General features: G+C 40.1%; 1 protein-coding gene across 1 annotated transcript; it reads left to right on the top strand.

The window, feature by feature from the left end:
* Positions 1-12,285: 12,285 nt before the first annotated feature.
* mvb12bb (multivesicular body subunit 12Bb) lies at positions 12,286-65,763 on the top strand. The gene is made up of 7 exons (XM_034169538.1): positions 12,286-12,364; positions 22,075-22,182; positions 46,639-46,734; positions 58,934-59,024; positions 59,999-60,128; positions 63,731-63,841; positions 65,676-65,763. The coding sequence occupies exons 2-7, from the start codon at positions 22,084-22,086 to the stop codon at positions 65,761-65,763; spliced, it is 615 nt and encodes a 204-aa protein (XP_034025429.1). The 5' UTR covers positions 12,286-12,364; positions 22,075-22,083.
* Positions 65,764-72,089: the final 6,326 nt, after the last annotated feature.

Here is a 72,089-nt window from a genome sequence, read left to right as displayed (position 1 = left end):
GGTGGAACGAGAGTATGTGGACTGCATTGTGGAATGTGCTGGCCATTGTCCATAGTGCCGCAACACAGCCAAAAAAAAAAACAAAAAAACATTCTCCAGCTTCTCCTCATACAAATTGAGGTTTGCGTCAAAGCATGCACCGATTTACTACATATAATAGCATATGTCACTGTGTGTTTAAATAATAATGTACATGTTTGGCAAGAAAGTTGTTTTTCCTAACTGGAATTTATTGTTGAACCTACATGTGGACACAAGAAAACCTGCAGAAAGAATGACAAAGCTCAGAGCGTGTTGCAGTATTGATAAGGACAGGATGGACAGAGTGACAATGTGGTACGTGCATACGGCAATGTCATTGATTATCATAAAAATGTTCTAAGAACAAATTGGACATGGTACCTGCATCATTGGGCATATAGTAAGAAATTAGTGAGGACATATTAGATGCTGTGAGAATATGGCAAGGATGAAATCAGGACAAAGTGTCCTGAAATTGAAAATGTCACATTTTCCCATTTGACCACATCCCTGCTGCATTCACCAACCTTTTCGGGTTGTAGCGCAGTCTTTGTGGTCTTAATCTGAGTGTGATAAGGCCCTTTAGTTTGACTTCAAGGGAATGTTAACCTCTTATGACCCATGTCTATTTTTTCAGCAACATTGTTGTAAATGCCACACTCAAAGGCAAATGCTTATTACTCTTGAACATATGATAAACAAGCCATTTATTTTGCACCAACCAAAAGAAAATCTGTTAAAATTTCATCACAAGAGCTACAATCAAGTACAGACATTTTCTGGTTTGACAATGATGAAAAAAAAAAAACACTAAAGTTCAAGTTTTACATTACACAGTAGGGATGCAGCCAGGCGTTACTGATGCTTTTCTCAGCAGCTCCATCCTCCAAATCAGCCAATGTTACACCATTAAACAATCAAGTGCTGATAATGTATACTTGGCTTCAAAGTTCAGTTTGAAATGCTGTCATCCCTACACTTTCTGCAGTCAGCTTCAGCTTGAGTGTATTTCTCGAAAAGCCTCTTTGTTATTGTTTGAGTGACTCATGCAGATTACCTGAGCAAAATAATGATCAGGTAGGCACTGCTCATTGAAAAACTTGAATGTGATCACTTGTGGGGTCTGACAGTGGAGGTACAGTCTATCCAGATAGCTATAATTTGTAAATGATAAATGTGATATATTTGTTAAACCCCTTGAATTAAAACTGAAAGCCCAAACATGTTGATTGTTCAATTTTAACTCCATTATTGTGGTCTACAGAGGTAAAATTATATAAAAAAAGTTTTCACTGTCCAATATTTATGGGGACAACCGTGTACATTTAAGACAAATAGTCAGTAATAAGTCTTGCAAATCAAACAACCAGTAAGGGCACCTGTCATGGTTTTCACACGGCCAGCAGGAGGCGATGTATGTATGTCAACATTAAAATTTTCCATTTAAATTTAAAATATTTTTTATTTTATTTTATTTTTTTCTGTGATAAGTTGGGAGTATATCCATTTTTAAAATGGCTACATTATGATCAATACTATAACGATGACTGGCAGTAATGTCATACCAAATATTAAAGGTACTGATTCTGTTTCTCAGTATATTATGCACACATGAAATGTATGTTTTCTACCAGAAATCTAATATCTGCCATCTGCTTGCTCCTGTGCACAAGCAGAAAAAGTTGCACTGGCTGCGATTAGTGACAACAACGAAAACAAGAACATGGCGCATGCCACCAGGTTGAGGCAGTACTGACTTTGTACTGTTTATGGTCAGCATTTTGTAATTGTTTTATTGTTTTTAGATTAACTAAAATGCCAATATAACCACTTTGTGGTGGTAGGTAAACAAGAGTAGCCATTTCGTAGGCAATGTCCTTTTTGAGTTGTAAAATTAATTATATACCATCATATTTAATCTACTAAGGTCAAATTATGATACTGCTTGCTGTATTTATAAACCTTAATGAATAAATAATTCAAACAGCTACATGCCTAGATTCGGCCGTGCACTTACAATTCCAATAGCTTGGCAGCAATATCCAAATGTTTAGGCAAGTCCAGTTCAGTCTTCAGTGCCCGTCTTCATTTTTCTCTCCAACTTCTACTCTAACTTTATCCCTCCTGGATGCATTGTTTAGTTTGCGAATGCTTGATCCCTGACGTTTCTGCTATCTGACAGAACTCGTCCCTCTTCTTCTTGTTGGCAAGTTTTCTGCACATGTAACTGTACGTCTGCGTGTGCCACCTTGTTATCATAAAAAGACACATGGATTGTGTTCACTAACACATAGAACCAAAAAAATGTGGATAAGAAACTCAGCCTGTAGTTCAGTGTGATGTCACTTGGAAACCCTTCTATTAAACCAAAATGTACTGATACTGGGGAAGTGACTGAATACCTTTTAATAAAATTTACCAAAAAGCATGCTCATAAAATTGGCATAATGTCAGGTATCTCAATAAAAACAGGTGTCAGATCTGTGTTAACTGCTAACATCTTTTGAAATACAATCAACAAAAATATAAACGCAACACTTTTGGTTTTGCTCCCATTTTGTATGAGATGAACTCAAAGATCTAAAACTTTTTCCACATACACAATATCACCATTTCCCTCAAATATTGTTCACAAACCAGTCGAAATCTGTGATAGTGAGCACTTCTCCTTTGCTGAGATAATCCATCCCACCTCACAGGTGTGCCATATCAAGATGCTGATTAGACACCATGATTAGTGCACAGGTGTGCCTTAGACTGCCCACAATAAAAGGCCACTCTGAAAGGTGCAGTTTTATCACACAGCACAATGCCACAGATGTCGCAAGATTTGAGGGAGCATGCAATTGGCATGCTGACAGCAGGAATGTCAACCAGAGCTGTTGCTCGTGTATTGAATGTTCATTTCTCTACCATAAGCCGTCTCCAAAGGCATTTCAGAGAATTTGGCAGTACATCCAACCAGCCTCACAACCACAGACCACGTGTAACTACACCAGCCCAGGACCTCCACATCCAGCATGTTCACCTCCAAGATCGTCTGAGACCAGCCACTCGGACAGCTGCTGAAACAATCGGTTTGCATAACCAAAGAATTTCTGCACAAACTGTCAGAAACCGTCTCAGAGAAGCTCATCTGCATGCTCGTCGTCCTCATCAGGGTCTCGACCTGACTCCAGTTCGTCGTCGTAACCGACTTGAGTGGGCAAATGCTCACATTCGCTGGCGTTTGGCACGTTGGAGAGGTGGTCTCTTCACGGATGAATCCCGGTTCACACTGTTCAGGGCAGATGGCAGACAGCGTGTGTGGCGTCGTGTGGGTGAGCGGTTTTCTGATGTCAATGTTGTGGATCGAGTGGCCCATGGTGGCGGTGGGGTTATGGTATGGGCAGGCATCTGTTATGGACGAAGAACACAAGTGCATTTTATTGATGCCATTTTGAATGCACAGAGATACCGTGACGAGATCCTGAGGCCCATTGTTGTGCCATACATCCAAGAACATCACCTCATGTTGCAGCAGGATAATGCACGGCCCCATGTTGCAAGGATCTGTACACAATTCTTAGAAGCTGAAAATGTCCCAGTTCTTGCATGGCCGGCATACTCACTGGACATGTCACCCATTGAGCATGTTTGGGATGCTCTGGACCAGCGTATACGACAGCGTGTACCAGTTCCTGCCAATATCCAGCAACTTCGCACAGCCATTGAAGAGGAGTGGACCAACATTCCACAGGCCACAACTGACAACCTGATCAACTCTATGCGAAGGAGATGTGTTGCACTGCATGAGGCAGATGGTGGTCACACCAGATACTGACTGGTATCCCCCCCCCAATAAAACATTACTGCACCTTTCAGAGTGGCCTTTTATTGTGGACAGTCTAAGGCACACCTGTGCACTAATCATGGTGTCTAATCAGCATCTTGATATGGCACACCTGAGAGGTGGGATGGATTATCTCAGCAAAGGAGAAGTGCTCACTATCACAGATTTAGACTGGTTTGTGAACAATATTTGAGGGAAATGGTGATATTGTGTATGTGGAAAAAGTTTTAGATCTTTGAGTTCATCTCATACAAAATGGGAGCAAAACCAAAAGTGTTGCGTTTATATTTTTGTTGATTATATGAAGGGAATCCACAAAGGGTCTTGTGAGCACCAGCTCAAGACAGACAGAAACACACATGTGAGGTTCCATTGTAATATTACCCTGATATTAGAACATCTATCTATAAAGCAAGACACATTTGTGTGTGTGTGTGTGTGTGTGTGTGTGTGTGTGTGTGTGTGTGTGTGTGTGTGTGTGTGTGTGTGTGTGTGTGTGTGTGTGTGTGTGTGTGTGTGTGTGTGTGTGTGTGTGTGTGTGGCTCGCATATCTCTCTGACTGTTTATTAGTTCAACCTCAGCTTTTGGATATGGCTTGCACATGGCAGAATGATGTGTATCCTTTATTATGAAAATTTTGGGGACTAATTTTCAAAACATTTATTTTGATTAACCCTCTGGGGCTGATGCCGTTGTATACGACGGCTAAGACCAAGCTTTACTAAATTATAAATAACATTTTAATGATATGAGATAGAAACTTACTTTTTTTTTTGCTGAAAAGTTAACTCCGCGGACTTTCGAGCCAGCCATCGGCCATCTTTGTACTCCTCATAGAAGCTGTGTGATGACGTGCGCAATGTGAGTGTCCAATCGGAATTGGTTCACCGTCACATGGTTTTCCAAAATCCAATCGTAAGGCAGATTTACCTCATGTGAAAAGCCAAAGATCGTTTTCAGGAGTGATATGTTACTAGTTGGCCCATTTGAATAGCCCCCTGGGTGCTCCAATGAGTACATAATATTGGTCTTCAATGTGCCCTGCTCCATTACGCTCTGATGACAATCTCACGTGCTCAAACAAAGAGCGTGTAACTATCAAGATTGCTCCACTAGTTTGCATGTGAATGTTACTGGATAACTCTGTTGCTTTTGCTGCGTAAAGCACTGTTTACCATATCAATGGAGCGAGGGGGAGGGCCGCTCCTCAGACTGTAAGGAGCCAAAGTAGGCCAAAGTGTGAATGAAAGTTGCTTTAGGAGCAGGACAGAACATTCCAAAACACAGTAGAAGTAGAAGTTTTTGATGTAACTTTTGTGTAATAGCAGACAGAAATTGCTTTGAGATGAGACAAGCAAAACGCATAGTCCATTTTATATATATTGTTCAAAATGTGCATTTGTGTTTATCGTTTGAACCTTTTTGTTGTACAGTCTTTCACACAAGACCTCAAATTACCTTTATAAAGTGTCAAAACAGTTGTTTATTATAGTTTGCTGTGTGTTTTAAATAAATGTGTGTGGAAAAGTATTTTCCGCTTTACTTTTTCCTTTCTTATTTTTGATTGTAAACCTTTATTACACTTATAAAACACAACAAAAGCATATATATATATATAATGAAAGCACAGGTTGTCCTGAAAAAAAGAGACATAAAACTTGATTGTGGGATGCAGGGAGAGCTGTTAACAGCAATAATAAAACATTTATGCCAGGTGAGTGAACTGTCCAAGAAGTGCCCTCAGACCCAGAGGATTAACATTGTAGCATTCATACGTCCAAGATGGCATGGGTTACTGATGTTATTGGTAGCAAAGTTAAACAACATCAGATTGTTCATGTTGCTTGCACTGTTTCACAATAACATGTTTAATGTTATAATGTTCAATAACTTTTACTGTGAAAGGCATTCTGTCAGTGTTCAAGTTTAACTTGACGACACTGAGAAGATGTTAGCTCAAACCTTTTTTTTTTTTGCTAACTCCAACATATTTCCCACTATTTATGCAACGTTTCAGTAAGTACATAAGCTGAATAACATATATTTTCTCACAATTTGTATAAAGTTTCATTAAGTACATAAGCTGAATAAAATCTTATATTTTCTGTGTGTTCAAGTTTAAGTAAACTGTGTTGAGGAGGTGAGCTATTTGTTGTTTCAAATATTCTAAATGTTCTGCTTAATTTTGTCTGACTCTGTTCCAATAACATGCTTAATAGGAATCCATTTATTTTCATATAATTGATAATAAAAGTGATTTTTTTTAAACAATTTGAAATTATATATTCAAATAATAATATAACATAAGTACACCTCTTTCTAGATCCCGTCTTCAAACACAGCCTCATATTACCATCCATGAGAAATCTACTTAAGCTCCTAATTTTTATAGAATACAAACTTCCTACGGGCACTGTACTAGTTACATTAAAGTGGGATATCAAGGTGTGTTTATTATCCCAGATGGGGCAATTTGTTGTGCAGCCAGCAGATAGAACAACATAACATGATCTGAAATATGGCATGAAATCTCACCACACAGTGGACATAATAATACAACATAAAACAATAAGAAAGACTAGTTAAAAATGATTATTAAAAGCACTTTTGTTTTATGTATTTAATAATGTTTCTATGTACAAAAGATTAAAGGTCTTCACCCATCAGAAGTAATGTCTACACCCTTGTCACAAATCAAACAAATCACCCTGTCAAATATATCTTTGTACATTCAACTGTGACAAACCTCACATTAAACAGTTCCTCTGTTAACCTTCTGCAGTTTAGTGCTTAGCCAAGAAAACAGTTGGCACAAATGGAAAAATTAAGTCACGACCGGCAAAGCCATCATACTTCAGCAGCTTTTTCAGTCCAGGCATCAATGAGACTTTAGCAAAACTGACCTTAATTACAAAAAAGCATGGACATTATAAAATGTATCCTATGGGGCCACTAAGGGTAGGCTTCTTAAAGCATGTTATTATAAGCTATTCAGGAGGATGTTTTTTTGTTTTTTTTTTGTTATGTGCAGACAGCTCAGAGAGGGGGGGGGGGGGGGGGGGGGGGGGGGGTTCATATGTGAAATGAAACCTACAGATTTCTACACACTGCCATAATGGGTTCACACAGGTGACGGGGACATTGGGCCACTGTAGATTTCCCAAGTTGAGACAGGGATATTATTACTCTCATGGTGGCAACACAGAAATCTCCATCTTCAGTCCCAAGACTAGTGTCAGCAAATTACAAAACACAGTGAATGACCTTTACTTTGAAAAGAAAACCTTTGCATTTTTTTTTTTTTTTTTTTATCATTTGGGTGCAAAGTCATTCACAGAGGTATAATTTTGGTTCAGGGACTCTTTTGTCATCCAGTGATTACAGTTCACGATCACATTGTTATATAAGTGAATGAAATTCCGTACATAATATGACGATCAAATGTCAATTGGGTCGACTTTTAGCAAGATATGTCATAAGTATCCATGAAACAAAGCGTGAACAAAGAAATCACAGTTTTAATGATCCTTTTCAAAATGCCAGCTGAAATGCTACACATTCCACACCGGCTGCTCCCCCACAGAAATCTGCCACAGCCATCATTCATCTTATCCCACAATCCTCAGCATGTGGTGTGCCGCACATTAAAACACTGTAATAGCTGATGGCTTTTGCAGTTACTGTAGCATGTGTTGCTGATATCTCCAGACTCCCAATGACTGTTTCATCACCTATTCCATAATTAGACCATTATTTTAGCAGGTGTATGTCTTCTCAGCAAGGACACATGTTGGCTCTCTTCCCCCGCTCAACCCCTCGCCACCTTTTTTTTTTTTAACTGACATCAGGCATTTTTATCTTATCAACTTCAAGACTCCACACATTCCACAGAAAATAAGTGGTGGGTTATCAACACTTTGATGTGAAAACGTGTTTGGAGGTGTGTGTGAGAAGTGGGTGGTGATGGTGGTAGATATGGGGTGGCGTTTTAAAAAAAAAAAAAAAACGCTGAAAAACTTGTCATGATCATTTCTGTTGCAAATATTCACATAACACTTTTAGAAAAAGTGGACAGTTAGAATTATTTTTTTTCTTCATAAGGCCTTTGGAATGTCATGAACAAAGAATGTTCAAGATAGGTTTTGGCTTTTTTCACTGTCTTGCAGTACTAGACTTGATCACTATATCAAATAATAAGAATAAGAAAGAATTTAATTGATCCTGAAGGAAATTGTTTTGCCAGTGTGTTTCTTACAGTGAGAACAATGAGTAGAGTATGTTTATGCAAAATGACTGAAGACACTTGCACAAGATGTTTGACAGTATTACACATAGCTTTGAGTAACTGAGAAACGTTCATCGTTACATATTCTTCCTGCAGAAGAGGGAGGAGTTATACAGGCTGATTGCCATGTGTAGGAAGGTCCTCCTGTGGCATTCTGTGGAGCACCTCGGTGGTCTCAGTGTTTGGCTGAAGGTGCTCTGACAGGACATCAATGTGGCATGCAGGGGGTGGGGAGGTGTTGTCATGGATGGTGAGCAGTTTTCTCAACATCCTCCTCTCCAACACCTTCATCACAGACTCCAGTTCCACCCCAAGGACAGATCCAGCCCTCCTAATTAACTTGTTGAGTTTGATCATGTCAGCTGCTTTCAGCCTGCTGCCCCAGCACACTACAGTATGTGCCATAGATCACTGCTAAGGTTTCTTAGTGTCCAGTCTTACAACAGAGTAAGTCTGATACTTCCCACCTGACACACTTATTTTTATACCCAGTGCACATCCCCTCCACATCACAATACCACTTGTGGTCATGTGATCATGTTGGTCTAAAAAGAATGTATGCTTAGGTGCTAAGCTGGTACATTGATGTTGTCCCTCACCATAGATCCTTTGAGTCTTTGACCAGCAAAACCAGGTCTGAGTAACACTCAGACATGCCATAGATACTGTAAGGGGATTCAGGATCCATGTACACTCTGTTTGCCTGCACATATCATCAGTCACCTACAATGATGTGTCTGTCATGTTTAGCATTTTATTACAAAAACCTGGAATAATATGTTTTTTTGGTGAAGCATTCTAACAGATCATCGAAGATGTTGCATGAGTGAAATTCTCATCTGATATAAGGTTATATGCTATCAGTGTTAGCACTTTTATCAGATATTGGTAACTTCATCCATTAGGTCCCAGTAATTCACAATGACTGAGAAAATAAGTGGCTCATTATTTTTAGTGTCCATACCAAAGCAAACCATTATTAAAACCAATGTTCAGTCCCCAAAAACATAATTTAATAATCACACAATTTGAGGTTAGTCTGAGAGCTTAGCTGGTTTGGACTTGAAGACTTCACCATAACACAATGACACCCCCACACTCCATCTCTTTATTCATTTATGGGTTCATTGTGATGTAGACAGACATGGCAATGCCCAATATGGGCTTCATACCAGCTGTTCTGGATCACTCTAGAAAACCTATGGGTGATGTCTTGCAAGGATTTGTCCAGTATATATATACAGTTATCTAGACATAAGACACATTTATTCTCCCTTTCGTATGGCATAGCATACTGGCATAGCATAAAAGTATTCTTCCTGTCCTTTTAAATTCATTTTATTAGTAATGAAACAGTTCTCTGCCTCAACCTCATCTAATTTTGGGGTCTGTTAGTGAAGCTTTGGGCTAGCAGTCGGCGATCACCTTAGTATTTTCTCTGCTTTCTTGTTGGTTTAATGTTGATGAATTATACCTTAGGTGTGGTTTTTCTAGCCGACTGATTCTGCTTTTTCTCTCTGTCTGAGGTGCAGAGGGAAATACGCAAAAGTGGCGTCTGGGGACAGCGGGATTGCATGCCTGAAACTGTTGCAGCATATGTTTTGTTTTTCCAAACTTCAAAAACTTTGTTAAACTTTCTAAAAACCTTGCAACTTTTGGAATGGCCTAAGCAGTGGGTCACCCTTTTGAGTCTGGTCTGCTTGAGATTTCTTCCTCAATATTATCAGTTTGGTGGTTTTTCCTTACTACTGTCACCTTTGTGCTTGCTCAAGGGGTTGGTAAGGTTCAGCCTTACTTATGTGAAGTGCCTTGAGGCAACTTTGTTGTGATTTGGCGCTATATAAATGAAATTGATTTGATTTGATTTGGCGCTATATAAATGAAATAAATTGAGTTGAATTACAGTCTATGATTTACACATATTGGAAATCTTCTGTTTAGTATGGCAAGGGTAGTTCATGAGTATGTGTCCCAAAAAGTACACTTCAGAAATTGCGGTTTCCATTCCCTGAATTTAGTCTTATGAGTTTGTTGCTGATGTTTGCACTGTCCCTGTCATTGCCTAATCTGTACTGGATTCCCAGTTTTTAGAAGTTCTGGAATCCCATTGTCTCTCCATTTAACTGACACATTTTCACTCTTGGGTATTTGTATTCTTGCATGACAGAAATGTCATGGGGACACCCAGTTGCTCTCTTTGAATCCTGTAGACAATAAACAGTGCTATACACACATGGGAATAATTGAAAATTACTCTCTCTTAGTACTAGGGAATTGGCATATTAAAGTTTATTTAATGTAGTGTCCACCTCATTCTGATGTGGGTTCTCCCGTATAGCTCCTCTGGGTAATGGACAGATTCAAGAGTGCAGTTTATGTGCAAAAGAAGCTTGAGCATATATTATCATCACACAACAGACATATAACCTGTACCCCTCTTCTGTTAATGTACTATCAGGCTTACAAAGGCCGATGTGACTTTGCTCTTAAATTAATATCTAGCATACTTAGAATGTGAAAACATTTTGCATTCGTGAAGGTCCAGAGTTTGACGAAAGTTTGTGATGATAGCGGATGATAGTTTTGTCAGAGGTCAAAAACCTTTATGACACCATGTGAAGACATGTAAGCCAATAAATGCATTTTGCTTCATCTCATCCAAATGAAGACAGTTTACCAGCATATGGCACCATGTCAGCGTGCTTTTGATTTGAATAAATTAGAATAATCGTCTCAAAATGAAATAATTTATTGAATTGGAATGATGGGGTAAAAATAATAAACCTGGTGATGAGGACGCATCTGTTGTGTTCTGGTGTCTTGGATAGTTTTACAAGGAGGGTGGGCTGTCATATTTTACACTCAAAACTGGGGAGGCTAATACAAAGCTCTTTATTTTACTTTTATTTGGTTATCGTAATGACGTGTGATGATTATAGGGACAGCCAACTGTCACAAGGCGTGACCCACACATATATCCATGTAATGATAGTCATTTAGTGTAGCCCAACCTTAATTTGATAAGCACAGCCAAATTAGATCTCAAATGTTATTGCGAAGTAATACACCCATGAGTCATGGTAGTGTGGTTGACCAACCATCTATTCCATGTAAGGCATTTACAATAATGGCATTGCAGTAAATACATATGCAGATGTTTCCTCTTTCTTATGATATACAGTGAGGACCATAAGTATTTGGATGGTGATAACTATAAATGCCTCAGCGCTTGCACAGCTTCATGTTGGAGTGTAACAGAGATGATTCACTTTCAAAAAAGAAGAAATTAAATTTCAGTTAGAGTGTGCCAGAAGGCAGATGGCAGGATTGAAAATAAATGTATCTCTTTGTGTGTGAAAATTATACTTTGTTCTGTTCCACGTTGAAGCTATATAACAGCTGATGCAGCAGGCAACAGTTGTTCTATAAACAGTCTCTGCGATCACAGCCACACAAGCCTATAATGCTTTTCATGGATGTCTTGGTGGCTTCCCTCACTTGTTTCCTTCTTGCACAGTCACTTGGTTTTAGAAAACTGACTGCAAAAGCGATATGTATTAAAATACTAGAATTAATTTATCAAATTGACTATAGGCTCTGAAAATGGAGGAACTGCAAATCGCTATTTCTTAAATGGTTTATGCAATTTTAGTTAAATCCCATGAATTAAACCTAAAGGCAAGAATATAATATATATATATATATATATATATATATATATATATATATATATATATATATATATATATATATATATATATATATATATATATATGGCACTTATACAAAATATTAACACCTTTAACAGAAACACAGTTACTTTTTACAGTAGTTTACATCTTTGATTTCTGAAATAATAATGTTCCTCGCAAATTATAACTGGAGTCCCTCATTTTAAACAGGTCCTGGACATGTGGTAAAACATTATTTTTTACTTTAAACATAATTTGTATTATGACATAATCAATCAAGTCCCAAATTTTAAAATATGTATAAATTTAAGAATTAAAGTAAAAAAACAAAAAAAAAAAACAAAACAGTAATAATAATATAGAGATACATTTTCTGTCAAGCATATTTGCTTTTCACTACCTCTCCAGTTTGTGTTTTGGTTAATGATTTATATCTTATCCGTGACTCCCGGAAGTTTTCTTGCAGGATTTCTGTGTGAAGTCCAAAAGTTATAATGGTGGCAGACATCTGGAGAAGGCAGACACTTTATTCAGGTAATTTAATAATAATGCAACCATTCTTACTTGGAACATGTCAAGTGTGTTATATTAATTTAAATGGATTTGGTTTTCTTTCCAAGATAAAGAGTTGTAGCCTGTAATCTTATGTGCTGCATCTGAGTGAAGAAACATACATTCCCACTGAAAGTAATTCATCTTAACTCTAACAAAGAGCACTGAAAGAAATGCATTTGCACAAAGTTATGGTTGTGTTGAAACAAATGGAGCCTTATGTTCGCAATGTAGTTCAAAATGTTTATAACTTTTTGGATGATTAACAAATTAAATGATCTAATAATTTCAGAGGTAGACTGTACACCATGAAGATTGTAAGACATCTATTAAATATCACCCATACAATGGGAAAGTGTATTATGATTTTAGAATCAAAGAAACAATGTCAGTTTTAGAGTCAAAGTTAGTTTGGATGATTACCATTGGTTTGACTGGATGAGTCTCAAACGCTATGCTGTTGTGGTGGAAAAACAAAGTTGATTGTGAACAAATTAATGTTACAAAGACATCATTCATCCCGTTAGGCAATTTGCTATCCGGTTTCATTTGAATAAGTACAGCTATTGAACATTTGTTAAAGAGACAGCTGTTTCTGGAGTAAATCCTCTAATTTGATCATCTTAATTGCAATAGATTTCGTAAACATTAAGATTGAATGCAGCAACTTTGTCAGTTGGTACCAGAATGCTTTAAGCTTAATTGAATAACGCTGCTTAGGAAACCTTTGCTGAGCCACTTACTGTGTAAAACACAAGCATGCCCATTAGGCAAAAATTCCCCCAGACAGGAACAGATAGCACTTGATTGGGACTTCCTTGAAAATATGTGATTACCCCTTCTAATTTGTGATTTGGTGAAGCCATTGGGTGGTCTCCAAATGCTTTTTTGTCATTGCTCTCACTGGTCGTTTGATGCTGGATTAGACGGCCACTTTTTCTTCTTAATCCTAACAAGCCTCATCAAGAAGTCAATACTGTGATCTTCTAGTCATTGTATCCAAAACACAATCTCATCCATTCTCAGTCTAATGACTCAAGAAGCAACAAGTCAATTGGTAGGATGTCTGCCTTTGCTTGTGTTTTGGATTTATGTAGAGTCCTTGAAGTATTGTCAGACTTCACAGAGCTAGACATTTTATTTTTATAATTGCTCATTATGCTCATTATGTCATATTTCAATTCATACTCAGCCATCACTGTAAAAATTAATATTGGCTAACTTTATTCTGCAACTCTACTTGATATTCTGGTGGAAATATATGTTGTTCCACCACCAAAAAAGACAAAGCTGCAATTGTTCTGTAATTTGGCCTCATTCTCACACAGGCAAAAAGGTTAAGGGCTATGTTCTATTCCGTTCCTATACACTGCAAAACTGATCTCTAGGAAAATAAAAAAAAAGACTTATTTAAAGAAAATTTTACTTCATTTTTGTCCAAATAGAAAAAATTATTTTGTCAAGCATTTTTATATGAGAAAAAAAGTCTTAATTTTTTCCAGCTAATATCAAGCTGCATTTAACCAGTAACATGGAAAGGCAATGGATTTCAAATCATCCAAGCAAAGGAACAAGATTGTTTTCCTTATTTTAAGACAAAGGCTAATCTTAAAATAATAATTATGTCTAGTTTAAGGCACATTTTGATAATTCAGTGCCTAAACATTTTGCTAGTTTTGAGGATTCTAACCAAGTAAATTTTTCTTACCCCATTGGCAGATTTTTTTTTTTTTTTTTACAAGACAATTTTGTTGTGAAAGTGTAGGAACACGGACCCACAACAGGGGGCGCAAATGAACGGACAATGGAGTAAGTCAAATAACAAAGCTTTACTGTTGTGAAACTCGCACAACAAACACAACAGATAGCAATTTCGGGAACAAGCCAAATTCCAATGGTGTCGTGTGGGCAGGCTCGAAGGTAGGAGACGTCTGTCCAAGTCGAACCGGAACCACTCGATTTCCACCGCCACCGAACCCCGGGAATACTGGAGCCGCCAAGTCCCGAACTCCCAGGTGACCACTGCCTCCGCTTGTCGGATCTGGTACTGCTGGCGAGGAACAAAAACAGTCAGAGGTGGGTGCGCTGCACCCAGCAACACGGACGGTGGTAACACCACCTCCCCCTCTCGTCAAGTAAACACTGAAGTGCAGGAGTGTGAGTACTTATCTAACACTGTCTCCTGCTGCTCTTCTCTCTCTCTGTATAAAGGCAAAAAGTATTCAAGGTTGATATAGTCGGCTGGATACGTTACCTCCTCGGTAGAAACGATATCTCGGCAATGAGGTGGAGATGCCGTCCTGCTGATATACCCCTCTGATGATTGCTGTCAGCTGTCTCAGGTGATGGGTGACAGCTGTCACCCTGGCTGCTCCTGTGAGGCGGCAGCGCCCTCTGGTGCCTGGAGCCCGCACTCCAGGCAGGGCGCCCTCTGGTGGTGGTGGGCCAGCAGTACCTCCTCTTCAGCGGCCCACACAACAAATTTGGCTAGATTTCAGATTATTTGGTTTATTTTGAGAAGGACAGTCTTTGCAGTGTAGGTGTTGCAGATTAAGGGAATTTATGTCAACCTGCCAAAAATGCAAAAATTCCTAAAATGGAAACAATCATATAAGTTAGTTCTGTCACATGATCTACTGTAGGTTATACGTAATATACCTAGACTGTTGCTAAAACAAAATTATATAGACAGTTGTCAAATAATAATGGGATGCAAGCACACTACCATATGCACTCCCTTCAAATTATTGCTACTTTATTACTGGGTAGCAGCCATGCCAGTTAGTGTTTTAATATGGAGTAATCAATACAATTGCACTCAATGTTAGCTGATGGCAGCAGCTGGGCACAGTCCATTTCTGCAGTACTGACATCTAAACTATATTAAAAACAGGTAATGGAAGCAAATTTTACCACTACATAAATTTTCCAGTCCTGTAAATGATTATATACAAGTGTCGGCAAGGGTGCAATTTAGAAGTAGAAATTGGGGGGGGGGGGGACAAAGTGTGAGGCCCACAGGGCCAAAGCCCATAGGCTGGGAGTCTGGGGGCCGCTTTAGGCCCCCAGAAGCCAGTGCTTTCTAGATAAGCTCAGATGCATTCTGAGCATCCAGAAGTAATTTTAATGTTTTGAGAAGACCATAAAGTGGACACCATTTGACTTATGCAATTTGAAACTGTGGATACAAGTACTTTATTCTGAGAATAGCCAGCATTGATTTTATTAACATCCTGGTATAAATAAGGTATCACCACATGTGTAGAACTCAAAAAGAATGATGGGTTGAGTTTTCATAAAAAAAAAAATAAAAAAAAAAAATACTGCAATGTGTTAAAATGTATTCATAAATATGAAAGAACAGTCTCCTAATAATTATTAACTATCGCATACTGTATTTTTTTTCTCAAGATTTGTTTTTGCATAAGTTTGAAAAACAAGAGATCATAAGTGTTGTGTGTGGGCCGCCAGAAGAGGAGGTACTGCTGGCCCACCATCAGAGGGCGCCCTGCCTGAAGTGCGGGCTTCAGGCACGAGAGGGCGCTGCCGCCATGGACACAGCCGGGGGTGACAGCAGTCCTCTCACTCCATAAAGACCAGACGTCATCTCCACCTCGTTGCCGAGATATCATACTTCATTGGAGGTAATATCCTCAGCCATTTGTGATTGCAATATTTGTATATTGTGAGTGTTTGCAGGAGTACTGGTACCTCCGTCGGTGAAAGCTGAGAGAGCGTTGAAGGCACTCTTTTCCCCTGAGGAATCTACAGTACTCTGCAGTTATTGAGTGAGAGGTGGAGGTGCCATTCCCGCCGCTGTTGTTACTGGGTGTACACACACCCACACTTGACTGTCTTTGTTCTCGCCAGCAGTACCAGATCCGACAGTCGGGGACGGTGATCACCTGGGAATTCGGGACTTGGCGGCTCCAGTATTCACCAGGTTCTGTGGCGGCGGAAATCGTGTGGTTCCGGCTCTTCTCAGGACAGACGTCTTCTATCCTCGAGCCTGCCCACACGTCACCTTTGTGGATTGACTGTAATTATATTCTGAGATTGTCTGTATGTTCGTTGTGCACATTTCACAACATTAAATTGTTACCTTTTGGCTCATCTATTGGCCGTTCATTTGCGCCCCCTGTTGTGGGTCCGTGTCACTACACTTTCACAACAGGATATCTCGGCCAGCGTCATGGACTCCGAGGGGCGTCACCCGGCTGTTGAACGACCAATGGGAGAGCAGGGAGCGCAGGCGTCTGCAGGAGAAGTGATTGGTGAGCTGCAGCACATTCTCACTGCCTTTACGGCTCAGTTGGATCAGATGACCGAGCAAAACATCCTCCTGAACCGCAGGGTGGAGGCTGTCTCCACACAGATGGCGGCGAGCGCTCAGGGCGCTGCTGCAGCTCCTCCTCCTGCCGACCCTGTGCAGGATATGAACATTCCAGTGGTGGTTCAACAATCCCTCCCACCATCCCCTGAAGCATACATAAGCCCTCCTGAGCCATACGGAGGTTGTGTGGAGACGTGCGCGGACTTTCTCATGCAGTGTTCGCTCGTGTTCGCACAACGTCCCGTCATGTACGCGTCAGATGCTAGTAAAATAGCTTATGTGATTGCTCTGCTTCGGGGTAAGGCACGCGCCTGGACTACGGCGCTCTGGGAACAGAACTCACGGTTGTTATCAGCATACACTGGGTTTGTGGGGGAGTTCAGAACAGTGTTTGATCACCCTAACAGAGGAGAGACCGCTTCAACTGTGCTGCTGTCAATGAGACAGGGACGCGAGAGAGGTCCGGGTGGAATAACGTTGCGCTCTGCGCCGCCTTCATAAACGGACTGTCGTTGGTCCTGAAGGAGCAGCTGGTAGCTAAGGAGGAACCGCGGGATTTAGATGGGCTTATCGATCTCGTTATACGGTTAGACAATCGGTTGGAGGAACGCCGTCGGGAGCGAGGCGAAGGACGTGACCGGATACGTGCCGCCCCTCTCCCTTCCGTGTTCGAAAAGGGGCCGCCCTCCCCACGCTCCACAGCCGCAGCGCTCTGTGGGGCAACAGCTCCCCCTGCTGACGTTGTTAGGGAAACGCACAGGGCCAAAATGAGGAGGCTGATCCGCGGGGAGTGTTTTCTCTGCAGCTCAAAGGAGCACACACAGAAGAACTGCCCCAAACGGCCAAAACAACAACTGCCCTCAGAGACTGGGCTAAGGGGGGGTCAAAACATTCACGTGAGACACACACAGATTGCCACACGACTCCCAGTTACAATCCTGAGCGGGGATTTAACCCTTCAAGCCCCAGCACTGGTGGACACGGGGTCAGAAGGGAATCTGCTAGACAGCAGATGGGCAAGGGAGGTAGGGCTCCCTCTGGTGGCGCTTCCTTCGCCATTGCAGGTGCGGGCACTAGATGGCACCCTCCTCCCTTTAATCACACACAAGACACAACCAGTAACTCTGGTGGTGTCTGGAAACCATCGGGAGGAGACTGAGTTTTTTGTAACTCTTTCTACCTCCCACGTGATTTTGGGCTTCCCATGGATGTTGAAGCACAATCCCCGGATTGATTGGCCGTCTGGGGTGGTGGTTCAGTGGAGCGAGACCTGCCATCGGGTGTGTTTAGGATCCTCGGTTCCTCCCGGTTTACAGGCTAAGGAGGAGGTCAAAGTCCCTCCCAATCTGACGGCAGTGCCGGTTGAGTACCACGATCTTGCTGACGTCTTCAGCAAGGATCTGGCACTCACCCTTCCCCCGCACCGTCCGTACGATTGTGCCATTGATTTGGTTCCAGGCGCTGAGTTCCCATCCAGCAGGCTGTACAACCTCTCACGACCTGAGCGCGAATCAATGGAGACTTACATCCGGGACTCATTAGCTGCCGATGGGGGCAGGTTTCTTTTTAGTGGGTAAGAAAGATGGCGGACTCCGTCCATGCATTGATTACAGGGGGATGAATGAGATTACGGTTCGCAACCGATACCCGTTGCCATTGTTGGATTCCGTGTTCACCCCCCTGCATGGAGCCAAAATCTTTACTAAGCTGGATCTTAGAAATGCGTATCACCTGGTTCGGATCCGGAAGGGAGACGAATGGAAGACGGCATTTAACACCCCGTTAGGTCACTTTGAGTACCTGGTCATGCCGTTCGGCCTCACCAACGCCCCCGCGACATTCCAAGCCTTGGTTAACGACGTCTTGCGGGACTTCCTGCACCGATTCGTCTTCGTATATCTGGACGATATTCTCATCTTTTCTCCGGATCCTGAGACCCATGTCCAGCATGTACATCAGGTCCTGCAGCGGTTATTAGAGAACCGACTGTTTGTGAAGGGCGAGAAGTGCGAGTTTCACCGCACGTCTTTGTCCTTCCTGGGGTTTATCATCTCCTCTAACTCCGTCGCCCCTGATCCGGCCAAGGTTGCGGCGGTGAGAGATTGGCCCCAACCAACAAGCCGTAGGAAGCTGCAACAGTTCCTCGGCTTTGCTAATTTCTATGGGAGGTTCATTAAGGGCTACAGTCAGGTAGTTAGCCCCCTGACAGCCCTGACCTCTCCAAAAGTCCCCTTCACCTGGTCGGATCGGTGCGAAGCCGCGTTCAAGGAGTTGAAACGACGGTTTTCTACTGCGCCAGTTTTGGTGCAGCCCGACCCTAGCCGCCAGTTCGTGGTTGAAGTGGATGCCTCAGACTCAGGGATAGGAGCCGTGCTGTCCCAGAGCGGAGAGACCGATAAGGTTCTTCACCCGTGTGCCTACTTTTCACGCAGGTTGACCCCGGCTGAACGGAACTATGACGTCGGCAATCGAGAACTCCTTGCGGTGAAAGAGGCTCTTGAGGAGTGGAGACACCTGTTGGAGGGAGCGTCTGTGCCATTCACGGTTTTCACTGACCATCGGAACCTGGAGTATATCAGGACCGCCAAGCGGCTGAACCCCAGGCAAGCCCGCTGGTCACTGTTCTTCGGACGTTTTGACTTCCGGATCACCTATCGCCCCGGGAGATCGGATGCCTTGTCCCGGGTACACGAAGACGAAGTCAAAACGGTGCTGTCGGATCCACCGGTGCCCATCATTCTGGAGTCCACTATCGTGGCCACCCTCACCTGGGACGTGGAGAAGACCGTCCGGGAGGCCCTGGCACGGAGCCCAGACCCCGGAACCGGTCCGAAGAACCGTCTGTACGTCCCACCAGAGGCCAGAGCTGCAGTCTTGGACTTCTGTCACGGTTCCAAGCTCTCCTGTCATCCAGGGGTGCGAAGGACTGTGGCAGTTGTCCGGCAGCGCTTCTGGTGGGCGTCTATGGAGGCAGACATCCGGGAATATATCCAGGCCTGCACCACCTGTGCCAGGGGCAAGGCAGTACATAAGAAGGCCCAAGGACTCCTCCAGCCGCTGCCGGTGCCTCATCGCCCCTGGTCCCACATCGGCCTGGATTTCGTCACGGGCCTCCCGCCGTCCCAGGGCAACACCACCATCTTCACGATAGTGGACCGATTCTCCAAGGCGGCCCACTTAGTGGCCCTCCCGAAGCTCCCAACAGCCCAGGAGACAGCAGACCTCCTGGTCCACCACGTCGTCCGTCTGCATGGGATACCCTTCGACATCGTCTCTGATCGTGGTCCCCAGTTCTCCTCACACGTCTGGAGGAGCTTCTGCAGGGAACTGGGGGCCACTGTGAGCCTCTCGTCCGGGTACCATCCACAGACGAACGGACAGGCAGAGCGGGCCAACCAGGAACTGGAACAGACCCTCCGCTGTGTCACATCTGCGCACCCGACGGCCTGGAGTAACCATCTGGCCTGGATCGAGTATGCGCATAACAGCCAGGTGTCTTCTGCCACCGGCCTCTCCCCATCTGAGGTGTGTTTGGGGTATCAGCCCCCGTTGTTTCCCGTGGTGGAGGGAGAGGTCGGTGTGCCCTCGGTCCAGGCCCACCTGCGGAAGTGCCGTCGGGTGTGGCGCTCCGCCCGTTCTGCCTTGTTGAAGGCCCGGATGAGGGTGAAGACCCATGCAGACCGCCGGCGATCCCCGGCCCCTGCTTACCAGCCCGGGCAAGAGGTGTGGCTTTCCACGAAGGACATCCCCCTCCAGGTGGACTCCCCGAAACTTCAGGACAGGTACATTGGCCACTTCAAGATCCTCAAAGTCCTCAGTCCTGCCGCAGTGAAGCTCCAACTCCCGGCTTCACTGCGGATCCATCCGGTTTTCCACGTGTCACGCATCAAACCTCACCACACCTCACCCCTCTGTGCTCCCGGACCGGCGCCGCCTCCTGCTCGGATCATCGACGGGGAGCCGGCTTGGACGGTGCGCCGGCTCCTGGACGTCCGTCGGATGGGCCGGGGGTTCCAGTACTTGGTGGACTGGGAGGGGTAATATTGCAATATTTGTATATTGTGAGTGTTTGCAGGAGTACTGGTACCTCCGTCGGTGAAAGCTGAGAGAGCGTTGAAGGCACTCTTTTCCCCTGAGGAATCTACAGTACTCTGCAGTTATTGAGTGAGAGGTGGAGGTGGCATTCCCATCGTTGTTGTTACTGGGTGTACACACACCCACACTTGACTGTCTTTGTTCTCGCCAGCAGTACCAGATCTGACAGTCGGGGACGGTGATCACCTGGGAATTCGGGACTTGGCGGCTCCAGTATTCACCAGGTTCTGTGGCGGCGGAAATCGTGTGGTTCCGGCTCTTCTCAGGACAGACGTCTTCTATCCTCGAGCCTGCCCACACGTCACCTTTGTGGATTGACTGTAATTATATTCTGAGATTGTCTGTATGTTCGTTGTGCACATTTCACAACATTAAATTGTTACCTTTTGGCTCATCTATTGGCCGTTCATTTGCGCCCCCTGTTGTGGGTCCATGTCACTACACTTTCACAACAATAAGTTTAGGATAAATGACTTATCATGAATTAAATTTTCGAAGTGGCACTAATGACAACACTCATACTGAACATAATTTTGCTTGCATAGATTTTGGAGATCAAGCAATAATTGCAGATGGGCTTTCTGAGGTCCCAGATAGCTTTTCTGATTTCCTTTTCTAACTTTCAGAATTTAGTAAATTAGCATATGGTCCATTGATACTTATGTGTAGACACTAGTCCCTAGAGGCAACTATTTTTGGTTTCAAATCTGGGCAAATGCAGTCCCAGAAAATTCCGAATGTGACAAACATTCGGCATACCATATTCTGTCCCCCCTAGTTGAAAAGGTGGGAGGAACACAAATTGTGCCCATGAGTGTTGGAAGATCTATCATGCAGCCATGTTTAGCAGTTTAATTGTTCATAAAAAAAAATAGGTGAATGATATCATAAGTAGTGTTGACACAGTTATTTTGAAAAGTTCCTTTTTTACGGGGGGGGGGGTGCATACCATATTCTGTCCCCCTGGTTGAAAAGGTGGGGGGAACACAAATTGTGCCCATGAGTGTTGGAAGATCTATCATGCCGCCATGTTTAGCAGTTTAATTGTTCATAAATATAGGGGAATGATATCATAAGTAGTGTTGACACAGTTACTTTGAAAAGTTACTTGTTTACAGTTACTTCATTAGCAGCTTTATGTAGTTACCTTTTTTAGGAGCTGCCAACAACTTGTGTCTCTTCAGGGGCAAATGCATTTATGTTGGAGTAATTTCGCTCACGTAAATTATAAAGATTTTTTGAGGCTCCTCTGTTGTATTAACAGAGCATCAATATGTCTGAAGTGTTGGATCAATCTACGCTGCCAGCAGAACCCATCACTGCAGTTGGTATAGTGGCATCACTAACTAAGGCGCCAGAAGGCTTCCATGTTGTGAGTATTCATATTGATCTGCACAGAATTTTAAACCACTTGAGTCAGTAAATACAGATACAGCTTTTGATTCATTGTGCACATTAGCAGATTCTTCAATGGTAGAAAACACCAGCTTCAGTGAGCAAAAGTCCTGTTACCTACTTGTTCCATCTACCCAATATACCAACTGATTGTAATTCCTTCAACTCGTCAGGCAGATAGATGAGCTAATCAGTGAAACTATCTGTTTTAGATGCACAGGTTGTAGGAATACAGGGTTCAACCTTTACTCGCTGAAGCCTGGGTTTTCCACCTATGAGATTCTTCAATCAGCATTGTAACAATGCATGCAAGGACACTTCTCAGACCACCCCTTTAGGATAATTCTCAACTGAGAGTCTTATCAATTCAATTTCAAATTATTTAGTTTATATAGCACCAAATCACAACAAATCTGCCTCAAGGTGCTTCACACAAGTAAGTTCTACCAACCCTTAGCCTAGAGCAAGCACACAGGTGACAGTGGTAAGGAAAAACTCCCTCTGATGGTATTGAGGAAGAAAGACCAGACTCAGAGCAGTGACCCACTGCTTAGGCCATTTTTACAGTTGCAAGATTTTGCAAAGTTTTACAAAACAGAACATAACAAAAGATGAATTTGATGAGAGGTTCATGCAGGCGCCCAATCCACAGGTAGGGGTCATCCATCATCCAATTCAGTAGGTCTGTTCCCACGGCAGAGTCTGTTCCACCTTCCACGCTTGTTATAGAAATTATACAGTCTTCAAATCCAGCACATGACATCATGACGTCATCCGCACCTCGGACAGAGAGAAAAAAGCAAAATCATTCGGCCAGAATAACTACACCTAAAGTATAATTCATCAGAATTAAGCAACAGGAAAGCAGAGAAAATACAGAGAGAAGTGATCACTGGCCGCTAGCCCTAAGCTTCACTGTCAGACCCAGAATTTTGATAAATTTGAGGCCTAGACCTGCTACATTTACTAATAAAATTAATTTAAATGGACAGGAAGCATAGTACCATACTATGACAGTATCCTAGCCATACAAAAGGAAGAACAAATGCATCTTAAGTCTGGATTTGAAAGTTTCTACAGAATCTGACTGTTTTATTGCTATAAGGAGATAATTCCACAAAACAGGTGCACGATAAGAGAAGGCTCTATGACCTGCAGACTTTTTATTCACCCGAGGGACACAAAGTAGCCCTGCGCCCTGAGAATGCAGAGCCTTGGCCAGTACATCCTGTCATGTTTCCTTTGTCTAATGTCCTGTTTATTTTTGCACTTGCATGGTTAGCCCCTCACCTTAGCTCCACAGTTTATGCAAAGTCAATATGTAAAGCTATATCATGGCTGAAAAGTAGTATTAGAAATCTATTGGCTATATCTTGTACCAATGGCAAAGCGGCATACTTTGTCCACAGGTGGCATTACTACAGAATATTAAACCTGATGTAGAAGTAATTTTGATGCCAAGTGTCTACATCCTCTCAATTTCAAAAACAGCTGGGCTTGTCTTTGTAACCATGGGTGTGTTCATCTAAAAATAAGGTGTGATCAGTTACTGCAATAAGGTGTTGATACTGCCTATCGCCAGAAAGTGTTTATGCATTTGACCAGACCTAAACTCTGCTTACATTCTGGTGTTGTGTAGCACTAAGCACAGCACTTACAACCCCTGGCAAAAATTATGGAATCACCGGCCTCGGAGGATGTTCATTCTGTTGTTTAATTTTGTAGAAAAAAAGCAGATCACAGACATGACACAAAACTAAAGTCATTTCAAATGGCAACTTTCTGGCTTTAAGAAACACTATAAGAAATAAAGAAAAAAGATTGTGGCAGTCAGTAACGGTTACTTTTTTAGACCAAGCAGAGGAAAAAAATATGGAATCACCCTGTAAATTTCCATCCCCAAAACTAACACCTGCATCAAATCACATCTGCTCGTTGACAGTGACCCTATGTCATGAAATTGATCTTATGTGTCTTTTTGCAAGGAATGTTTTCACAGTTTTTGCTCTATGGCAAGATGCATTATCTTCTTGAAAAATGATTTCATCATCCTCAAACATCAGAAAAGTGTCCAAAATATCAACGTAAACTTGTGCATTTATTGATGATGTAATGACAGCCATCTCCCCAGTGCCTTTACCTGACATGCAGCCCCATATCATCAATGACTGTGGAAATGTACATGTTCTCTTCAGGCAGTCATCTTTATAAATCTCATTGGAACAGCACCAAACAAAAGTTCCAGCATCATCACCTTGCCCAGTGCAGATTTGAGATTCATCACTGAATATGACTTTCATCCAGTCATCCACAGTCCACGATTGCTTTTCCTTAGCCCATTGTAACCTTGTTTTTTTTCTGTTTAGGTGTTAATGATGGCTTTCGTTTAGCTTTTCTGTATGTAAATCCCATTTCCTTTAGGCGGTTTCTTACAGTTTGGTCACAGATGTTGACTCCAGTTTCCTCCCATTCGTTCCTCATTTGTTTTGTTGTGCATTTTCGATTTTTGAGACATATTGCTTTATGTTTTCTGTCTTGACGCTTTGATGTCTTCCTTGGTCTACCAGTATGTTTGCCTTTAACAACCTTCCCATGTTGTTTGTATTTGGTCCAGAGTTTAGACACAGCGGACTGTGAACAACCAACATCTTTTGCAACATTGCGTGATGATTTACCCTCTTTTAAGAGTTTGATAATCCTCTCCTTTGTTTCAGTTGACATCTCTCCTGTTCGAGCCATGATTCATGTCAGTCCACTTGTTGCAACAGCTCTCCAAGGTGTGATCACTCCTTTTTAGATGCAGACTAACAAGCAGATGTGATTTGATGCAGGTGTTAGTTTTGGGGATGAAAATTTACAGGGTGATTCCATAATTTATTCCTCAGAATTGAGTGAGTCCATATTTTTTTCCTCTGCTTGGTCTAAAAAAGTAACCGTTACTGACTGCCACAATCTTTTTTTCTTGATTTCTTATAGTGTTTCTTAAAGCCAGAAAGTTGCCATTTGAAATTACTTTAGTTTTGTGTCATGTCTGTGATCTGCTTTTTTTCTACAAAATTAAACAACTGAATGAACATCCTGCGAGGCCGGTGATTCCATAATTTTTGCCAGGGGTTGTAGACGCATCTTCAGTAAGTGGGTTAACTCAGTGCACATTTGGACCATAACTACTGAATACAAAAATAAACAAAATAAAACTAATAACTAATGTTTTTTGGGGCAAAGATGGATTAATTTCATTTTCAGAGAGGGTCTTTTCATTAAAAATGGTTTGAAACAAAAACATAGATGTGATAATACATCATTAAGATGTGTAATAACTCCTGCTTTGATTAAAAAAAAAAAAAAAAAAAACATTACAAACACTGCAGTGCTATCCAAAAAAAGGAAACCTCACTCACCAATGCTCATGACAACAAGCAAACAGCAACATCGATTAAAACTGACTGAACTGCTTTTCACTTACCTTAAAATGTCCATCCCCAAGCCACAAGAGGGACCTTCATAACAGTACATCAAAATCCAACCAACAAGACAGAAAGTTAAATGGCCACCAGCTAATAACAGCACAGCATGGATACAACTAGATAACGATCTAGACTGACTTTAGGCCACGAGAGGAAAGCCAACAGTATGGCAACTATCACCTTCACCATGGCCAGAGAATGCTTTGGCACAGAGGAGAAGAAGGGCAGCAGTGGAAATCAGCCAAACAGAAGGGCAAAGGACATCTTGTGCTTGAGAAAGGAGCCTGAGATTCTCAATAAACAGTCTAAAAGAGCAAGCGCTGAGGAAAAGGAGGGCATAAAAGATCTGACCATTGATTTCCGGGGGCAACTTTGCAGGCTGAGAAGGGAAGAAAGGTCTTGGAAACTGAGGAAGGAGATGGAGGCCAAGCATGCTCAGTTCATCAAGTACCCATACAGGTTCCCATACCCATACAGGTGGGTGATGCAAGATCTGGGAGATTGACCAGACCTAAGGAAGTTGTGGAAGAGTTCTTAAAAAGAACCATAGTGACACTTTTAGGAACAAAGCCTGGAGTGAACACTCAAAGATGTAGAGGTTGACATCAGTGCACTAACATGGAGAGAGGTTTGGGACCTAGTACAGAAAGCCCGATCATAATTTGCCTCAGGAACAAATGCTATACCTTATAAAGTATACAAAAGTGCCCAGTGCTCCTCTGCAGGTTTTGAAAACTTCTGCGGAGCATATGGACAAAAGGCATTATTCAATCGTAGTGGAAAGGAGCAGAGGGGTGTTTCGTACCTAAGGTCCTTAGGTACGAAACACCCCTCTGCTCCTTTTTCAGAGGAGTCCATTTCCTTAGGCTAAGGAAATGGACTCCTCTGACATCAGCCGGTTCCAAACTATTTCTCTGCTAAATGATGAATGCAAGACATTCTTTTCTGTCTTGGCAAAAAAGGATAACTACTTACATGGTGAGGAATAGATAGGTCAATGCATCAGTCCAGAAAGGTGGCATCCCAGGCTTCTCTGGGTGATTGGACTGCACTGCTGTCCTTAACCAGCTAATCCAGGAGTCCAAGGAGAGTAAATGCAACCTTACAGTTGTCTGGGTTGACTTGGCCAATGCATACGGATAAATCCCTCATGACCTCATTAATGTGGCTATGGAACTCTACCAACTCCCCAATCACATCAGGAGTAATGATCACCAGGTACTTTGGAGGATTCAAACTGCATTTCAAGACTGCCCATTTCATAACCCAGTGGCATTATCTTGAAAATGGAAATATAATGGGTTGCACCATCTTTCCCATTCTGTTTGTCATGAGAATGAACCTGCTCATATCTGCAGCAGGAAAGGAATCCAGGTGGCCAGTATTGGAGTCTGGCTTTCAGTATAACATGTCTCTTACAAACATAAGCAAAGTTTCTGGGACAGTGAAACAGGCAAATGAATGGCTGAGAAAGATCGAGGGGTCAGGACTACAAGGAAAGTTCAAGGCCTGGCTCTTCCAGCATGGACTGTTACCAAGACTGATGTGGCTACTGGCAATTTATGAAGAACATCTGGCAGCAGTGGAAGGAGTCAAGAAGCAAGTGAACAAGCATCTGCACAAGTGGCTTGTATTCCACTGTGACAGACTAGGGTCCTGCCCAAGGTGTACACTGCCTCATGCCATGTGACTGCTGTGATAAGCCCCACCCCCACCCCGGTTTGTGATCTTTAAATGCAGTAAGCAAATATGGAAGATGAATCAACATCTCCCTTTTCAATTCATATCTGCCTGTTTTTATTCTTTGAAACATCTTAATGAGCAGATCTCCTTCCTGGTGTTATTTTGTGCACACCAGAAGCAAAGATTTAATAATCTGTTTGGTCCCTCTAATCATTTCCATGTATTTCCTGAATTTTTATCCCAGGAACCTAAAGAACAATAGGATTGTTTCAGAATGTCAAATAACAGAGGATTGTATAAGCTTAAAACACAAATCGTGTGAGTTTCACAAAGTAAGAAGCCAGGTGATGGGCAGTTCTCTCTTCCTCTTCCCATCCAATGTTCTTGTAGATTTCACCCAGCAGCCCCAAACCCTCACTCATGTCCCAGTTTTATCTTTTCCTGCTCCACCCTACGTACCTTGTTCTAATCTCTGGCAGATGGTGGCAGTTTAAAATCGAAATGGAGCCACAGGCAGGGAAAATGAACACATACCACAGAGTAGTGACAAACAGAAACTCCGTCAGATATCTTCCTTTGCTGCACTGCTGCCTTTCAAGTAGACAAGCAAATGTCCTGTATGTTGAAGGAGGCTTCAAGCAAAATCACTGACTACTGTTGGCACTGGCATTCCTCAAGGTGAAGTGTCCAGCAAATTCAAAATCATTTAGTCAAACATCAGGGGCTGAAAAGTTGAAAATATTAACAACATAACTTGATATACTGTGGGAGCCTAGGTGACATTTCTGAAAGTAATGATAAAAATTAAATTAAATTAAAAATTTGAATTAGTCAAAGTAAGATGAGTTAATACTGGTTCAAAATTGCAACATTTATTTCATAATTGCACTCAAAAATCCAGCATGGGTGCACTGTTTTTTTATGTTACACCAACCTAAGTCTAACATGTAGATTCTACAATATAAAATCAAGTTTTATGGATGAACACATTCAAATTATGTAGTTTTAGCATAACATGCAATAACTTCAAATCTAATTTGCTCAGTGAACATAATAAAATTATGGAAAGTAGTTCCACCCAAGTAAAATGTGTTAACATAGCCAGAAACAATTTTGCTGAGTAACCTAAATGGAAATTTGTTGGGTCAACATGATGAATTGGTGTTACTGTTACTTCATTACTATGGTTCAGGCCAACTAGATTTGTAAGGGTAAATCTAACAAAAAAACAAAACAAAACAAAAAAAAAAAACAGTAAGTCCCTTTGGCTGCTTGCTTGTTTGTGCTCAGGGTCGCCACAGCAAATCCAAGGTAGATCTGCATAAATTGTGCTGATCCAACACAGCAGAGTTAACTTGACATGTAACTCTGCTATGTTACAAGTAGTTGTAACTACCCAAATAAATTAGGTAACTCATAATCGTATAAAACAAGTTTGAATGGCCCAAGGAAATGACATCAGTGTGTTACATTTACCCTTACAGGACAGGGGTGGTGGCCAAGTGGTTAGTGCACTTGGTTTCAGTACGTGAAGTTCTGGATTCAAACCCCACCACTGCCACATTTCTCCATGTAATGTGGAATTGTGTCAGGAAGGGCATCTGGTGTAAAACCTGTGCTGATCCAACATCAGATCCACATCAGATTTGCTGTGGCACCCCCGAACAGCCAAAGGGACCTACTTTTTATTTTTGTTGCATTTACACTTACAAATCTAGTTGGCCTGAACCCTGGTAATTAAGTAACAGTAACACAAATTCATCATGTTGACTCAACAAATTACAGAACATACATGTAGGTTACTCAGCAAAATTGTTTCTGACTATGTTAACGCATTTGATGGGTGGAAATGCCTTACATAATTTTATTATGTTCACTGAGCAAGTTATTTTTTGAGTATGTAAGATAGTAAGTCAAAAGGTGTCTTTTAAGAACAAATTCAGAAATCTAAAGTGTGACAGTCCAAATAAATTTCCCACTATGTCAGATGTTCAAGGCAGGGGGTGGGAGGGTGGGGTGAAGCCTATACCAGTAGCCATAGACAGGACCCCCGTCAATTACAAAGTTACATGTAGACAGATAAACACACTCAGACCCATACTTACATCTAAGATGTAAGGACTTCACTAAGACAACTGCTACTCTTTCACTTTCCCCAACATCTGACTGGGGTATCAAAACCTCAAGTCACAAAGCTACTTCTATGACCATTAGGACCTTGAAGAAAAATAACAACTTTAGACACTACTTGACAGTCAAAGCCAGTTAAACCTTTTACTGTCAGACTCTCAGAATTCACGAAATATATCAACATTTTCACATTTTTTTTTTTTTTTATAAATTTATGAGAAAATCCTAAATGAGGACTGCGTGAAACTCTTGGTCAGAAGTCGACATTTTGTCATCACATCTCCACATGATGAAAAATAATACATGCACAAATGTTCAGAAATGCACATTAGCGTTTTGGTTAGGGTTAGAATAACAATAAAAATAAGGCAAATTTTGGCCTTATGTTATTTTGTTATTTGTGGATGGAACATCGGGCCTCTTGTGACCAGTGATGCCTATAACGCATTGGCTCTAAGCTGGCCATTTTTTTCAGTAACGAGTAATCTAACGTGTTAATCTTTCCAAATCAGTAATCAGATTAAAATTACTTCTCCAAGATACTGTGCGTTACTATTATGTTTGTATTGTAGGTTGATCACAGCATTAAAACTCTCGTGCACAGGGGGAAGTCGGGATTCGGCTGAACTGTCCGCTTCACCTACTTTCAGCAAGCTGCAAGCTTTTCATCTGCAGCTTTGTGCAGCAGCTCCGAGTTGAAAAAACAGTTGTCGTCTCTCAAAGAGTGGTAATAGCAGCACACCTGTATTGAAATTTACAAAGACATTTTTATGCTTTAAAAAAAAAATTAAACTCTGTGCCGCTCTGTGTGTCCTCGCTAAAAGCAGCTGAAGATCTGAGACATGTTAACAACAAATACTAAAGGTTTTTTTTCTTTCCACCCAAATGCACCTAAAGTCTCTTTCTGAGGATGACATAACATAAAAAAAAAGCTGATAAAACTTTCTTACCTGCCAGTCTGGTAGTGTTTCCTGCATAAATACACATTTTCCATTCTTCCTGCTCAGACGGCAATTCCAAGCAGAAAGGGGGTATGGGGGGTGCAGCCCTTCACAACACCCCTTCATTAAAGGTCCATTTTTGAAGACATTTTCCATACTACTAATACTACTGATTGTAATAATAATAATAATAATAACTTCAAAAAGTAAAATGTTTAGAAAGAATTTAAATGTTAGAAAAATGTTACAAAGAATTTAATATTTACATTTCTAAAGAATAGTAAGTCCCTTTGGCTGCTCCTTTGTTTGCACTCGGGGTGTGGCAGGGGTGGGATTTGAACCCAGAGCCTTTTGAACTGAAACCAAGCGCACTAACCACTTGACCACCACCCCTGCATTTACATTTCTAAAGAATATAGGTTAGAAATTTTACCGTTACAGTGCTCTCAACATTTAAATATGAGGTTAAGAAAGATATCTTTATTTTATTTTTTTTTTATAAAACAAGTATTTGTGTTCTTTGAAGTCAAGAAAGGGTGATTATAAAATGAGTATTGGCAAAACAGGTTATCATTTAACTACTAACTAATTTAACTACTAACCTAATTTAGCTCCTTTTAATCAGGAAAGTAGCTAAGTTGCTTTCATCAGTAATCAGTATTACTTTTTCAAAGTGACTGTGGCAACACTGCTTGTGACATCATCACTGCCTGCTGGCTGATGACTTTGTGGGATTGTTACAATTGTTCTGCAGTACTTTTTGTGTGTTTTGTTTTAGGACAGCATAGTGGCTTAGTGGTTAGCATTGTTGCCTCACAGCAAGAAGGTCATGGGTTCGATTCTCACCCATGATTTTCTGTGTAGAGTTTGCGTGTTTCCCGGTATTTGCATGGGTTCTCTCCGAGTGCTCCGGCTTCCTCCCATATCCAAAGATATGTCGGTTAGGTGGATTGTAAACTTTTTATTGATGTGTGTGTGTAGATGTGTTTGTCGATCTGTGGCACTGCGACAGACTGGCGTCCTGTCCAGGGTGTACCACCCCTCATGCTCCATGCCTGCTGGGATTGGCACCAGCTACCCCCCCCCCCCCCCCGCCCCGCAACCCTTAATTGGAATAAGTGGTTGAAGATGGGTGAGTGAGTGAGTGAGTGGTGTTTTACTTTAAATTTTTCATGAAGATTATCTGCATTATTTTAACTTATGTGTGTAGATTTTAATGGTTCATCTTTAATGGTTCCACTTATGGTCTTCACTAATTCTAGATATTGGTAAGAATTCACATTCAAGGCTATTTTCATTAATGTCTTTAAAGGAAAGAAATACAGCTGAAAATGTTGAACACAGTCATCAGTGATTTTTAGGCATTGCTTCAAAAGATCTTTTTTTTCCATCCTGCAGAACATATTTAAGCCTCACCGTCCATTCTTTCATCTGCAGATTTGAAATGCGATCAAAAATATCTCCAGTTGCTATCAGTGCTGTAAAACCAGATTGACAGAGGACGTCTCAGGATATTATGCTGTATTGATTTTTTTTCTACCCCTTTCATACCAGACCTCTTTTTGAATTCAGCCTTAATACTGACTGCTTACCATACTTACCATCAAAGGGCTGATTAACTCTTTTGCTCTCTGATACAGAGCGCTCACATCTCTGAACTTGAGCAGGTTGTTCCAACACAAGAGAGCACAGGCTCAGATCAAACGCCATTCCACTGGGATCAGGAGCTCCACTGAAGCACCAGCAGCCCACCAACATCAAACACCGACCTCACCAAAGGGAATGTGTGTGTACTTCAAACTGACCCCAATATTCGACATTCCAGTCTCATGAAGGCATTGCTGAAACATATGTTTGTTCGGATGTGACGCTTTGCCCGATGTATTGGTAGGATTATTGTACATGAAAATATATTCATTTTTCAACACAATAGTGTATGGATTTTTATGCACATCACCACTGATTGTGCACATTTTTGGACAAAGGTCACTGACATAGCATATAGATATAGTCTTATTTTTTTTTTCATTCTTTTTTTTTCCATTTTAAATACAAGGGGCAATGTTTTGAGAGGTTTTGAGCCTGATCCAGAAAAAAAGAAAGGTGTGATTATCCATCTTTTGCATTTTGAGAAACCAACATTTCTCAAGAATAAGTGAAATTTTGACTTACTGTGTGCAGTGTTGAGAAATTCTCAGAATCAAAAGATGGGGAACCATACCCTACTTTTTCTGGGTTTGAGTCAAAACTTCTGAATTGCCCCTCGTATGTTTTGGAGCTGGGATTTTTCAACCATGTATTAAAACAGTGTTACTGCAACAAAACCAGACAACTCTGTTTCCAGTGTAGCAGAATGAAATGGCCTGCATGACCATCAAACTTTTCCATCTGAAAGCAGATGCACAGTTGGTTTTACAAAGGCACCCCGCATTCAGCCACTGATGTCAGTAGCTGCCCACATGCACACCAGGAGCAATTTTGGTGTGAAGGATTTTGCTTCAAGGCACCTTCCTGATGTGACATTAACATACAATATTTGAATACTGACAGCTAAAGAAAATGTAAACAAGATGAACAATTGTATATCCAGGTGTACTATGGCAAGCCATTTTAAAATTTATTATCTAGGTTTGACTCATCAGAATTATTATTGCAGATATAAGCAACATTTTGATTAGTATTTATTTCATTGTGACTTGCACAAATTTTCAAAGTAACAGTTACCTGTAATGTAGTTTTGACTATTCTAAATAATACACTCATGGTACAGGGCAACCTGGTCTCACAGCAAGTCGTGATTCAGCAGCACGAAATATACATTAATCTATTGGACTGTGATATTGTGAAGAAAAGCCCCTCATTTTCATCACGGCAGCACAAATTCATTCTAATTCATTCAGTGATGGCTACACAAAATTAAAAGTGAAGCGGGGTGGGGGTCGGGTGGTTATGGTTAGGGTGGGGGGAAAGAGTAAGATTAGGTTATGGGTCAGGGGTAGGAGTAGGGTTAGGAATAGTGAGTTAAAAAAAAAACCCTGTCAGGAAAATTTGACTCATTTTGTCACGGGAGCATGAAAAAAAACCAAACAAACTGAAACTGGGCTGTACAGGGAGTCCCAAATAGGAAGTGCCAAATTTTGAGTCCACAGTGAAATAGGAAATGCCAAATTTGAACACCTCCTGGATCTAAACTTCCTGGATTGACAATAGAGGAGATCGTGTGGGCTCTCGCGGGAAGACAGTGGTAAGTTTACACTCAAACAGGAAGTGAAATAATAATTACAATATTAAAAAAGAGAAAAGATCTCGTAAATAGAGGAGATCTCGCAGGAATTCAGTGCACAGTCAACACTGAAACAGAAAATGCTAAATTTTGAGTCAGTATTGAATCCGGAATGCTAAAGTGAGAGGCAGCGCACACCTTGACAACACATGAGGTCAGGCAGTGACTATTTAGTGTGTTTTAGCCATGCTAATGCTACCCAGAAGCATTTACTGAAAATCCACCTTATTCCTGAGGGCTGTAGAAAAGATTATGGGAGCAATTTCCTGATAAACAACAGAAGAGCAGTGAGCCATTGTTTTCTAGCGGTTTTCATTTCCCGGACTGGTTTATTTGAAGATTTATTGTTTTATTTTCTAAACAATGATCGGCTCCTGCAGCATTTAAAAAAAAAAAATGTTCTTGCGCTGTTCACAGTTGTACTAACAACCAGACGAAGTTAAATCTGCGGCTACAACGATGTTTTTAACGTGCAGCTGGACTGAGTGAGTTTCCACCGCTGACCGAGGGATGAGGAACCCAGAAGGATGTGACTTAAAAAAACTCAACTCGAAAGTTGACAAAAAGCCCACAGAGGAATGTTTTAGTTTGTGGTTGGGATGTGACAGACCATCGGAGATGTGTCACCAGAATAACAGGTATGACTTCATGTGTCCGGAGGACAAATCACTGTAATATTATAGCAACAACATGTATTAACCTTTCCTGAAGAGTCAAAATTTAATGGCCCCGTCACAGCGTTTGGATGAAAATGGCGAAACAGCGCTAAACAGTTAGAAATTAGCGCACGAAACATCGCGCCGACTGGCAGGCGTGCAAGAGTTCGTGCCCGCTCCGGTATCCGTCGAGCAGGAACAGTGCCAGGTGCACTACATAGTGTCTCTTATGTGGAATAAATAAAAACCAACTGGTACGTGTGGAACCACTCCACGCTGCTTATGTGGAATAAATAAAAAATAAAAACCAGCCGATACCTCTGAGACCACATTGTGCTTCTTATGTGGAATAATAATACTAATTATTATTATTTATTTATTTGTAATGGGACAGTGCATATTAAATGGGCATAATTGCATGTAAATATGCTGGATTATAACAGGATGCTAATTTCCATCCATAGTCCCAGTAACATAAAAACACACTAAGACCACACAACATACCAAAATAAATTAATCATGACAGAAAAGTAATTAAAACAAAATACATGTACAGATATTTACAATTCATAGTAACAATAATTGAGTGATAATAAGTAGCCAACAGGTTGAAGAACCAAAAGAGTTTCATGATGGGTGTTGAGGTGCAAAGTACTGTATTAAAGTGACTAGTGCTAAATGCAAAAGTGCTTCAGTGCCTGATTGTAACTGAACATTGCAGCACTAGGTTGTATTGCCCAAATACACTCATTTGCACATGCACAAGTGTAAATATTGCACAGGGTGCCATACACAAGTTTATTATGTAAAGACTACTAAACCATGTAATAAAATAAAATACACAAGGGTATTGTGTACATATAACTGAAAAAGAAACTCGAATGGTGCCTCCACAGTTGAATTGTGTTTTAGGCTATAGATGGTTGCATGTCTGACTTGCCAGTAACCAAGCTTTCAATTATCCTTTGAAAGTACTGAAAGTGGTGCTCTCCCTGATTGTGACTGGGAGGTTGTTCCAAGCTTGCCTACCTTTAATGGATAACACTTTCTGACAAAAGGTGGTCCTTCTTTGAGTAATCTCACAGTCACCTCTTGTGTCAGCTCTTGTACCATACCCTGTGAATCTTTTTATGTGTATGAATTCTTTAACAGAAGGTGGTGTTGGTCCATGTAAACATTTATATATGAAACAGGCATATTTGAATACGTTCAGATTTTCAAAGTCTAGAAACTTGTGCTTTTCCAGAACCTTACAGTGATGATAAGAGTTAGATTGTCTATCATATATCTTAACTGCTCTGTTATACAGCTGCTCTATGGATTTTAATACTGAGGTGCTTGGAAATGCCCAGTTAGTGAAACAGTAGTCAATGTGTGAGAAAACCATGCAAAAGAGATACGTTTTGGCTGCATTAATTGTATTTTTGACTTTTTAATGTGTTTGAGTTTGAGTCCAAGATAACTCCAAGATATTTAAATTGAGATACCAGCTCCAACTCCTCCCCATCAAAGAACACACTGGACCTTCTAATGTCAGTGGGACGTTTGCTAAACATCATGCATACATGTAGGCAGGTGTCACTTAACCAGTGTTGTATGTTGTGTAGCACATCCGTGAGTTTTGAAGAGATGTCATTTACTTTGTTTCCGTGAGTAAAAATGACCACATCATCCACGTACATTTGTGCATTGAAATCTTTGCACACATTTGGTAAGTCATTTATGTAAAACGAAAAAGTAAAGGTCCAAGGATTGATCCTTGTGGGACACCGACTGGGTTAAGAAAAGGGGATTTAAAACCATTTACAGTGACACATTGTACTCTTTTTGTTAGATAAGATTTGAACCATTGCATTGTTTCAGATGAGAAGTTAAAATATGTAAGTTTTCTCAAAGTATTTGGTGGTCTACTGTGTTGAATGCCTTTCTAAGTTTGAGGAACACAGCACCCATATGAGTTTTTTTATCCAGTATATACTTAACCTTTTATAAAAACACACAGTTCGCTGATTCAGTGGAGTAATGGGACGGAAGCCAAATTGCATCGGATGGAGTAGATTAGGTCCTCTATTCAGATCTTCGATCAATAATTTTGAGACCCATTTTTCAATTATTTTAGAAATCACAGGAAGAATGCTGATTGGCTGGTAATTGACCTGATGTATTATCCCCAGATTTAAAGATGGCCATTTCCAGGATGATGGTACTTCCTTTGAGATAACTGACTGATTAACAAGATTGGTTTTATCAGTGCGTTAGAATGTTTTTAGGAAGTCGGTGACTAAGTCAGATGTATCCTGCCTCATATCAGGAAGGACATGGAAGTATTACAAAAAAAAATTAAAATCCCACACCAGCTACTCACACCGTGTTCCTTGAAAGACACCATCGCGTGCACAAACCATCGCACCGAGATCGTGTACGCCTACCTGTTGGCGTGATGTGTCGTGGTTCGTTCATACGGGCTGTATTACGGTGAGTCGTCCTGAGTTGTACATATTCACACTATGTGTGAAAGGGCCCTTACATTAGTTCATACATTATAATTAACTAAAGTTACCCACCTGGAGAGCTGCCTTGACCTGCGCTGCATGAACACCCTGCTGTTTATTTCACCTGATGCCAAAACTCAAACCCAGGCTTGGTGATGTGAGATTTTAAGGCTTCTCCTGGACTCTACATCTGCCTTAAGGTAAATAAGTTGTGTTCCAACACCTCTTTTAACAGAACAGGATCAACCATATTACTGTGCAGATCCTGATACCCTCAGAGCTTTTCAGATTCATTGCCTCCCCATCTGAAGCAAGAGCTAAGAAAGGAAATGTTACCGTATGTTATCTTAGGCCACTTCTTCATGTCATCCTCCCATCTCTCTATTTTCGTAGACAGTGGGATTGTAATGTTGTCTCGTTTGAGCCGTGACACCTGCTGTTTACGTCTCTAAGCCCCGTAGACAGTGGATTCGCGTGAACAGTTAACATATAAACAAACGCCAGTTCTGGTTCATACCGAAGTCTCATCCATAATTCACACAAAGCCTCATGGAGGCTAAGAATAAGGTGAAGCCCCCATAAGCTGAAGGTTTTTAGCCATGCTAATGCTCCCCAGAAGCATTTACTGAAAAAAAGTCTGATGAAGGACCTAAATGACATGATGAGATGCTGAAGAGCTTTGCTCACTCATGTCCATGGCATATACATATCAGTACACAAATAATGAATGTTTATGAGTGTACTGCAAAGAATATTTGTATGAGTTGAAAATAGGAATGTTCTGTTCAGTGAGGGAAGTGTAGGATGAGCTGTATGGTCTTCTGCCACCACATCCCAGAGCAGCGTAAGCAACAGAAAATGAATGAATGACTGAATAATGGAGCAGTGCAACAGAGCGAAATTTGTGGGAGAAAAATGCACGTTAAACTTCACAAAAATGTACGTCTATGATGTCACTCGTACAATGGGACAAATAATGAATATCACATGACATACAATACATCTATTTACTGTAGGTGTCATGAGAAGTTATTACTTGGTGGAACACCAGCACTGTCACCTTCGGGGCCTTATGTCACCCTCTTTATGACGAGTGCTGCATTATAATTCTCTCTTGTGAAGGTGACTTGAGAATAGTGTCTTGAACTGTCTTTCTTCTCTTGGTCATGGACTTTCTTCCAAGTGCATAATTCTTGTAGAATTGCAGTTATCTCAAATGTCATTATGAAATATATACAGATATAATTCAAAGAATTAACACCATGAAACTAAAAATGATGATATGAGAGACCTATCTATCTATCTATCTATCTATCTATCTATCTATCTATCTATCTATCTATCTATCTATCTATCTATCTATCTATCTATCTATCTATCTATCTATCTATCTATCTATCTATCTATCTAGCTATCTGCCTGTCTGTCTGTCTGTCTGTCTGTCTATTAGCACAGCCTCAATTGATAAATCACTCTAATCCATCTGAAATTAGTCAAACTAAAAATACTTAAAATGTATATTTTAATAAGTTCTTTCAGCTTCTGCTTTTTCCAGGTGGGGCTGCCAAAGCAGATCATATATATCCTATATGTCTGGAAACAAGTGCCCTAACTTGGCCATTTGAGTAAATTTCTTATTTTAAATGAACAAAGTACATACAATCTCCCAAATAACAATAGGCAACTATTTTAGAATGTTTCTTTAGTTGCAGCATTTATGAAATATGAATTAAAGAATATAAACTCATATATATACTATATATGAATACATTTTTCTTTAGCTATTTCAACTTACTTCAACTTAGCAACACGTTAATGCCACAAGACTTAGTTAAGTTGAAATAACTTTAGTTCCATTGGAAAAATCTATGCAAATTCTAAGGGCCCCTTCACAAATGCGAATTTGGATGATTTGCATATGATTCCTGCTTCAGGCACATAAACTGTGCCCGAAGCAGGAATCGTATGCAAAACGTGTAAAATTGTAGCTGCTTCCAACACCTCGTACACCTGTTGTTACAACTATTTACACACACTGAAAGCTGAAAGCTGAAAGACAGAGTGTGCGCTTTGAGTACCCATCAAACCCTCTCTCGCCAGGTGTCGGCCAAATTCCAGGTGACACGCATGAACATATAACACCGCTTGCTTGGCACTTAGAAAATGTGTGGCCATTCACAATATTAACACGAAAACAGTCAGCAGACAATCACTGTCGTGCTGGCAGTTAAATTTGTCTAAGTGCCCCATGAGTGTGGCTTTGCAAACAGACACAGTGACACGTTGGTGTGTGTGCTGAACTGATGCTTATTGAGTGTTGTTAGAAGGAAAGGTGATGTAACACAGTGCTAAACATACCACTGTTCCAGCTTTTTTGAAATGTGTTGCAGGCATCCATTTCAAAATGAGCAAATATTTGCACAAAAACAAAAAAGTTTATCAGTTTGAACATTAAATATCTTGTCTTTGTGGTGTATTCAATTGAATATAGATTGAAGAGGATTTGCAGATTATTGTATTCTGGTTTTATTTACATTTCACACAACATCCCAACTTCATTGGAATTGGGGTTGTAAAAATGCTGTTGTCATCAGATAACACCTCTGAAGTGACTTATAAGATATCTTATGTAGATGTAGCTTGTACAAGTGACAAAGCCAACTGCTTGTTGGGTTCATTCAGAGCTAATGTGACTCTGGAATAATGATACCCACCATTCACATTTTCTTTAATACAATCCATTGGGAGTCAAACACATCACTTCAATGTAACAATGCACAGTATCAATAGTGGTACACCCCACATTGGGAAATCTGGTAATTTTAACTGTGATAAACACATCTATAACATTTAGGCCACCAATTTTAAGAATTCAGGCTCCATGATTCGCTCTTTATTTCAGTGGAGAAAAAAAAACATGATTTTTTTTTTTTCGTTTCTTGGCTGGTTTGCATCTTTGTCAGTTTTTTTTTTTCCCTTCACTATGTTTCACTCCCTAGACGTTCCTGATTGTATGATTTTATATCCTTTTATTTACTGTTCTGCCTCATCTTGCGTCACACTGCGTTGAAGGTGGTGTATCAGTCTCCAGAGATCCTTCAAAGAAATCTGCAGCATCCCTAAAGAATTGTTTCGTGGGTGGGCGTTATGATCAGCTTAAGTTGGCAGGTGAATCTGTCATTATACTTTAAATCAAATGATACAATTGATTTCAGCTCAGAGCTGTGACATTCCTTGTCAGACATGTAACCTTGTCGTTATTGAAGCTCTGCTTGGTGATGGAACAGAAACCATGGGAGAACAGCAAACACACTTTTTTGCTGTGGCTCAGCAGTGGGTGTTTCACATTCAAGATGCGTCGCATCCTTGCTGCCGGGGGCTCTGGCAGGATGATGCCTGAGGTGCCTCCTAGGAGGAGCGTGCCCTCGTTACTCCTCAACTTGACTTTGGGTTTCACAAAGCGAGCCCTTTGTTTATGCTGACAGGATGCGCTGGTTACTGACCTGGAAAAAGTGGCCAAGACGGGTTGTCTTGTAAGGAAGAGGGAGGCTGGTGCTGTATAGGCTCCTTCTGGGGCCTTTCATGGAACTGCCGATGGAGACGCCCCGCAATTCCTCTCCCTGCTCATCTTCTGCTCTTTCATCCCGCTATCTATCTCTGTTCGCCCCGTAGTCTCCCATCCCATCTCGTCAGCGGTGGTTTTGCATGAATCTCTCCTTGCCATACCCCTCCACCCCCACCCCACCCAGTCACCAGGGTCATTCATCATTATTGTCACCGGGGTAATGTGTGTGGGTGGGTGCAGAGATCTATGACTTCTTCATTTGAATGAACCTCATTAGATTGACTCTTCGTTGTAAAGGATCCCTTTAGTAAACAGCTCTGGCAGTTATTTAGGTGATTCTCCCATGATAGCCAATGGAACATGACACACCAGGATATTTGCCGAATCCATGGAACAGTCTGTGTGATACAGCCTGCAGCTTATATTTGGCTTAATCAGTCTTTCTTACATACCAAGAAAGTCCTTGATTCTCACTTTGGATGGCCTCGAGACTGCAAATGGATGCAGCAATTTGTTTTTTAACAAATCTGTTAAATTTTAATACGACCAGGGGTGTCCAACTGTTGGCCTTGGGGCCTGTTAAGTACATATGCAAGTTATTTATATACCATGGCATGCCTTAATGATAAACTAGCTAAAATAGTCACTGCTCAGATAATAAATTAACAGTTATGTGAAAGCATTGTTTTTGTTCAGGCCAATAATTTATATAGTATTTGTTTTGGTAAATGTTTATACTTATGTACAGCAGATTATTCAAAATTTTTATTATGTGATACAGCTAGCAAATATATCATCCAGGGCCACGTTGGACCATGTTTACCTCCATTGACTCAAATGTCAGTATGATCAGGACAGTTTGTGACTGCTGGTAATAATGGTTTTCATGCAACAGATCACCATAGTTGCCATTGACACCAACACTTCATGCAACACTTATAAGCAAATGCATTGCCTTCTATTGGAAATGTAGGCAAATCTACAAATTGAAAATAAGGATTACACATGATACACAAGATAGACACATGTGCAGGACACTGTGGAAAACTAACTGTGAGAGACATTGCTTAGTTGTAGCTGGGTTAGACTGTTGAGCTAGCATGGTTGCCAATCTCAGGGCATTTTATGATGCCATCACAAAAAGTACATTAATCTTTTGGGTCGTGATACAGTCAAGAAAATGTTTTTCATGATGGGAGCACAAATTCAATTTGTGAGGGGAGCACGAAATTTGGGGTGACACGAGGGGCATCTGTGGTTAGGGTTAGGGGAAGGGATAGGGTTAGAAATAGTAAAATAAAAAAACAGTCACGAAAATGTGACTCATTTTGTGATGCATTGATTATATTGGATAATTGGTTGTTGGGACACCCCTATCCCCAATTTACGTAAAAATGCATAACAAGGATAATCTGATGAAAATGTGGGAATATTTATTCGCCAGATTAAATGAAAAAGCTTTGTTTAACTTAAAGGGCATATTTCACTCCAAGCAACATCTTTAAAAAAAAAAAAAAAAAATATATATATATATATATATATATATATATATATATATATATATATATATATATATATATATATATATACACGAGGTCTGTGAGAAAAGTATCTGACCTTTTTATTATATGGATATGTTTTTACGTCAGCCAAGCTTGAACCTTCGTGTGCATGCGTGAGTTTTTTCCACGCCTGTCGGTTGCGTCATTCGCCTGTGGGCAGGCTTTGAGTGAGCACTGGTCCACCCCTCTGGTCGTTTTTTCATTGTGAGGAAATGGCGGAATGATTTGGGCTTTGTTCCATCAGAATTTTTTCAGAAACTGTTAGAGACAGGGAGCTGGAAACCATTCGAAAAATTTATCTGGCTTTCGGTGAAAATTTTACGGGCTTCACAGAGAATAAGGAGTGTTACTACAGCTTTAAGGACGGCCCACAATGGCGCACGGCGCTCCAAGCCGCCATTGAGAGACAGAAACCACCACATCATTTCTAAATGGATGGCTGTGTGGAGCCGGGACCGTCGTGTGCAATTTCTCTGGTTATCACAAGAGCTGGACATCAGCCATTTTCCGGCAGATTTCACTTTTAACAAGAGATTTTGTCATGGAAAACTGCATGGAGGCTTCGCGCATCACGACGGATTCGCTGATGGAGCGAGATAAAGAACACCTCCGTTTTGGAGTGTTAGAGGACAAGTTGGGACATGTCTATCTCGGCTTTCAGTGGCTTACCAGTCGAGTGAGTATAAGAGAAATTGTGGAGAGCTGGGCACTCAAAAATGACAAAGGGGGTGGACCAGTGCTCACTCAAAGCCTGCCCACAGGTGAATGACGCAACCGACAGGCGTGAAAAAACTCACGCATGCGCACAAAGGTTCAAGCTTGGCTGACGTAAAATCATATGAATCAAATCCATATATTTTTTGCATAAAATAAAAAGGTCGGATACTTTTCTCACAGACCTTGTATATATATATATATATATATATATATATATATATATATATATATATATATATATATATATATATATATATATATATATATATATATATATATCAGATTTTGAATCATTATTTCCAGCCCCTTAACTTGTGAGTCCTGATGTAGCTGAAAAAAAATTAAATAAAATTAGCCATACAGACTTTGAAAAATGCATGACAGATTCAGAGATTTTTTAACCATAAAAGTGACATAACCTCAGGTGCTGAGTATTACCAACCTGAAGGTCACTCCACCTGTGTCCACTTCATGACTTACACCAGTACACACAGTCAGTCTGAGTTGTTCTTTGTCTCCAAATGTAATATGGCTTTAGTACGGTTTTAATATGGCTTTACTTTGACTTTCAAGCCAAATTCTTGTATTTTGTGATCAACATATGTCCACCTTTGCCTCTTTGTAACCCACGGTGTTTTTAGAAAAAAACTGATAAACAAACTAACATTTCATTTGTCTCAATAAGATGTATGTTCACAGAGCCATGTGGAATTATTGTTCCACTGTGTGGCGCTGTCTGTTGACCAGAGAAAAAAACATTCCACTGTCAGCCTTCTCCAGACTTGCCTGGGGCCCCAGTAGCTTAGCTTAGCTATCAGTTTAGCTCAGCTTGACCAATAACACAAATGGTGAATCTGGTCCACGTCATGGCACCGCTGTTAACTCTTCGTGATCATAGATGCTGTGTCCTCAACGAGATTTGCCAGCATCCTACACATAGCAGCTTAGCTTTGCATGGCGCAACATGGTGGCAAAAACCACAAACACAGCCAGTTCCACACTTTTGGGACAGGAAACATACTTTGGTAAGAGTTCTCCTGGCCACAGGAATGGAAAAGAAAAAAAAAATAATCTGTGGTTAGAGCCATGGTTTGAAGACCATTCTCACACTGCTCGTGTTCAATTCTGTAGTTTGTCCGAGATGCACAAAAAAAACCTCACTTTCCTCCTCAAAATATTATTTTTTGAAAATCTGCTCACCTAATAAGTAACACTAGTCTTTTAATGCATCCTTGCAAAGCATACATTTTAACCATTTTGACATATTCACCGTCAAAGTCTACAAAAAACACAGATTTAACACTGTAAAAAAAAATTTTCCCTATTAATTTCAATAGAACATCTTGAGAGGGCATTAGCCCACATGATGTCATTAAAGTCCAGTTTTCTGAGCAGTTCATGTTTCTGAGTGTTTATCCGCAGCAGGTGAAATCAGGCTAAATTCCCCATGTTTATGACTTAATTTCTCAGACCAAAAAAAGGCAATGCATCAATATTTTTATAACTCTTCTCTTTCTTTATTTGGAATGGTCAGCTCATCTGACATTTTATTTACTTGTGATATGGACTTTAAATAATGTGCCATTGATGTGTCTACCACCTACTGGATGTGGCACGACCCTTCATGTGAGGGAAACAACTTAAGGTAGCAATGCAGATATATGAAACATTATGCCCACTAAAGCACAGAATATGGGACAAAATAAATGGGGAAGTAAAACCAGAATTAAACAATGGGTAAAACATTTGAATGGGATAAACCCAGAAATGCATCAGGCTTCATGAAGTCAATTCAAAACATTGCTCAGTGCCTGCATCACCTGAAATATTGACACTTTGGATCGACTCGGGCAATATGAAGAATTTAGAAAGCTATCAATTCTCTATACGATTGCTTAGGCTATATCATTAGGCTAAAACAGATGAGTTGATACACTAGCACATTGCGCAGGGTATGGTAGTGCATGCAGTTAATGCACTTCCAACCAGATTATCACATTCTACTTGTACAGAGGGAATTACATTAGAAAGCCAAATCAACATATGGATCCCAAACTGAACCTCCTGTGGTGACCCTGGGAAAAATTGAAGACGCCCAGTGAAATCTCACTGAATTTTTTTAATATATCTTTTTACATAATTAGTCTGGAAACCACAGGTACTTGCTGTAAATTAACAGTGGGATAGTACTGTAACCTTTTTACAGTATTAATCTGGTGTAATTCACAGTAGGTACACTGTTAAATAACAATACCCTACTGAGAATTGTAGCTGCCTGTACAGTATTGTAAAAAAAAAAAAAGTTACATTGTATTTATCAAAGAGATTAGTGCTAGTCATATGCACATCAATAACTATTAGCTGTTGATAAATCATGCATGTTCTATGCCACATGCTCATGATGTCACATGTAGTTTCTTAATTTAGACATTATAATCACTTATGGACCTAACTTTATCAAGCTGCAACAAGCTTGCAACAAGAACCAGCAGAAAACCTTCCACTTAGCTCAATAAGTAGACAATTATTTCTTGTTACACTTGTCCCAGAATCCTTTGCACTCCTGTGTCTTTAACACTGTGGTTTATTGAGATAAAATCTCTCCTAGTGAAATTTCAACAGCAACAATAATGTTGGCCCATTATTTAATATAAAATTGTAGGTGGCAAATGACCTTCATCATACCTTGGACTAGCAGGTGGAGATCAATATGCTTGTTGTTGAGGTCATAACTGGCTGTTTCGTTCACACCAGTTTAATTTGTAGGCTTTGACACTAAGGAGGTTACATGTCTTCTAACTTGACAGAATTACTAAATGTGTATGCATAAATTTAAGTAAATAAAGAATATATATATGCTGCAATAGCAGCAATGCTTTATAGTTGCAGTTTGTTTGCTCTACCACTAGATGATGTGCATACAGATGGTCAGAGCTGTGTGTATATTTAAACACATTCCTTAGTATAAGTACAAATTGGTAGATTTCACAGTTTTCGTAGAAATGTTTGTGGGCACGATTAAAGTGCAAATCTGTGTATATGAATGGTTGATATATGAGGGCCCTAGATTGTGTAAGAACCTCCTGTAAAACAACAATCTGCTCAATTCTTTGGACTTGTGCGTAATGATTAGATTTAAAAGATTAGATTAGATTAGATTAGGTAGAACTTTACTGGCTACTACTGTTCCTCTCCTTCCCTTCCGCTGTCTTCCTGTTACTCCTCCTCCCCCTGAGTGAGGAGTTGTACAGTCTGATGACCTGAGGGACAAAGGAGTTTTCAGTCTGTTGGTCCTGCACTTGGGAAAGAGCAGTCTGTGGCTGAAGAGGCTCCTCTGGTTGCCGATGACAGTATCCAGAGGGTGACTGGCATCGTCCATAATGTCCAGCAGTTTGTCCATTGTTCTCTTCTCTGCCACCGTCACCAGAGAGTCCAGCTTCATGCCAAACACGGAGCCACATTATCACAAAGCCATACAATAATTGCACTGAGTATGGTGCAGTAACATACTCACCATACTCAGGGAGCAAACCCTGTGTTTACAGGGATTCTATTGGTATCTTTGTCTTGCTTAGGGACTTCTTCATTCAGATTTTTAAAAAGATGCATTCCACATTTACCCCACATATAATTCTTGTATCCCTGCAGAAGCACACTGAAGTTTGGATTCCTTATTAGAACAGTCTTGTCAGGGCATCTTTAATCAGTCTGGTCCCAAGGGATGATATTTTTAGCTGTCTTTTTGGAGGCTAAGACTCCTTTACCCACACAGAGCACTAATGAGATGGAGTGCTAGGCTTGGCAAGCGTTAATTAAGGCTAGTGTGCAAGGGAAGAGGCAAAAGCAACACGCTCATGGCATACATACATTAACTTTATCCCACCTCCTGCATGTTTTTTCCCTCTCTCCTTGTTTTTTTCTCTCCTTTTTCACGTAGGTTGCACAAACAACAGATGGCTGTGACGCCGACCTGTGGAAGGACGGCTTATTTAAATCCAAGGTCACTCGCTACCTCTGTTTCAGCAGAAAAAATGTAAGTGTGAATGTAAACTTCTTTTCACTCATGCATCCACAAGTACTTCTTCTGCAACACTTTAATTAAAAAAAAAAAAGTTTTGCCACTGGTTATTAGTTTAGTTTTTTTTTCTGCTGTGAGAATATCTCTGTGCACTTTACTCTTTGATCACTTTTATTTATAAGGCCAACATTGCTGCACGCATTTTCATTTTATGTATTTTCATGCATATTCCACAAGAAAAATACCACCGCAAGACATTTTTCATGTTTTAAGTCCTCTGGAGAGCATAATTCATGTTTATTTATGACATTTTAGAAAAAGCTGTGTTTTAACTACTCCAATTTATTCAATCAACAGTGTCCCTGCAGAGATTCTGGTTACCAACCACTGATTCTTGAAAGTCGATGGAAGCATAATTTTGAATCTAAAATATGTTTCTTTAAAGAATAAACAAAAAAAAACAAAACAAAACAGCAAATATATACAGATATAATTCAAAGAATTAACACCATAAAATGATGATATCTATCTATCTATCTATCTATCTATCTATCTATACTCAAATGTGAAAACAGGGTTAGAGTGCATCCTTGTCCATGATGACAGGTGACCATTGTGGAATGGATGCACAGAGTTACCACCTGGATCAGACGGTTGAGCCTGTAGTACTCAATCTCAATCTACTCAGTCTCCCATCAACAGATTGTGAACACACAACAGGCATGAATGAAGGTGTCTAAATCTGTAGGTTATTCCTCAGGAGCATGCATACAGTGGCTGGGAAAGGTATTCAGCCAACTGGTATTTCACATGTTTTAATTTGTTTTTGGCATTTCAAATACAATAAGTAAATCAGGCTTCTCAATATAAAAAGTCCTAAAATTATCTTACTTAAACTCAAACTCAAAGGAAATCACTACAACTTGATATAAATTAATAAAAAAAATATAAATACCAAGATGATGGTTGCATAAGTAATACCTGTAAATTATAATACCTGTAAATAATCAATTTAATTGCCAGCATTCATCAGACAAGTCAGGGGATGGATACATAAACATTTCCAAGTCACTGTATATGTCTTGGACTTTATTTACATTAGTTATGAAGAAATACAAACAGTATGGCACTCTATGGTAAATCTGTGTGGACTAGACAATTCTCAAAAACTGAGTGAATGTGCAAGAAGGAGAAGAGTGAGGAAAGCCACCAAGACACCCAGACAACCCACAATAAGTTATAGGCTTCTGTGGCTGTGCTTGGAGAAATTATGCAGAGTACATGCTTTGCATTTTGTATCTCCAGTTATACAGCTTCATGATGAAGTGGTATAGAGGAGGATTTTATTTCACGAAAACATCAAATCTCGGCTTGCATCTCAGATGTACCTTCTGGCAAATTGTAGATGAACTGTCAGGTCTTCTTTTTAAGAAAAAAGATGTAGCAAAAGATTTGCATTTTGTATCATCAGTTATACAGCTTCATGGTAAAGTGGTATAGAGGAGGATTTTCTTAAAAAAGACCCGAAAGTTTAGTTACAAATTGCCAGAACACAGTAAAAAAAAAAAAGGGGGTGACTAAAAACACGATAAAAACCTTAAATCTGAGGGAAAAGGTACTCAAACAAGTGAAATTATCTGCCATGCAGCAAGATAATTTCACTTGACAAGATTCTTGAATCAAGGATGTTAAATCTAGGAATAAGCATAGTGAACACTTAAAACAAGAAATTAATACCCCCGTCACACATAACCAGAATCACGTAGAATGGCATCAGAATGACGAATCGGCGCACATCCAAAAACTGTTGGATTTAAGTTCCAAAATGTTCTTACAGCCATCTGCGGAAGTCCACACAGTTGGTCAAAATCGGCTGGCGGCCCCGAGTGTGATGCACATGTTCAGAACCCTCCAGGCGCCATCGAGATGGGACACCTTTCGGACGGCGATCCATGTACAATCTGAGGACCATCTGACCGCAATTTACATATTCCAATGGCAGCAAAACAGGATCCGAAACAATTTGAGCATATACAAGGGAACCTCGAGATGGATCTTGCATGGCAAAGCCTGCCGGTATGACCTGCACATTACACGTATAATAATGCCCCCCCCCAAGCACAAAGGAACTGTTGAAATGTATGTGGCACGATTCATCATGATAATAATTGTGATTATTGTCATGTACAGTGAATGTGAACAGTGGCTATCAAATCAAAAGCACCGTGCCCTACTGTGTGTGTGGAAATCTGAACAGGCTGTTATATCCACAATAGACCTTACAGTACAGATATTTGTCCATTCCTTCCCATGGGAAATGTAAATAAAGTCCAAGACATATTCAGTGGCACCTTTACTATCAGCAAGCCACATCCACAACTACCACAAAAGACTCCAATCTGCCATTGATGTTAAAACCCCCATCACACATAGCCAGAATCATGCAGAATGACATCAGAATGACGAATCAGCGCACATCAGAAAAGTCTCAGGTTTCAGTTCCAAAACGCTCTGACAGCCATCTGTGAGAGTCCACACAGTTGGTCAAAATTGGCCAGTGGCCCTGAGTGTGATGCACATGTTCAAAACTCTCCAGGCACCGTCGAGATGAGGCACCTATCCAATGGCGGTCTGAGCGCCCTCTGACCATAATTTACATATTCTGAAGGCAACATAAACAGGATCAGAAATGATTTGAGCTCGTATGAGGGAATCTCGAGATGGATCGGGCATGGCAAAGCCTGCCGGTATGACCTACACATGCCACTTATCCACATATAATGTTCACCCCCCCCGAGTGCAAAGGAACCGTTGATCGTTGATATGTATGTGGCATGCTGCCATCCATCTGCAGCAGATGTGAACACAGTGAGAACAAACCCAAAGTACCGTGTCCACTGCGGGTCAATGAGTCACACAGCGAACAGTGCTGCAGGCTTTTATATCCATCATAGACCTTACAGTACAGATAATATTCCTCCCCATGGGTGACGTAAATAATGTGAATATTAATAGACATGAATCTCACCTCCATCTGTGGTCCAGGAGTGTTTCACAGCACGGACGTGGATGTGAAGCTGAAACCGCAGCCTGTGGTTAAAATCCTCTCACCCAAAATAAAAAAAAATAATGCTCTGTGTGTGCTTAATGGGTCATGCAGCGTTATGCATACACACACATACACACAGACACAGACACATGGCTGAGTCATAATTGCAGCCCCATGTGTATGCATGGAGCGCACATGCGCCACACCTACATGCGCGCTGTGTTCCTCGCATGCATGTGCAAGTGAGAACCACAGCGCTCCTGTCCCATGTTTTTCCATCCAGATGTTTGGACATTGGGCAGTCTGCAATGCCTTTTATGGCCGTCTGACAGCAGTTTGTGTCATGTACCTGTTGTCCACATACGCTTTGAATGCCATCGTGCAGGTGTGGATGAGGTGATCCGGATGCATTCTGACATGGCTGACCACGCTTCCTTTCCTCCTGACTGCGTCACATTATGGCAATATTTGCCAAGTCGGGCATGGTTCCTGCACATCCTTGCTATGTGTTATTTTTAACTGTTCAGATTTTAAAATGACACTTGTTATGAAGAACTTTAAAACATATATGCTGACATGTACAATGACCATATGGGTGATTCTTAGACTACGGGCACTTATGTCCTTTGGTCATATTGTATGAAAAACAGAAAAAAAGGGGAAATTTCACACTTTTATAGTTATCTTTACAATGAAAGTATGTTAAGAAATTTGTTCTAGTAGTCTATGATGACTTTTTCACCTTTTTTCAGCATCATTATATGCAAATATTGCCGTTTTGTGCTTGTCCCACACCCAGACTTTTGGTCTTCAATGATAAAAATGAATGGTAAAAAAAAACATTTTTTCTAATGTTTTAAAATATCTCTGAATAAAATATCAGTAAAATAATCAAAACATAATTGGGGTATTCAATGTCATACAACTGTTGTGATTTTTTTAAACAAAATGTAGTTGTCCCACACTATTGGCATAATTTCCACCGCAACAGTGTAATGTCCCTTTAAACAGTTTGTGTGAAAGATTGTTTGGGTAGTTTCTATGGAGATAAACAGTGACATCAGAGCACATGTATATAGCGCCAAATCACAACAAACAGTTGCCCCAAGGCGCTTTATATTGTAAGGCAATGGTGCGGTGGAAATTACATTTACAAGGCCAATAGTGCCCGTAGTTAAAGAATCACTCATATACTATAGATACATAGTTTGAAAACCTTCCTTGTTAAAACAGTTGGTAAAACATCTCTTGCTTACCTTGTAAATTGATTTTGAGTGATCTATTTATTGTTTTACCCTGGTTTACAGAAATAAAGGTGAGTTTGGTATTCCTTGCATTGCTGTTTTCTGACAGCAGTACATGTCTGTGCTTGTTTCTTCACAGCACATGACATCAAGTGGGGAAATGTGTGGTTACAAGAAGTATCAAGTATTGCCCAATGCTCAGCGACCTAATCCCAGCATGACCTAAATAGATATTTTTGCCATTTTTGTCTATTTTTAAACATAATGGGAATATGGTTATTATGGTTTTCCCCATTTCGAATGACACAACCAAGGTGTTGCTCAATATTCATGAAGTGATCTAATCCCAAGATGTCCAGATCTACACAAAATAGCCAGTGTGTCATGCTAATGTGTCTATTTATAATCACAAGAAGGAAGCTCAATAACAACACCATATTTGTATCCAGCGGAAGAAAGCATGGCATCCAGCTGGGAACACAGCGGGTGGGGTCACGCCGAAGTGCATGCAAGTGCGCAGACCAAAGTTGTGCAAATGTCAGGGCACCTTAAGCATGGCAAAATCTTGTGCTTCTTGGGGGCTTTGCACCCCAGACCTCCCAACTACGGCCCTCTTAAGCCCTTGCCACTTTAAGCATCTTCAGTGTCTTTATTTGCATTCTCACATGGAGTCCTCACCATCTCATTTAGGTCACACTTTATTTTCAGTAAATATGCTGGGAGCATAATCATGGCAAAAATCTTTTGCTTCTGAGGCGCTTCACTTCCCAGACCCCCCAACAACAGCCCTCTTAATTGCCTACAATTTAAGCATTTTCTTTATTTGCATCTCATATGCCTGGAAAAAAGAGTCCTCACCATGTAATTTAGGTCCTTCAAACTTTTTTCAGTAAATGCTTCTGAGGAGCATATGCATGGCTAAAAATCTAACCCTAACTCCTCCCCCCCAAGTACACCCCTCTTAACTCCCAGCCACTTTAAATATATATATATATATATATATATATATATATATATATATATATATATATATATATATATATATATATATATATATATTGTTTTTTTTTATGTTGATGTAACATTGTATTCTAACTTTTCAGCTACTTCACAGTAGGGCTGCAGAATATGGCCAAATTAGCTGAAGTTTCAGGTCTTCTTTTTAAGAAAAACCTCATCGACACCACTCCATCAGGAAGCTGTATTTTATATGTTTAATTAAATTTATACCAAGCTGTAGCGATTTGCTATCAGTTTGAGTTTAAGGAAGATAATTTTTAGACATTAGAAACTGCAGTTTACTCACCAATATAACTAGGAGTCTGTGGTTCAGACGATGTGCTCAAATTCAATACTGGCTCAAACATTTTTCTTCTACAATGGTGGATTAGAACTTTTTTGTAGAACACAGCACCAGCTACTATACAAAAGACACTTAGCAGTCAATACGTGTCACCGATTTCAAAATGGGTCTTTCCAACCAGACGTGTGGTGCTGTGACATGTCAAACATCTGGATGGCATCCAGTGCAACCCAGCTACACCCATGCCCGAAAGTGTTCAACATTTGACATTACCTGTTTCACTGTGGACTCAAAATTTGCCACTTCCTGTTTCAGTGTGAACTTGCCACTGAGTTCCTGCAAAATTCCACAAGATCTTCTCTGTCAATCCAAGAAGTGTTAATCCAGGAAGTGTTTGACATTTGACATTTCCTGTTTCATTGTGGAATACAAAAAGTTCTATAGCCATAGGTAGTATATTTCTTTGATTTCGAACTAATCAAAGATATGAATGACATGTAAAATTTTGGGTTTTCTATCATTTTGAGGCCTTTGTGGAAGGCAGATCACACTAGATACACCAAAACTGGCAACATTTTCAAACTCAACACCAAAAGTTAGCCTGGTATCAGCAGTTTCAAAGTTGTGAGGCATATCTCATTATTAATGTGCAAAGTTGGTGTATATATATATATATATATATATATATATATATATACATATATACACACTCAACAAAAATATAAACGCAACACTTTTGGTTTTGCTCCCATTTTGTATGAGATGAACTCAAAGATCTAAAACTTTTTCCACATACACAATATCACCATTTCTCTCAAATATTGTTCACAATCCAGTCTAAATCTGTGATAGTGAGCACTTCTCCTTTCCTGAGATAATCCATCCCACCTCACAGGTGTGCCATACCAATTAGACACCATGATTAGTGCACAGGTGTGCCTTAGACTGCCCACAATAAAATGCCACTCTGAAAGGTGCAGTTTTATCACACAGCACAATGCCACAGATGTCGCAAGATTTGAGGGAGCGTGCAGTTGGCATGCTGACAGCAGGAATGTCAACCAGAGTTGTTGCTCGTGTATTGAATGTTCATTTCTCTACCATAAGCCGTCTCCAAAGTCGTTTCAGAGAATTTGGCAGTACATCCAACCAGCCTCACAACCGCAGACCACGTGTAACCACACCAGCCCAGGACCTCCACATCCAGCATGTTCACCTCCAAGATCGTCTGAGACCAGCCACTTGGACAGCTGCTGAAACAATCGGTTTGCATAACCAAAGAATTTCTGCACAAACTGTCAGAAACCGTCTCAGGGAAGCTCATCTGCATGCTCATCGTCCTCATCAGAGTCTCGACCTGACTCCAGTTCCTTGTCGTAACCGACTTGAGTGGGCAAATGCTCACATTCGCTGGTATTTGGCACATTGGAGAGGTGTTCTCTTCACGGATGATGCAAAGGAGATGTGTTGCACTGCATGAGACAAATGGTGGTCATACCAGACATCCTCACATTAGTTTAATCATACAGCAGCATTCAAGCAGTCTTCATCTGGATGTGGTGTATTATTACCTCCGCCAAGGAGGTTATGTTTTCGGTTGCATTTGTTTGTTTGTTTGTCTGTCTGTCAGCAGGATAACTCAAAAAGGTTTGAACGGATTTTGATGAAATTTTGTGGAGTGGTTGGAAATGACAAGAGGAACAAGTAATTAAATTTTAGTGGTGATCCGGATCACGATCTGGATCTCGATGCTAATGCGTTAGCATGTCTATGGCATTTTCAATGTTAAAAGTTAGCATTAAGCAGTTGCAGCTGTCATCACGTTCCGGTGCATTTGTTTTCAAATTATAATATTTCTTAAATTTGTTTTTGTTTATATATTAATAATCTAATGATTATTATATACAATTTTAGAGAAAGAGACAAAAAGAAATAGATCACTGTGCCAAGGAGGGAATCTCTTTAGGATCAGTGATCCTATGGCCTTGTTTAGAGAAGTGTTTCATAAATGTTAAAAAATTCATATATAAACTGAATTTTGTCTCTTATTTGTTTTTGTCTATAAGCACATGCAATATCAATATCAGTGCTCAGATGACAGTAGCTTCTGAGAAAGGTGCAAGTTGCAATAAACTGTGATGCCAAGTGCTAAGGATACATGCTATCCAGTCACAGCAGATGAAACTTTTTTACTAATGAGCAAACATCATTGTTAGACTTTTTTAGGATCAGTGATTCCACGGTGTGTAGATGTTATGGCGTCAGTGACCCCATGGCTTTGGCGGAGGTTTGCACTCTCTGAGTGCTTCTAGTCTTAAATGTGTCCACATTGTTTTAAAGATTTTGACACAAATAAAACATGACAGAGCCATCAACAAAGCCTATTTTGTCTGCCAGTCAGTGGAGCTTACACTGTAATTGTTTATGACAAAAACAGATTCTGCAAAATTAGTCCCTGAATTGTATGAGGGGAAGTAAATAGTTTGTGATTTATCATACTCTGGGCTGGAGGTAGATAGCCCTTTTGTCACCTGCTGATGGGAGGAAAAAACCTCTACAGCAAAAAGGGGAAATACAAAAAAAAAAGAAAAAAAAAGAAAGTGCCTTCATGCATAGTAATAACATTCATCCATATTCCTTCTTAAGTCAGTATAAAAACTATGAATAAAAAATGTCTCTAATGGTAATGACTGTTGGGCAGCAGTAGCAGTGGAATCCAGCCTATTTCGGACGCATCAAGTCACGCCTCGCTCACCGCACTCTGAGCCGCCGCTGTGTATTATTGCAATTTATTATGGCAAAAAATGAAAATGTGATGGGAGGCAGGGAGGAGTCATGCTTGAAAATGTCAACTACACAGTCAGTGATTGTTTTTAACCAGTCCTGTTCTGTTGATCAGGCTGCCTGCTCTGTCTCCAATCATCACGCAGCTTCTCACTAAAGGTTGAGAATGATTACAAGTTCACAGAGGCATTTGCTTGCTGGAAAGAAAGGGAAGGGAGAAGAAAAAAGAGAGAAATTACATCCACTGTTTTGTCAGCCCCTCTCTTTAGAGAGGTTCCAAACATTTAGGAAATCACTGAATCTATTTTATATATATATATATATATATATATATATATATATATATATATATATATATATATGTAGTGTGTGTGTGTGTGTGTGCACATTGGATTTGTTTATTTTGATTTATTTATTTTGCAGATGCAGTGGTGAGCACAGCTAACTGAAAAGTTAACTGTTGTAATGCTAAACCGACGAACAGAAAAAAAAAAAGTTACCGCTGACTGCTAACTTTTAGTATTGACTCGGTCACGGCCACATCGGATTACACTGTTGGCTACCAATAAGCTAGTTTTGAGTTTAAGCGCCACAGGGGCTGCTGGGTAAATTCAAATGCCAAATCACATAAGCCGCACATTCCCAGGATCACTGATCTGTATATATTACTGGCTCGCTCACTGGCCCACACACTCTGTACAATCTGTTGAAGCAAACTGGTGGCCATCTTGCCTTTCCCAACTTATGCGGACCACACATTAGTCAATGGGCCAAGCAGGTTTTCGGTACCACTTAAGGTGACTAAACAACACTTAGAATCCAGCCTCAGTGTATCATGGCCTACACAAAAATGTATGATAGCAATCTCAGGGTGGTAGCTGTAGAAAGGTAGGGGTCAGTGAAGTTTATATATATATATATATATATATATATATATATATATATATATATATATATATATATATATGAACTTCAGCCTAATATAAGTAATGAAGCTTCTAGCAACAACGTCTAAAGCTCCAAAACTATGCACAAGTCGACCTAATAAATGTCTTAAAATAGTTTGTCCAACACAAAACACATGTGGCTACACATGTTGAGTTAATAAGCTACTTATTATTATTATTATTATTATTATTATTATTATTATTATATTTGCCTATATGCTGGAACAAGGGATAGAACTCTTCAAATTATTGTTCAATACTTCCCATTTCAGTAATACTCACGGGTGAAATGTTCATCCACTTTGAACTGGCAATTTCTGCAGTTTATAGCTGCACAGGAAGGTATTTTTTTTAACAAGGAAGGGTTAACAGGAAGGGTTTTTTAACAAAATTACAAAGAATAAAGTTGCGTGTGCCTCATTAAAGATCAATAGAAAACAGCTTCCAGGAGCGGGCCATTGGAGTGGGAATATGGCAGTCGGTTTGCTTCAAAAATATTGGCCAATGAGCGATCAAGTATTATATAAAGATCAGTGCTCAGGATCACGAGCACAAAACGAATGCATGAAAAATAAATAAATAAAAAATAAAATGCCAAACAGTAAATCAAAGTATTAGAAGTAAGTTTATCTCTATATTATACATCTAAATACTGTTAACAGAGCTATGACGCACCTGTAGCTAAATTCACAAACACAAAACAAATGCACAAAAACTGAATAAAATCCCAAACATGGTCATCATCTTTATAAAAAGCAGTAAATCACAGTATTAATAGTACAGTTTATCTCTGTGTTATATTTATGAAGTGTTACAGGAACGGCTCACCCGTGTTGCATTCGTAAACATATCACAAAATGAATGCATGAAAAATAAACAAAAAATAAAACCCCTGTAATCATCACTGTTATCATCTTTATCAAAAGCAGTAAATTGCTGTATTAATAGTCACAGTTTATCTGTACATTATATTTATGAATATTCATGGAATTAACAGCTCACCTGTATTGAATTAATAAACACATCACTTCCTGTTCATAAACAGGAACTAACATGTATGATTTTAGAGTTTACAAAGATTTTTGGCTGTAAAATGTTACTCAATTTATCAAAAAAAAAAAAAAAAGTTAGCGGGCTGAAAGTTAGCAGAACAAAATTTAGTGGAAGCTAATTGGTCTGATGATGGTTTTCAAAGTTAGCTGAAAAATGATTTTAGGGTTTACAAAGATTTTTGGCTGTTAAATGTTACTCACTTTATTAGAAAAAATGTTAGCAGGCTGCAAGTTAGCAGAACAAAACTTAGTGGAAGCTAATTAGTCTGATGATGGTTTTCAAAGTTAGGTGAAAAAGTAATCTGCTAATGAAAACGTTAGCTTCACTAATTAGCGGATAGCGGATTTGCAAAACTGTGACCACCACTGTACGTATGTTAAGGCTCTTTCACACATAACACAATTGAAGCCGACTAGCGCACGAAGGAGGAATTGCATGCTATTTGTGAAAAAATGGAGCCACCTCATCACCTCGTACATCTGTCGCCACAACATTTGCACACACAAGTGGCCAAAAGACAGCAAATGCCCTGTGCATGCTCATTCGATCTCCCTCTCAGCACATCAGCCAAATTCCAGGTGCCACACACGAACATCTAACACCGCTCGCCAGGCATTTACACTGTAAAAGGTGGGGCGATTCGCACACCTCATACAATAGCAGAGAGCAGGCGATCACATTCGACCAAGTGTCTTAGTGCAACATGAGTGTGGCACCACCTAGTAACTCACATGGGTGTGACTGTGCCGAACCCCTCCCCCCCCCCCCCACACACACACATGGCATGTGAAGTGTGTCGTCGTCGTTCGCACCACCAACGCAAATGGCTTGTGGTGTGTGTTGTCCCCCCACCACCACCAACACACACACACACACCATGAATCCAACATCGTCAGCTGTGGCTGAAGGTCCTGGAGTCCAGTGCAGGACTAGCTAACTGCTCTGTGCTGCATCTCAGCTGGAGAACATGCAATGTACATGTGTGTGTGGGCGCTCATGCCGTCATGAGGACCTGCCAGCGTCTGAGCGAGCGGCATGGTGTGAAGCCGCCTGGCCGGCTGATTTCACTTCCACCACGTAAATTGCAGTTTAGATGACAGACAAAAAGAGTGGAAATTAAATCAAACAAATAAGGGTGACAAAGGCGTAAACTTATTCCCGGGTGATCGCTTTGCTGTGGACAGTAGCACGTCAGCTGACCGCCGACTGACTGACAGCTGGACGTGACAGTGCATGCAAGATGTTTGATTACAACACACATAAAAATACGTCGTAAGAAATGCTGTTTTGTCAGTTATTATGACACTTTTTTCTCTTTTTAAAAAAAAATATGTTTATCTCCTTGTTGATATTAGGCATTTTACACTGCGTTATAAGACAGTACTTGTAGCGTAGTGGCAAAGTTTCTGTCTGGTAATCAGAGCTTTTGTAAATTGCAGGTTCGAATCCTGCGCGTGGCATTTTTTTTTTATTTAACGAGGGTTATTTAACCGCAAGGTTCTGTATTGCGTCCCCTTTTATTTATTATTGATATCAACAAAGTGATTTTCACTAATTATACAGCTTGTTTTTATTTAATTTTTTCCACATCAGCGGCATGATGTGGTGCAACACGTTCCAGCTGTTCGCACTGTGTTTGTGCATTCGCACGAGCATGCACAAAACCATTACCAATGTGTTGTGCACGCCTGTGCCACCATGCGTCCCTCACGACAGCAGGTGGCTGGTTCGTGGTTCCTTATTTCGTGTTTGATTCGCAGATTTTTTTCCGGTTTCTGCGTCTTTCGTGTTATGTGTGAAGGGGCCTTTACTCTGGCTTGTGTTTGTGCACCAGGGACCTGATGTGGTTGCAGACATGAAGGTGATCGACATTAAGGACAAGGTGCCAGAGGGCTTCACACCTGTCAACCAAACTATGGACATGCGTAAGTACAGATTCGGCCCCGACCACACACACCCTCGCCCTCTTCTTCTTGTTTTCGCTCACCGGCCGCCTCCTGCCGAGGTCTTCGGGGACAGCTTTGCTCAAGATAGTGAATGTTTTATGGGTGCAGGTTAGTTTAATTTATGGTGGACTGTGGGAATAAAATAAACATTTTGCCCTGGAGGTACGAGAGGAGAGAATCATGAGTCATTGTTTATCTCAGCTGGAGCTGTGCTTTTCTTTATGAGGGGCTTATTTATTTATGTATTTATTTGGGGAGAGGACGAGTGGATGGGGGTTATCTAATATTAATGAAATGCATTCCCCAATGCTTTAGTGCTTTTTGAGTGCTATGTATTTCCCCCCCTCACTATCCATGCCTTGGAAATGTAATAATATTTTGGTGTGGGTAGTGAGGACAGCTTGTTTATTATTTTTATTATCATTGCATTTACACTGCACTTTCTCGTGTTGCCGGGGAAATAAATGAGCAAGGCCCAGATGCAATATAGGGAAACATGGCAATGTTTTTTTTGTTTTGTTTTTTTGGGGGGTGTGGGGGGCAGAATGAAGAAAGAGATTTTGTTTTCTTTGCTTATGGTGCAATTTAATGTTTTATTACTTTATGTGATTCCATGTTTAATGTATACATGTGACATGATGTATGAGTTTCTATCTGGCGTATCCACTTTAAATCCCTGTGGTGCGCTATAGGTGATGGAGGATTCACTTGCCTTTGTCGTTTTGCTTACTAAAATGATTAAAATGATAATAATGCAAGTGGATTTTGCGGCCTTCTGCTGCCCACTTATTTTCCTCTGTAAAAGCGATGTTCACCCATTCTCTTTTCTGAGGTTGGTGATGAGCAAATAAAGTGAACAATGCATACTCAATATTTCTGCATGTGGAGGGTTGAAATTCTGTAGCCTGATTGCACTCCCAGTCTGATGAGCTCGTGTGTGTCTGATTGAACAGTGGAAATCGCCATGAGGAAGAGGAGGCTTTGTTTGAAGATCAGCCCCCGTGAAGCCACACAAACAGCTGTATATGACATTCAGATCATCGCAAAGACCAAGTACCATCTTGTTAACTACATCTGTATCGGGTGAGCTGTTTGGGCCTGGACACAATAATGTTTCACTTTTTTATTTGTTTTTCAACTCATTCGTCTTATTTTTTATTCATTTTTTTTTTATTAGTGATGAGCTGCGAAATATACAATATTTACAAATGTACAATATACATTGCTAAATATTTGACCAGTCAATAAAAAGATGATTGTAAAAGCCTGATTAAGGCTCATCTTCCGTTGCCAATTTTCAGCCCTGATTGATGTTCACATTACAAAAATGAGGTGATAGCGCCTGATTGCCCACAACAGCAGTGCTCACAGTGGTACTCTGTGCAATATATGCACAAATGTCTGTGGTTATAAAGTAACAACACATTACTACAAAGTTAAAATGTTACTACAAAGTTAACTGTTAACATATGAAAATTGTCTTTTCCTGAAGAGTAAGGCATGGTTTTCATGAGATTCTGAATGTTTCTTTATTATCAGAGGAGATTTAAAGAGGTCAGTGCAGGGGTGGTGGCCAAGTGGTTAATGCGCTTGGTTTCAGTTCAGAAGGTTCCGGGTTCAAATCCCACCCCTGTCACATTTCTCCATGTAATGTGGAGTTGCATCAGGAAGGGCATCCGGCGTAAAACTTACAGTGTACAGAGACTCTATGAACACACACGTACACACATATGCAGATCAACTGATGTCTGCACTTCGCTGCTCTCACTTGTTAATGAAATCACTCGGCTCCAAGAAAGACAACAACCTGTATTGTATTTTACTTTTTGCCTTTAAATGTAACCTGGCATCAAAGTGACTGTGCAACCAAATCCACAATTAAGAAGAAACAGCGTATTTCCAGATGCAATAATGAAATAAAAACCAAAGCCGTTTGTAAAATGAAAGTAAAAAATGCATAAGTAGTGCCACCAATTCTCACAGATTATTTACTTTTGTGGATCACAATGTCACAAATTTTACATGTTCTGCAATGCTGATTACACACTGTAGCATGCCAAGATTGGGTACTAGATTGTTTTTTTTCTGGATGACTACAATACATACACAACATTGTATGTCTACATTTCCAAATCACAAAAAAAGTTGTGACACTGTGGAAAATGTAATTTCAAAAAAGTAATGGTTCCTACATTTACTTGTTTTATTGCAGACAGCATCAACCCAATATATTTCATGGAGTTAACTTATTTTCATAAATTTTGTATACCTGCTTACTGCTTACAGGTACAGGTCATGGGGACATTGGAGCCTATCCCAGCAGTAATAGGGTGATAGGTGGTGTACACAGACCACATTCTGCAGAAGAAGTGGATACGGATTCAGGGCTGGCCTGCCTGGAGTTTTGACCTTTCCCATGTAGAAAAATTGTGGAGATGTTCCAAAGTAAAAATGTAGCAACAACAAAATAATACCTGAAACATTTCAATGTTTGGTATCCTCAAGGTCAAAACGTCTGTCATTGATGGGCACAGCGAACCAAAACGTTAGCTTCGATAACCATTAATCCGATAACTGAAAAGTTATGTTTTATGATGCTAAACTGATAAACTCCTAAAAAATGTATCCTTATTACAGATAACCGATAACTTTTAGTATTGATTCAGATGCAGCCACATCAGATTACACTGTCGGCTTTTGACAGAACAGTTTCACTTTCATTTTTTGCTTCTGGGTAAATTCAAGGATCACAAACACATAACAACACACAAAAAAATGAATGAATAAAAAATAAAATAAAACCCCAAACACTGTCATCATAATTCAAAAGCAGTAAAACACAGTATTAGAAGTCACAGTTTATCTCGGTATTAGATACACGTCATTTACGAACTAAAAAGCTGCTGCTTTTTTCACACGCTTTGAACTCTGCAGCTTAAACAACCAAAATATGTCCATTAATGCATTGATTGGCAGAGTAAAATACACGTAAATATAAATTCTTACCTGTTAGTTTCAGTGTGATTCATCTGAATAAATAATCAAAATAAAGCGTCCTTTTTAAAATCCAAAACAGTGTGTAAACATGAAGAAAAGTCCCCCTGTACACACAGCTGCACTGAGAGAGCTCCTCTCTTCCACTGAGTCTTGGAGATCAAATTACAGCCACAAAGATATAAAATAAAATAATGTTAAAATTAGTCCATTTTGTTTTTGTGTTGAGCGGACTCACTCACTGTAACGTCCAAAGTGAACCTGAACTACACTACCAACCAATCGACCGGCCAATCACATTTTGCGCTTAATGATGACGTCATCAGCAAGCGACAGGCAGCTAGTCTGCTACAAACACACAACAGAGACTAAAATGTTTAATTTTAGGGTTTACAAACGTTTTTACCATTAAACTTTGCTCATGTTACAAGCAAAAAAAAAAAAAGTAATTGGACTGAAAGATAGCGTAACTAAATTTATCCGAAGATAATTGGTCCGATGATGGTTTTAAAACTATCTGAAAAGCTAATCCACCAGGAAAAACATTAGCTTTGGTAATTATCTGTTATCGGATTAGCTGAACTGTGCCCACCACTGACTTATTTTAAGTATTATGAGTAGGAATGGCAACATTACAAAGTCATAAATACTTTAGCAACCCAGCTTTTAGGGAACATGTCAGTGCCCATAAATGCAGGGATGGATGTACATGAACAAGTGAATTGAAGTTGACCAGACAACACATTGTTTCATCCTGTCAGAAATGAAAGAGAATTCACAGTAAATGTAATGTGATTTTCTTCTTTTTTTATTTGCATTTTCCATACCATCCAAAGTTTTTTTGTTGTTTTTTTCTGATTTGAAGCCATATTATGGCCAATTAAAACCAGAAAGAACATTTAAAGCAGAAGACAGGAACATTGCAGTTGGCTAAATTGAAGCAGTTATACATTGTGGATGATTGACTGAATTTGATATTCAGTGAATAATTACAAATCTGCACTGGCCAGTGAGATCACACTGGAGCTTCAGTCCATTGCCATTTTAATGAAACCTAAGGGGGTTGAATGTCAGAGAAAGGACCTGGGGAAATGGAAAAATGTTTTTACACATTTGTGGGTCTGGTTACACACAGATTATTATTATTATTATTATTATTATTATTATTATTATTATTTATTTATTTATTTTTAACACATTTGTGGATCTGGTTACATACACACAGTTTTTTTTAGACATTTGTGAATCTGGTTACATACACAGTTTTTTTTTTTTTTTTTTTTTTTAGACATTTGTGGATCTGGTTATATACACAGAGTTTTATTTATTTATTTATTTATTGACATTTGTGGATCTGGTTAGATACACATGAATCGAAGTACACACACACAGATTTTTTTTTAACATATTTGTGGATCTGGTTACACACACACACAAACTGAAATACACATTTGCAAATACTTTTGCAACAATAATGGCCCCATACCACATTGCTTAGCTTCTGAGATCTGACGGGATCAGGCTTACACAGAGCAGACTGACTGCTGGACAAAATATGACACTAATTACAGTAATTTAATTTAGGTTGCTTTAGGTATGTTTCACAAAGCCAGAATGTTTAGCTTGTAATAAATAAGACTGGTTGCTTAACTGGTGTCATAGTCTCTCTATTTCTCTTCATGTAAATACAGTGAAGTAAACAATATGGGAATATGGTATCGGATGGGAGATGTTGTCCAGCCAGGGTGTTCTCCTGGACAGATCAACACAGCTGCCAATGACAAGCAACCCATCCCAGCAAGGTAACATCATCACAGCAGAATTCAGCTATGGATGTGATTTATATTCCATTTGTTGTTTGAACCAGTGTACTCTTAGGATCCTGTTACACCGACAATTCGAGAAAGTACAACTTTTTCAACTGTGAATTTGTTGTAATAACTTTGAACAGAAGCCCAAAGTTATATCCAATTTCCATATCTTTAGATTAGATTCAATATCCAATTTGAATCTCATTCAAGCATGCAAATCTAAACAGAAGTCACATGAGATCCGACTCAGATCACTCAAATGCGACTCAGATCACAGTTTTCCAAATGTGTTTTCATCTGTCTGGGTGTGTTTTGTTATATCTGTGACTTTTTCTAAAGCTGAGCTGGGGGAGCTTTACATGTTTAGAGCTGTAAAAGATAGCATGCCTTCACTCTCTCCCCACCTGAGACTGTTTTCACCACATTCTAATGAATTTTCTCACTGCTCGCTCCAAAATAGAAAACAAAGTGCTTGACATGAGGTGTGTTTACAGAGAGGTGCTGACAGCCATTGTTCAGCAAAATGTGCCAGTATAACACACACACACGCTAACCTGCAAAATTATGTCCAAAAACAGTCATAGAAATTTTTTATATCGCTTATGTGAACCAAAAGTCACATCAAACACAAATGTTCTGGAAAGCAGCAATGCAGCACCTGCCTTCAGCTGCTATAGCCACATGTTGTGCATGTCTGACACAATGCTTGCAGTGTATTTCAGGCTTAATAATACACAGATGCCATTTGGGTTAGTCAATCTTGATGGTTTGAGCGGTTCTGGTACTGCTGTGGTAGGGGAAAGTAGAGGGAGAGATTAAGGTGATAGTCCCGTAGCTTTCAAAAATGCCATTCAAAACTCCTCCCACATGTCCTGGTGGACACTACATCATTACTATAGCAACCAATGTGGATAAGACAAGAAATGAGGATTGGCGCATGGACACGTAATATTGCCAGTCAATCAGTGAGATCAGATTTGAATCAGATATGCAATCAATCTGATTTGAACTGGCAGTCTGAACAAAGCAACATCTGGCTGGTGCTGCTTTCCACTGAGTGATTACAAGTCAACAGTCCAAGAGGGGGGATACAAAGGCTTGCTTTACATGTGTCTGCCTGAACAAGGCCAGACATGTCCCACTCTGCAAGCATCCCTATTTAAATGAATTTATAAAAGATTAACTGCAAATCATTACATTAAAAGATGGCAATGTGGCTGAGAATATGAGATTTGTTGGCCTTTGGGTGTATCTATCAGAACCCAAGATTTGAAAACTGAACGTGCAATAGTTTCTGAGGAGTGAGTCACTTTTTTATGCCAATGCTTGTCCTGCTAATTGCAGGGAATATTGTTAAGTTGCAACTATTTCAGGCAAATTAGTCACCTGCGGTGTAAATGAGCCTTTGATCAGTGTTATTGTGCTGAATCAATGACAACAAAGACAGTTGATGACACCTTTGAAATTTGCAACAAGGCACCAAACGCAAGGTAACTATGCAGGATCAAGAACATGAGTGCAAACTCCTGTTACATTTGGCATGTCCCATGAGGCTCTGACTGCAGTGACAGCAGTGTGGCACTGTGCACACAAAGAGGAAGAGCTTTAGCCCGGAGACGTAGCGACAGCTGCAGAGGAAGGCTGGAGATCTCTAAGATCTCCAGCACACACCGCTCATGCTGCTTTCGCTCTTCCTCCCTCTCAGGCCTGGAGAGAAGACAGCGAGCCTTTGTACCCCGTCCAGATCAAACAGCTCAATTATTTATCGCTGTGGATTTCCACAGCAAATTGTAAATAAACAAGAGAGACCTCTTTGGTGTGGCAGTGTTGTGGAGAAGGAGGCTTGGCATAGACGACGCTGGGAGTATGCCAGCTTGAAGTACGCTGCCTTGCCATGCGGTGCCGAGTTCTAAACACCTAAATGCCACAACTGGCCAGAGAGGCGATGCCAACAGTTGGAGTGAAAATAGAGCTCCTGCTCACACGGCCTCTCAGTCCAATGCGAACATTAAAACAGAGATCCGTTAACTCAAATCTGAGAAGTACTGAGCGGTGGAGTTTTGTGAATCGTCCTTATTTGAGAAGTCGGCGGTCAATAGTCTTTGATGTGTTGGAGAGATGGCGAGGCCGTGTGGGCCTCTGTGGCTCTTACCGGTAATCCTCAGTTCTTTTGAAGCCCACTTTCAAGTACACGAGGCACTGAGGTTGGAATAAATTGCACCTCGAAGCGACTCGCACCCCCTCCTGATGCCTGCTGAGATCACAGGCTGATGTTTTTGTATTAACATTAAAATTCATTCCACAGTGAGAGAGGCTTCTTTTCACTGTATTTCCATCCATAATGCACTGACACATAAGGACGGTACTGTGGGCAAGTCAGACAGCAGAGCGTCTATTTATCTGACATCCTTTCTGCATATGTACAGCTATAAATATTTCTGGGGGCTTTGAGAGGTGGGGTGGGGGGGTCATACACTGATCTATAAATGTTCTTTCAAGACTTGCTGATTGCTTAAGTAAACATAACAGCATTATCACCTCTGTAGACTTTATTCATATTCGCCAAGTGAAAACTCTCTACTACACACCTCCTTCAGGCTATCTATAACAACTTTATGGCCTGTGCAGAACAGCACCTCTTAAATTTAAGTGCTCTTTACAGTCAGTGGAAAAGATGTTTTAAATACAGTCAATAATGCGTAAATTTTTAATGACCCTTATAATTTTGAAAGCTGCAGCGATCTCTCTCAAATGTTAACTTGCCTCGGGCACAAGGAGCTTGTTAGTGTTGTGTACGAATGTAAACCACAAATCAGGGGACAGCACAGTGTTGCATGCAGCAAAGGTGGGATACTTTCATATCCAGATAAAGCACCTTTTCTCTCAAAGAACCCAAGGGCCCCTGGCACTGATTTCTCCTCTGTTTGTCCACACGGTCTGTTAGAGAATGAAATCATTTGGGAATGCCCAAGTTGATCCAACGAATCAATGTCAGGGCTGAAATTATGGAGGCTCAAACATGAATTAATACTAAATATTGTGAATGAATGAATGAATGAATGAATGAAAACTGTTTATTTCGAACATTTGATACAACAACAATTACAAGATAGATCAGTAAAGACAACAACAAAAAAGTTCCTACTGTGTACCCAACATGTCCGAAAAGGGGTAGGGTGAAGCATCAGCTTATTTATCCCTACCCCTTCTTCCCCACAACCAGTAATACCCTTTGCCACATATACACATAGATTCCTACACACCTAAACCGATATCAATATATATATACATATATTAAAAAATGAGGTGGGCTTCATAGATAATTGGCAAAGCTTCTGGGGAAAACCTGGTCTTGTTAGGAGAGACGGCATCCATCCCACTTTGGATGGAGCAGCTCTCATTTCTAGAAATCTGGCTAATTTTCTTAAATCCTCCAAACCGTGACTATCCAGGGTTGGGACCAGGAAGCAGAGTTGTAGTCTTACACACCTCTCTGCAGCTTCTCTCCCCCTGCCATCCCCTCATTACCCCATCCCCGTAGAGACGGTGCCTGCTCCCAGACTACCAATAACCAGCAAAAATCTATTTAAGCATAAAAATTCAAAAAGAAAAAATAATATAGCACCTTCTACTGCACCACAGACTAAAACAGTTAAATGTGGTCTATTAAACATTAGGTCTCTCTCTTCTAAGTCCCTGTTGGTAAATGATATAATAATTGATCAACATATTGATTTATTCTGCCTAACAGAAACCTGGTTACAGCAGGATGAATATGTTAGTTTAAATGAGTCAACACCCCCGAGTCACACTAACTGTCAGAATGCTCGTAGCACGGGCCGGGGCGGAGGATTAGCAGCAATCTTCCATTCCAGCTTATTAATTAATCAAAAACCCAGACAGAGCTTTAATTCATTTGAAAGCTTGTCTCTTAGTCTTGTCCATCCAAATTGGAAGTCCCAAAAACCAGTTTTATTTGTTATTATCTATCGTCCACCTGGTCGTTACTGTGAGTTTCTCTGTGAATTTTCAGACCTTTTGTCTGACTTAGTGCTTAGCTCAGATAAGATAATTATAGTGGGCGATTTTAACATCCACACAGATGCTGAGAATGACAGCCTCAACACTGCATTTAATCTATTATTAGACTCTATTGGCTTTGCTCAAAAAGTAAATGAGTCCACCCACCACTTTAATCATATCTTAGATCTTGTTCTGACTTATGGTATGGAAATAGAAGACTTAACAGTATTCCCTGAAAACTCCCTTCTGTCTGATCATTTTTTAATAACATTTACATTTACTCTGATGGACTACCCAGCAGTAGGGAATAAGTTTCATTACACTAGAAGTCTTTCAGAAAGCGCTGTAACTAGGTTTAAGGATATGATTCCTTCTTTATGTTCTCTAATGCCATATAACAACACAGTGCAGAGTAGCTACCTAAACTCTGTAAGGGAGATAGAGTATCTCGTCAATAGTTTTACATCCTCATTGAAGACAACTTTGGATGCTGTAGCTCCTCTGAAAAAGAGAGCTTTAAATCAGAAGTGTCTGACTCCATGGTATAACTCTCAAACTCGTAGCTTAAAGCAGATAACCCGTAAGTTGGAGAGGAAATGGCGTCTCACTAATTTAGAAGATCTTCACTTAGCCTGGAAAAAGAGTCTGTTGCTCTATAAAAAAGCCCTCCGTAAAGCTAGGACATCTTTCTACTCATCACTAATTGAAGAAAATAAGAACAACCCCAGGTTTCTTTTCAGCACTGTAGCCAGGCTGACAAAGAGTCAGAGCTCTATTGAGCTGAGTATTCCACTATCTTTAACTAGTAATGAGTTCATGACTTTCTTTGCTAACAAAATTTTAACTATTAGAGAAAAAATTACTCATAACCATCCCAAAGACGTATCGTTATCTTTGGCTGCTTTCAGTGATGCCGGTATTTGGTTAGACTCTTTCTCTCCGATTGTTCTGTCTGAGTTATTTTCATTAGTTACTTCATCCAAACCATCAACATGTTTATTAGACCCCATTCCTACCAGGCTGCTCAAGGAAGCCCTACCATTATTTAATGCTTCGATCTTAAATATGATCAATCTATCTTTGTTAGTTGGCTATGTACCACAGGCTTTTAAGGTGGCAGTAATTAAACCATTACTTAAAAAGCCATCACTTGACCCAGCTATCTTAGCTAATTATAGGCCAATCTCCAACCTTCCTTTTCTCTCAAAAATTCTTGAAAGGGTAGTTGTAAAACAGCTAACTGATCATCTGCAGAGGAATGGTCTATTTGAAGAGTTTCAGTCAGGTTTTAGAATTCATCATAGTACAGAAACAGCATTAGTGAAGGTTACAAATGATCTTCTTATGGCCTCGGACAGTGGACTTATCTCTGTGCTTGTTCTGTTAGACCTCAGTGCTGCTTTTGATACTGTTGACCATAAAATTTTATTACAGAGATTAGAGCATGCCATAGGTATTAAAGGCACTGCGCTGCGGTGGTTTGAATCATATTTGTCTAATAGATTACAATTTGTTCATGTAAATGGGGAATCTTCTTCACAGACTAAAGTTAATTATGGAGTTCCACAAGGTTCTGTGCTAGGACCAATTTTATTCACTTTATATATGCTTCCCTTAGGCAGTATTATTAGACGGTATTGCTTAAATTTTCATTGTTACGCAGATGATACCCAGCTTTATCTATCCATGAAGCCAGAGGACACACACCAATTAGCTAAACTGCAGGATTGTCTTACAGACATAAAGACATGGATGACCTCTAATTTCCTGCTTTTAAACTCAGATAAAACTGAAGTTATTGTTCTTGGCCCCACAAATCTTAGAAACATGGTGTCTAACCAGATCCTTACTCTGGATGGCATTACCCTGACCTCTAGTAATACTGTGAGAAATCTTGGAGTCATTTTTGATCAGGATATGTCATTCAAAGCGCATATTAAACAAATATGTAGGACTGCTTTTTTGCATTTACGCAATATCTCTAAAATCAGAAAGGTCTTGTCTCAGAGTGATGCTGAAAAACTAATTCATGCATTTATTTCCTCTAGGCTGGACTATTGCAATTCATTATTATCAGGTTGTCCTAAAAGTTCCCTAAAAAGCCTTCAGTTAATTCAAAATGCTGCAGCTAGAGTGCTGACGGGGACTAGAAGGAGAGAGCATATCTCACCCATATTGGCCTCTCTTCATTGGCTTCCTGTTAATTCTAGAATAGAATTTAAAATTCTTCTTCTTACTTATAAGGTTTTGAATAATCAGGTCCCATCTTATCTTAGGGACCTCGTAGTACCATATCACCCCAATAGAGCGCTTCGCTCTCAGACTGCAGGCTTACTTGTAGTTCCTAGGGTTTGTAAGAGTAGAATGGGAGGCAGAGCCTTCAGCTTTCAGGCTCCTCTCCTGTGGAACCAGCTCCCAATTCAGATCAGGGAGACAGACACCCTCTCTACTTTTAAGATTAGGCTTAAAACTTTCCTTTTTGCTAAAGCTTATAGTTAGGGCTGGATCAGGTGACCCTGAACCATCCCTTAGTTATGCTGCTATAGACGTAGACTGCTGGGGGGTTCCCATGATGCACTGTTTCTTTCTCTTTTTGCTCTGTATGCACCACTCTGCATTTAATCATTAGTGATCGATCTCTGCTCCCCTCCACAGCATGTCTTTTTCCTGGTTCTCTCCCTCAGCCCCAACCAGTCCCAGCAGAAGACTGCCCCTCCCTGAGCCTGGTTCTGCTGGAGGTTTCTTCCTGTTAAAAGGGAGTTTTTCCTTCCCACTGTAGCCAAGTGCTTGCTCACAGGGGGTCGTTTTGACCGTTGGGGTTTTACATCATTATTGTATGGCCTTGCCTTACAATATAAAGCGCCTTGGGGCAACTGTTTGTTGTGATTTGGCGCTATATAAAAAAAAAATTGATTGATTGATTGATTGATATACACATACACATACATATATACATACACACATCAACATACATACACATATACATACACATATATACACATATACATATATACACATATATATACACAAACATAAATATACACCTACACATACCTACTTACATACAAAATACTATATATTTACAAGCCAAAGCAAAAAACAAAAACACCCTAACCCTCATTACCCTTCCTCCTCCCTATACCTAGAAAAAAACATATTTTTGTACCGCTGTTTGAACTGGTTCATGCTTGGACATTGCTTGAGCCCCACTCCCAATCTGTTCCACATCCTCACCCCACAGACAGAAATACAGAAACCTTTTAATGTTGTTCGTGCCCACTGATGCTTTAAATTAAATTTCCCCCTCAGACTGTAATCCCCTGATCTGTTAAAAAACATATTTTTAATATTTGCTGGAAGTAAATTGTTTATTGCTTTATACACAATTTGTACTGTTTGAAAACGAACCAAGTCTGTGAATTTTAAGAATTTGGATTGTAAAAATAGTGGATTTGTATGATCTCTATAGCCAGTATTATGAATAATTCTTATAGCTCTTTTCTGCATTACTGATAGTGATTGTGTTGTACCTTTATAAGTATTACCCCATACCTCTGCACAGTACTGTAAATATGGTAAAACCAGTGAGCAGTAAAGAATGCGGAGTGAGTTGTGGTCCAGAATATGTTTCACTTTGTTTAGAACTGAAATGCTTCTTGACAGTTTACTTTGTATATGTTTTATATGAGTCTTCCAGTTTATCTTATCATCTATTTATCTATTTCTATACTGATCCTCCTCAGTAACTCCTGCAAATCCCAACCTGAACAAAAAATGCTTGTGTCATCTGCAAATAATACTAATTTTAATATTTTGGAAACATTGACAATATCATTTATATAAATTAGAAACAGTTTTGGACCCAATACTGACCCCTGTGGGACGCCACAAGCATTGTCCAAGCATGTTGATGTATATTCCCCCAACTTCACAAACTGTTTTCTGTTACTTAAGTAGCTTCTCACCCAGTGCAACACCAACCCCCTAATCCCATACTGTTCAAGTTTATTGATTAATATGTCATGATTGATTGTATCAAAAGCCTTTTTAAGGTCTATAAATATTCCAACTGAATGTAATTTGTGGTCTATGGCGTTTGTAATCTCCTCAACTGATTCTATTAATGCAAGTGATGTTGAACTATGTGCTCTGAATCCATATTGACTATCAGTAAGTAATTTATGTTTATTTATGAATTTGTCTAATCTATTATTGA

This window comes from Thalassophryne amazonica, chromosome 5 (genome assembly GCF_902500255.1).
Source record: "Thalassophryne amazonica chromosome 5, fThaAma1.1, whole genome shotgun sequence".
Lineage (NCBI taxonomy): Eukaryota > Metazoa > Chordata > Actinopteri > Batrachoidiformes > Batrachoididae > Thalassophryne > Thalassophryne amazonica.
This window is presented reverse-complemented; position numbering and strand designations above follow the sequence as displayed.

Excerpts from the sequence above, each read along its gene's own strand:
- mvb12bb (XM_034169538.1), top strand. The coding sequence starts at position 22,084 with ATGTCTGAAGTGTTGGATCAATCTACGCTGCCAGCAGAACCCATCACT. Across the intron at positions 22,183-46,638 it reads CGCCAGAAGGCTTCCATGTT|GTTGCACAAACAACAGATGG; the intron begins GTGAGTATTCAT and ends TTTTTCACGTAG. Across the intron at positions 60,129-63,730 it reads GTTAACTACATCTGTATCGG|TGAAGTAAACAATATGGGAA; the intron begins GTGAGCTGTTTG and ends ATGTAAATACAG.